This window comes from Silene latifolia, chromosome 8 (assembly GCF_048544455.1).
Source record: "Silene latifolia isolate original U9 population chromosome 8, ASM4854445v1, whole genome shotgun sequence".
Taxonomy (NCBI): Eukaryota; Viridiplantae; Streptophyta; class Magnoliopsida; order Caryophyllales; family Caryophyllaceae; genus Silene; species Silene latifolia.
In genome coordinates this window covers 102,951,008-103,023,096 of record NC_133533.1, presented here as the reverse complement: position 1 = coordinate 103,023,096, position 72,089 = coordinate 102,951,008, and the positions used below count along the sequence as shown (strand labels likewise).

The 72,089-nt window shown below is 36.4% G+C and overlaps 3 protein-coding genes across 3 annotated transcripts in view; 2 read left to right on the top strand and 1 right to left on the bottom strand.

Annotated features, from left to right (window-relative positions):
- LOC141597159 (replication protein A 70 kDa DNA-binding subunit A) overlaps nucleotides 1–9,074 on the bottom strand; it is an 11,954-nt gene extending 2,880 nt beyond the window's left edge. Inside the window, exons 1-2 of the mRNA XM_074417517.1 lie at nucleotides 9,024–9,074; nucleotides 232–674 (exon numbers count right to left, since the gene is read on the bottom strand). Of these exons, the coding sequence (XP_074273618.1) occupies nucleotides 232–491 (260 nt within the window). The 5' untranslated portion in view covers nucleotides 492–674; nucleotides 9,024–9,074. The remainder of the gene's footprint in view (nucleotides 1–231; nucleotides 675–9,023) is intronic.
- An 11,983-nt stretch (nucleotides 9,075–21,057) lies between these two features.
- Nucleotides 21,058–22,683, top strand: LOC141595613 (F-box/FBD/LRR-repeat protein At5g53840-like). Its single transcript, XM_074415576.1, has one exon. The coding sequence runs from the start codon at nucleotides 21,058–21,060 to the stop codon at nucleotides 22,681–22,683; it is 1,626 nt and encodes a 541-aa protein (XP_074271677.1).
- A 46,373-nt stretch (nucleotides 22,684–69,056) lies between these two features.
- Nucleotides 69,057–71,008, top strand: LOC141597158 (transcription factor MYB1-like). The gene is made up of 3 exons (XM_074417516.1): nucleotides 69,057–69,367; nucleotides 69,727–69,856; nucleotides 70,178–71,008. Exons 1-3 carry the CDS (start codon nucleotides 69,235–69,237, stop codon nucleotides 70,812–70,814), a joined length of 900 nt encoding a protein of 299 aa, XP_074273617.1. The 5' UTR covers nucleotides 69,057–69,234; the 3' UTR covers nucleotides 70,815–71,008.
- The last annotated feature ends 1,081 nt before the right edge of the window (nucleotides 71,009–72,089 follow it).

The window sequence follows — 72,089 nt, the reverse complement described above, 5'->3', positions numbered from 1 at the left end:
ATTAGACATTTTCATTGCGGCTCCGACATTATCCCTTCCACAACCTTCACCTCTCTCCGTAACCACAAACAAACATGGATTTCATCCGAAAAACGATTTCATAACAAGCGATTAGCATTTCAACACAGTTCTATCACACATTACAATTAAACAACAATAAATTGCAGTAAAACATCATCTAACAAGTAACAACAATCAATCAACGAAAAACGTAAACAAAAGAAAACATACTTGCGATTTTGGATGGGGCTACAAATATAATCAATTAATTGAATAACGGAACCTTTGCGAACATGACCGGATTTAACGCGATCATTGAGTTGCGTAGCAATCATAGCTTGACCAGTCGCAACGGCGTCCCATAAAAGAAGACGGTAGCGGTCTAAATTGGATCCGACTGGTTTAATATCCAAGACTTGAAGCAAAGGTTTGGAATTGACGTCGCCTTCTAGTATCGCCGCTAACGCGTTCCTAGTCAGATTCACCGCCATTGTTGGATTGAATTCAAGTTTGATTTGAAGAGGAATGAATGTTAGGGTTTTGAAATGGCGGGTTATTTTGGGGGTGATGTGTTTGTGTTGGTTTGTTGGGGGAAAATAGATTAAAATTGTGGGTGTCAAATGGAACCAACCGACTTTGTGGGTTTAGTAGTCACTCACTCACTCGTCAACCATCTCCCCTACTACTAAGAGAATAAAAAATAAAAATTCTCTTAATTTTTCTTCCAAAAGGCATCTACTTAAATAAGGTAACAAGTAAAAAAAATTATCACATTATTATCTTTTCAATTAATATATTCTTATAATTAAACTCTAATTTTTTAATTAAAATTCATATTTATAACTTTTTCATTAAAATTCATAATTTATTATGCAATCATTTTCATTTCCATAGATATTATTCTTCATCAATTTCACTCTAAAATTACGCAAACCTGCTTCTTAAGCAATCTTTAACATAATTATTGACATCGTTTACACCTTAAAATTAGGTAAATTTGTTTCTTATATTGTCCTCATCAGTTACACTCTAAATATGATGTATATTTTAAAGGACGTAACCATTTTTATGTATTTTTTTAATTAAAAATAATAATAAAATATTAGTCTAATTATTCGTAAATCGTGTTTTTAAGTGCGTGCTATACTGTATTTACCTGTTTTTTGTTATAAGGTTTATACGCATTTTAATTACATTTTACATTTTTACATCATTTAATTGTAATTTAACGTCATAAATTAGTTTCATGCAATGATATAGCAATATAGAGTTAATTTTTATAGTAAAGTAAAAATGATTTAAGACAAAAATAACTTAACTTAAAGTGTCTTTTTGTAACACTACGGATTTTTATAAGCTAAGTACTCGACCGAGTAGTGCCTACTCGGCCGAGTAATGTCAAAAGTGTATTCTGCTTGGCTTCTGCCGAGGAATACTCGGCCGAGTATGATGAATACTCGACCGAGTAGAGGATACTCGGCCGAGTATGCTCTATACTCGACCGAGTACCCGGTCCGTCGAGTATTATTTCCGCGGTTTTATTTGGGAATGGTTAGGGCGTTATATATTACGATAAACAGTTTCTAATTACAATTTACAAAACCTAAAACATCCTACGACGCTCTCATCATCTCTGAATCTATCCTTTGGGTGATCATAGCAATTGTATTCTTTCCTTTGATTCATCTTCGGTAAGTCCCCATCCTTATATTCAATGATTGATATTTAGGGTTTGTCTTTGATCATGAATTGGGGGAAATGGGGTTTTGCAGTTAGTGATTGGAATTATGTGATTGTTGTTGTAGGTGACGATGTGGTAATTGTTATGCATTTGTATGATTGATTGCAGCATAGCGGATTGCGAAAAGGTAGGGTTTCTCCTACTCAAGATCGTTAATTGATTGAGATTGCATATGTTTTATAATTGTTGTTATCTCGATCATCGGAGGTTGGGTGTTGTGGTGACGGTATTGGTGTGGTTGTCTTTGTGACGATTGTGGTGTTGTGACAATTGTGATGCTTTGTGTGTGTGATTGTGGTGGAGTCACTTGCGGGAGTGGCTTCACACCCTAGTTCGCCCTCCGTGGAACCCGTCACGGGAGGGGATGTGCACATTAAGGGACAGGGATTGTTAGTCGCTCGTTGATGAGCTAGACTAGGTGGGGATGGGTGCGGTCACCCATCGCGCGAGGATTACCCGTTGCGATGGGTAATCTGGCGGGCTACACACTTCGGTGTGTAGTCGGTTCTCGTGTGAGATCGATGATCACCGGGTTGTATTGTTGTTGTCTTATATTGATGGAGTAGTCTCGACCCCGTGTTGTTGTTTTGTAAAACTGCGGTGATCCATTCGGGGATGGTGAGCGGTGTGACAGTAATGCGGATGTTTAGCTATGAGACAGTCATGGGGAGTCATCACGTCAAGTCTAGCTTCCGTTGTTATGAGTTTAGATGTCTTGGATTTCATCTGTATTGAGACCTTGTACGTTTATTTTGAGTTGGTTTGAGATAATGTAATCTTTAACTTTTATACTTTAATAAATGTGGTTTGGAATTTGTAACTTTGATATACTAACCTCAGGAAACCGAGATGGTAACAACCTTTCATGCTAGGGTAGTCCTTGGTAAGGTACCTTGGTATGAGGGGGTGTTACAAAGTGGTATCGAGAGCGACGATTCCGGACCAAAACAAATGAACCCAATGAACTTAGGGAGTCTAAATAAAATGAACCCGGGAGAGTTGTTTGGAGTCGCCGCAAAGACTGGGAGACGTCCCGAAGTCGCATTAAGGCCCTTACGATCTCAAGCCGGTCACATGGGGGGAAACTGTTGTATGTTTGAGTCATGTGAGTTTGATATTTATAGTTTGAATCTTGTGCATGGTTGGATGAAATGATGCAAGAAGTGGAATGTAATAGTTGTTGAAAGATGCATCGAGGATTGTTGATGTTAAACTTTGCGCATGAATATGTTGGCATGTTAAGTGTTGGAACATGGTAAAATATGAAAAGTGAATTGTGAAATTGTATCTGGTTGATATTGAGCATGAAGAATGTGATCATGTTACCTGTTTAATACAATGTTGAACATGAAGTATGGTAGTGGTACATGTGCTTATGAACATGATGATTTTAATGCTTGATTGTTGGTAGAAGCATGTGATTAAGGTCATGCGTCTATATATGTGAATGTCGTGTTTAATTTTCATGTGAGTATGATAAGAGTTCACTTGTGTACTGGTTTCTTGGAGTTTTGAGTCATTATTGTCTGTTTTATGCATGTTAAAGTTGTTTTGATAAGTAATTTTGATTAGTATACAAACCGATTTTGGAAGGGTGTTCTTAAAACTGTCATAAGTCGAGTTCTAGAAACTATATTGCTGTGATTCCAGGTTGAGGTGATAGCTTGTCCTCTTAAGATTCTAACGATAGGTCACACGCCCAAAATGACCAAGTAACGAGTGAGATATGACTGTTTTACGAAAACTGGACGGTCTTGAGAATCTGCAGCGATACTCGACCGAGTAGTCCCTACTCGGCCGAGTATTTTTTATACTCGACCGAGTATTCCATATTCGGCCGAGTAATCTCTCTGTGATAATACTGTTTAGCGTCTGGAGTCGTGAACTCGGCCGAGTAGTCTCATACTCGACCGAGTAAGGTCTACTCGGCCGAGTATTCCCAATACTCGACCGAGTAATCCTTCTGCGACAATTGAGTTTGCTTCTGGAGTCGAAAACTCGACCGAGTAATATAGTTACTCGACCGAGTACCTTGTACTCGACCTAGTATGTTATGTACTCGACCGAGTACCTCATTGGGCGGCCACTTGAATCGATGGCTATGTTCTTACTTTTGTTTTGAGTCGGTGGCTATGTTCTTACTTTTGTTTTGAGCCGGTGGATATGTTTTTACATTGTTTTGAGTCGTAGGGTATACACACATGTATGTTTTGAGTCTTAACGCATTCTTTTATATGTGAGACGGTCTTGATACGTAAGTTACCGGAAGTTATGACATGGAGAATGATGGCTTATGAGGGACATGTGTTGGGTAAGGAAGACATGTGTTAATGTGGTTGTGAAGGATAGTGGAAAAAGAAAAGGGAAGAATGATGAGCTAATCGAGGTAAAGAGCATGTTTTGTGAGATATGATGAGTGATATAGTTGTGTGATGAGTAATATAAAAGTAAGTGTATATGGGCAAGGGTGATGTAAGTGTAAAGAAGCATGAGAATGAAAGATTGAGATAAGGGATACGAATAGTGGCATATTTGGATGTGTAAGGATTTATTGAGGAAGACAGCTATGATAGAGTTGCTTAAGGATATATGTAATGGAAGGTTGTTGTAAGAAGATAGGAAAGAGAGGTATATAGTGAACTTAAAGGAAGTTATGTCGCGATGTGGATTTGTAGATAGTGGCTAAGTTTGGGGAGTTGGAATATCAAGGGGTGAGCCTAGTGTGTAATTCTTTGGACAAACGGTATGAAGTGAATTTTGGTTTCTAGAGATGCGAAAGAGAGATACGACTAATTGAAGAGTAACTGTTAGTGCGTGGACTTGATGGTGACAAGGGTGAGTGTGAAGCAAGATTAGAGATGATAAATGATAAGAAGAATGATAAGATATTTATATGAATTAATGGAATTAGAGTTGTGGAGCTATGGAGAAATAAACAAATTACTAAAGAGTTAGGTAGAGAGAGGAAGGCGATGAATTATTAATTAGTATTATTGAGTAAAAAGGGGGAAATAAGGATGGAAGTAAGTTGGGAGAATGTTGACCGGAGTTAAGGAGCATGAAGGTAAGAAATTATGGAAATGTACGATATCCCCACTAGAGGGTGTGAGTTAATGGTTATATAGGAGAGCAGGACGACGTGTTAGCCGTGAGTTTCGAGGTATTAAGGGAATAAGGAGCTTGTAGAGTGGTTACACGATCTGAGATTTTGGTGGAGAGTTAGGTAACGATATGATAAAGGATAGAATTGGGAATAGTGTTGAGGTAAATCTTGTTGATGGATTGGATGTTCGTTATTTGGGATGATAACCAAAGAGAGAAAACGGATTGTGATATTAAGAAGTGATAGTAAGAGAGTAGTCACATGAAGGATGTTGGTGCCATAGTATTGTCACTAGTGGTTGAGGATGATGTTACTTTAGGGAAGCTAGTTGATCTAATGAGGTTGATTTTGTAGAGACCAGATAGATATGTATGGTTGTGAGAGAGTATAAGATGTGGTTATATGAGGCGGTTGTTAGTAGTTGAGTATTAATGGTATGGTTACATTTGGCAGGGGGTGATGGTTATGCGGATGGGAGAATATGTTATGAGGGGTGTACGAGTTAAGCTCGGGTGAGAGGTAACTTTTAACAGGTGGTAACTTACGCGATCAGGATTGACTAGTTGGATGTGATTACGGGTCTATGATATGTGTAAATGTTTGTGTGAGGTTCTGACCTCACAAGAAGTGGTATGGTGTGATAATTATAAAGTTATATGAATGTTTTGTAATTTATGTTGGGTACGGTATACTAATGGAATGAGGTCCAAAAGGTAATAATTTGATTGATCTGGCATGGATAGTTAAAATCGTAGGTGTATTGATGATACATGTATATTCCGTGAAAAGGTATGGATGATATGCATGAGATTCTTGTATGTTTATTCCGTATAAAAAGTTGTGTTATGGTCGAGTAAAGTAGTTTTGAGTAAGGTCTCTTGTCCGGAGAGTTATACTGAGTCAGTGTTTGTGGGAATTATATGTGGGCGTGATGTTTATCGATGTGGTTGTTGTGCCTCGGGTGGTGATCCGGGCACGATACTTACTCTTGTGATGCGGGTATTTTCGCACTGCGGTGCGGCTGTTGGTGGCGGTGTTGCGATGCCGTCACCGGTTGTGTGGAGTAGGTGAGATGACTATGATACGAGTTTTTGAAAGTGCATACCAGTTAAACATAGATTGTTATTTTGTTTGTCATTTGTTCCTTGTGAGTTTTGGTTGAACATAAAGACTGTTGTTTTTGTTTGTTGATGTTTATTACCAGTTTCGGTTTGGGAATGAGGGTAGAGGATGATATGAAAGAGAGTTGTATATGTTTTCGTTGTTATCATGGTATAGTGATATTCTGTTGATGAGACACAGTTGTGATAGGTTTTACTGTAATTTTGATCTTGTTCTAGATGAGGCTTTGGTAGACATGGTAATGATCTGATATATGCAAGTGATTCGTAGAACTGTTTAGTAATGATCTGATATATGCAGATGGTTCATAATCCTTTGTTGAGACAGTGAGTGTAGGGTGTTGAGAATTTGTGTCATGTTAAGTTATGTATGAGTTTTGCGGTAATGAAAGAAAAGAACTTGAGATCTAGTGTGAGTGTACGTAACAAGTGTGGAGTGTGAGTTATGCTTTTGGTGATATGAGTTTTATATAGTTTATATAGAGAGGTGTGTCATGTTGCGGTAATGTGGAAGAGTTGATGTTTCGGGTTAAGTTAAGGATTTTGAGGTATAGGTTAGGGGGTGTGACGAGTGAATTGAAGGATAAGAGTTGTTTAAGTAAGAGAGCCTAAGATATATGCATGGCGACAGTTCAGATTATGAGTGGTTATCTTTGACATGCGGTGGTGATGGGGATAATGAGGAAATATAGCTAGGATTTAGTATTAGTGAGTTACGAGAACGTAACACTTATCTTAAGAGGAGTAGGATGCGATAGAAGATATTTTTTTATGGTTGTGCATATGGTAGTATAATTGGAAGTAGAGTGTTGGTGTAGCATAAAGGTCGGATATTTGTTTTGATTAAAGGTCATGACCGTGCTTGTAGTAGTTCGATGTTTAGCAATGAGAGAATATTTCAACAGTGTTGACAGTTGAATGATGATATTTATGAGTTCGAGAGTTTTGGCAGCTGGATGATGATGTTGATGAGTGTGAGTAAACTTCGAGGACGAAGTTCCTTTTAAGAGTGGTAGAATGTAACATTCCGTTTTGATGGTTGATCTTCTTTTGTGGATTGTCTTGGTATTGAGTGCTATTGAGTGTTATGGAAGTGAGACAAGATTGGAAACATTATTTTGTGGTTATTCGATAATGTTATGGAGTCAATATCGAGAGGATATGTTATTTAGTAAGCGTGGTTAGTGGAGCTGGTGCTAGGTGTCCATGTTTTATAGGTTGGGTTGGAACTTCGGGGACGAAGTTCTTTTTAAGGGGGGAAGATTGTAACACTACGGATTTTTATAAGCTAAGTACTCGACCGAGTAGTGCCTACTCGGCCGAGTAATGTCAAAAGTGTATTCTGCTTGGCTTCTGCCGAGGAATACTCGGCCGAGTATGATGAATACTCGACCGAGTAGAGGATACTCGGCCGAGTATGCTCTATACTCGACCGAGTACCCGGTCCGTCGAGTATTATTTCCGCGGTTTTATTTGGGAATGGTTAGGGCGTTATATATTACGATAAACAGTTTCTAATTACAATTTACAAAACCTAAAACATCCTACGACGCTCTCATCATCTCTGAATCTATCCTTTGGGTGATCATAGCAATTGTATTCTTTCCTTTGATTCATCTTCGGTAAGTCCCCATCCTTATATTCAATGATTGATATTTAGGGTTTGTCTTTGATCATGAATTGGGGGAAATGGGGTTTTGCAGTTAGTGATTGGAATTATGTGATTGTTGTTGTAGGTGACGATGTGGTAATTGTTATGCATTTGTATGATTGATTGCGGATAGCGGATTGCGAAAAGGTAGGGTTTCTCCTACTCGATCGTTAATTGATTGAGATTGCATATGTTTTATAATTGTTGTTATCTGCTGATCATCGGAGGTTGGGTGTTGTGGTGACGGTATTGGTGTGGTTGTGCTGTGACGATTGTGGTGTTGTGACAGCTGTGATGCTGTGTGTGTGATTGTGGTGGAGTCACTTGCGGGAGTGGCTTCACACCCTAGTTCGCCCTCCGTGGAACCCGTCACGGGAGGGGATGTGCACATTAAGGGACAGGGATTGTTAGTCGCTCGTTGATGAGCTAGACTAGGTGGGGATGGGCTGCGGTCACCCACTGGCGGCGAGGATTACCTGTTGCGATGGGTAATGGCGGGCTACACACTTCGGTGTGTAGTCGGTTCTTGTGTGAGATCGATGATCAGCTGGTTGTATTGTTGTTGTCTTATATTGATGGAGTAGTACTGACCCCGTGTTGTTGTTTTGTAAAACCTGCGGTGATCCATTCGGGGATGGTGAGCAGATTGTGACAGGTAATGCAGATGTTTAGCTATGAGACAGTCATGGGGAGTCATCACGTCAAGTCTAGCTTCCGTTGTTATGAGTTTAGATGTCTTGGATTTCATCTGTATTGAGACCTTGTACGTTTATTTTGAGTTGGTTTGAGATAATGTAATCTTTAACTTTTATACTTTAATAAATGTGGTTTGGAATTTATAACTTTGATATACTAACCTCGGGAAACCGAGATGGTAACAGCCTTTCATGCTAGGGTAGTCCTTGGTAAGGTACCTTGGTATGAGGGGGTGTTACACTTTTGATGGTAATAAACTTTCCGTTTCTACCTCTTACTAAGATTATATTAGTACATTATAACATTAAGGTCTCGTTTGGTTGCCCACCCAATTCATGGGAATTCTAAAATCCCATGAATTGTCGTTTTGGGAGATTGATTGGTTACCTCATTTTTTATAAAATGGGGGAGTTTCAAACTCCATGGGAGTTTCGAACTCCTACATGATGGAGAATTGAACTACCTACCTCCTCATGGTCATTGCAAACTCCTAGGAAACAAATATGAGCAACCAAACATATTCTTGCAATTCATGTGAATTTCGATGTAGGAGTTTAAATCACGTGCATTGCAGGTTAACACATCAATTCAATTCCTGTATGAACCAAACGAGGCCTAAATGTACAGTTAACTTATGCAACTAATTTAATGGGAATGTCTTTTTGTAAAACAAAACTAAAAAATACCGTGCTGTAGCACGGGGATCTACACTAGTTTCTATTATCTTCACTATTTTCTCCCCATTTTCTATTTAATACACTTACTAGTTTTCAACCCGTGCAAAATTGCACGGGTATGTTTTTATTAAGATCATTGATATAATTATTAACATTTAAAAATGTAAAACAAAATATATGAATATTTTATACTCTATTTGTTTTATAATGATAACAGGTTAAAACACGTGCAAAACATATAAGGATTTAAAACTTAAACATGTTTTAAATCCGTGATATTAATGTACGAATTCGGTGTTATAACATGATATATAATATATTAAAATTATACGTTAAAAGTTTATACATAATAATTATTATGTACAAATTCAATTATTTACTAACACAAAATACCGAAGAAAATATTTAAAATATACTTACCGTCATTAAGTAAGTCAACGGATGAGTTTTCTTGAGTTTGTGAACAGTCTCCACGTGAATAGGATAAGTTTATTACATAACGACCTGGTCTTTCTTCATTTGAAGTTATAGAAGGAAGAATTTCATTTAAAGGTTCAGCATACTCGACACATAGATCTCTTACCAATCGCTCAACAACGTCGGTTAGACTACATATACCTCCTAAATCACGTTATTATAAACAATTATGAATTAAAATGTTAACGCACATGACTAACTATGATATATAACAAATAGAGATAGATATATTCCTGTAGTGGTGGAACTAAGTGGTGTAGTAGGAGGATTCAATTTAGAAAAGACATTACTGACATTATCAGTACGTTTTTTAGTGAAAAACGTTTTACTTCTCTCTCTTGCCGTTTTCGCCTGTAATTGATCAGGCGTTTGAATAAGAGCATCGACATTTAATGCTCTCAATACTCAGATCCGAGTTGTTCTTGTTGATTGGCAATTGTTTATTTTTTTTCACATATGGAATTTTAAATTAATTAATTTAAGTAAATAGGATTTTTTACTTGTAATTTTAATAAATTAATTTATGAAATGTTTTAATTTCGTAAAGTGATTTGTGAAATTAATTAATCTCGGGTCCTACTTGACCCGAAACAATTGAGTCAAGCTGAATCGAGTTGAAACTAATGGCTCTAACCCTAATATATGCTTCTGGCCCGATTTAAACCACATGGGTCTGACCCGAATTGATCCACGTGTGTTTGACCCCATTTGACCCACATGGATCTGACCCGACCCACATAGGTAGGAGCTGACCTGACCAAGTTTGTTTAGTTGACTCAAATTTTATCTTATGTAAAATTTATTTCCATAGTAATAAACTTTCAAATCGTCTTTTAATTACATCAGGTTTTTTCTGGACTTGCACGATTGTTGATTGGTGATTATGAGAAAGTGTAGGCTCATTCGAATCTGTTGAGAATGGATGTTAACCCATTATTCCAATTATTAATTTGTTATTATCGTAAATAATTTATTTGGCGATTCGATTCAAGGCTACGTTCTATTATGATATTATGATGATAATTTGGCCATAAAAACGAACTTGTGGTAACGGAAATTAATTGGTAGCCTTGAAGGAAATGTAGATTCATATACACTTAAAGAGATGAAAAAACTATATCTCACCATGTGATATTCGGATTTATGGGCACAAGTGAGTTCACCTACTCACTTGTTCTTGAGCTTTCCAAATGGATGAACAAGATCTAAGAATAAGATCTCTCCCCAAGCTTTATACCCAAGGCTTAACACTTAATCTAATTAATATTATGAATACTAGTATAATATTAATCTAGTAGAAAAAAGGACCCAAAATTATTATACATACTTAATAATTTCGGCTATATGGGAGAGAAGAAGAAGAGAGAGTTTTTGTCTCTCTAGAAATCTTATATTTTGATGAGTAAAAAGAATGAATAAGCATGCACTCCCTCTTAGTGAATATTAGGCAAAATAAGAAAAACAAACTCAAGTGTTTTTACTTCCCAAAACCGGTGGGAGTGGAGGAAGGAAAGAGCCAATGCATGAAATTGTTGCTCTTAACAATGTTCATAGGCTTGCATGGCTAGATTACTTTATAATCATTATGTTTTCTTATTTAAAATATAAACATAATATTAAGTCCATTCCCCTCTTATTTTCGGCACTTTACATAACATGGTGTCCATATTATTTTTGTCAATTGTCTATATGTTACATGTCACATGTCACATATATTTGTTATGTAATTTTTAACATATTAAAAATCAACGTATTATCAAAAATACGTCACATACAAAAATTGACTTAGTAATTTCACAATTACTCGTACCAAAATATTTTACCACTTTATAAATCACAACAGTTTGTATTTATAACAATTCATTCAATTCAATTGTCACATTAAACAATTATTTCATCCGAGTAATGATACAATTCAATTACTTGGACCGTATCTCATTTAATCACATTTCAATTTGATACGTAAATTTTACTTCCAAAATCGCCCGTCAATTTTCAAGTAATTTAATCAACTCGTAACGTTATACGATTAATTAAGTAATCAATTAAGTGTATTGCCCTTTAGGTATGACCTAGGGGGTCAACTGATCACCACCGTCACACGACAGTAATGTCAAACTCTAGTCAGCCAATCATTACCGATATATGTTGACCAGTTGACAGTAACAATATTACTTCCCAATTGTATTCTTAAAATGAGATTTAGTAATGATATTTAAATCATGTGATCGCACTATTGTTGAGGACACATTTCCCAACAATCTCCCACTTGTCCTCGATAAGTGTGCGTCACCAATTCTCTTGTCCTATTACTATCTCCCACTCAATGCAAGGTGTCTTTCAGGTCGTACTTGCAAGTGATCATATCAAGAGTGGTTTCCTCGATCTGGAGAATAACTGATTGACCGGATTTATCCACTCTGGATACCTTCCGAGCGTGGCCACGCATTTCCAGTTCATTACTCCTCGAGTGGCCCTGAGATATTGTTTTAACCCTGACAAGGGGATGGACAATTCCTATCGCACTCATTCCCTTCGACTAGCCACAGCCATCATAACCCAAAATATGCCCATTTGACCCCATTTACGAAGGTCGTAGTAACACAAATCAAAGTTAATCTGAAACTGAGCCATCTTAGGTGAATAGTCTTTAGTCAAAAGAATCGACTCATTTGAATACTATAGCAGCTCTCGCCACGACCAGGCTATATAAATTTGCCAGAACTCTATAAGCGGTCATTAGGCCCGACAAAAAGTTCCTAACAGTCTGCCTATGTGATCGACTAGTCATCTCACATGACTCTATGGCATTTGAACTTGCCATCAATCGCATCACACTCTAGTCACTTCGAGACGTCACCTCATACAAGTGACTATGGGCGAATACAATGTTAATCCGTGTTCACTTTAACGGGGTTCAATTGTCACTACAACCCGTTTGGATGTAACAAAGTATAAAAGGAGTTTTTAAAGAAAAAACTCGAACGACAAATGCGATTATCACATATGAATAGTCAATGCCTGATTACTATTTCATATTCTATAATCTAATTTGATCTTGTATGTAGTTGTTCATTTCAATTCAATTGAAATGACATGACTCATCATGTTTAGCCTTTGAGAAGGCTTTGGTTAGTAGGTTTTATCAATTTCTTGTACCTTACTCAACCTTACTACATACTTGTTTTCCTTTGTAATGTATACATTTGCATCACAAAACTTTCTGAGTACGTGTCGAGATCCAATCAAGACATAGGCCCTCTTAGCCTAAGAATAGCTCCCACTTTGTTTTCACAAAGATGTGCGGACTCATCCTCTTGCACATCTCATGATTGCAAATGTACTCAATTTCCGTTATAAATATCTCTCATTGTTCTTTATTGCCTAGAACGATTCTAGAAAATCTACTTCTTAATTAACATTGCCACAATGGTATCTTAACCATCCTAGTGTGTTTTGATTATGGTTTTGTCGGAAACCATGCGCAATCTCAATTGTCAATTGTCACTTGTGTAATACCCTTACACAATATTGCATCATAAACACTTTGCATTACTTCCTTAATACTTCTGCAAGCACTTAAGGGTAATCTATACGGCTTACTTGGCAAGGATTACTTAAATTCGATTTTGAAAACAATTCATCATACTCAAAGCATATGAAGTGTTATACATCATTATTCATTTAATTGATTCGCAGCGAAGCAAATGAAATCAATCAAATATATTCAATTTAATTGAACTAGTCATGAATCTTATCAACATAAGACTTCTTAACGACGCTAATATCATGTGGATTTATCTTCATAAATCCGGATATTCAAGATGTATTATAATACTCCAAAAGTCTTAAATCATTCGCAATGATCAATATGTCATCCACATATCGGACTAATTAAAATTTCCGTAACTCCCACTAAACTCCATGTATAAACACAACTTCTCGACTTATCGAGAAATGTTTTATCACATGATCCAAAATGTTGATTCCAACTCATTGATGTCCTACTTAAGACCCTCTCTTAAGTTTCACATTATCTTAGGATTGCAAGAATCTTCAAAACTCAAGATATGTATTGAATACATTCCTTCTAATTGAAGAAGTGAGTTTTAGATTCACTCGCTATGTATTTCATAATAATGAAACACAATCCCTAAGAAGATCCAAATAGGCTTAAGCATTTCAATTGGTGCAAAACCCTTTGCAACCAATCAAACCTTGAAATCTCTCTTTATTAGTGCAAAACCCTTTGCAACTAATCAAGCCCTTTTATTTCGGATTTCCATGGCTCTAAGCCTTATATTGAGTTGTGACTTAAACACTCTTATGTAAGTCATATGTTGATTACTTTCTAGAAGTAATCAACTTGAATCAAACAATTTCTTTTGTAAGTTATAAGCTCCTTACTTTCTTAAAAGTAGCATGAATTCATCATTTTTAACAAGTGACGAATTTAACCTCCTAGGTTTTAAAGAAACAACGTCTTACCCAAAATGTCTCATGTAGCCAAGAAAGACCAGTTTCTTGCGACATAACATTCTCTGTGGAATTCTTAAAACAACGTCTTACCCAAAATGTCTCATGTAGCCAAGAAAGACCAGTTTCTTGCGACATAACATTCTCTGTGGAATTCTTTGTGGCTCTTGAATAATTTCTCCCACTCTGTCTTCTAGAAATAAACCTGTATTTTAGAAAGACAGCTTCATGAGCCGCAAACCCGTCGTGCTCGTTATAATTGCAAGGGAAAAATGAGCATTTGTTTCTTGTGAAAAAACTTACAAACATGGTACCTTTACCATTTCATATCTCATATGATTCGATTTAGTGGAAAAATAATTTAGACAAAAATCCCCAAAATGATCAAGTAACTCAAAGTAACTTGATTGAAATCCAAACCATATCGAATAGCGTTTGATTTCTTAGCTAACCACACATTATTCCATAATGCATGCTAAGAGAGATTAACTTGTGATACTATATCACATTTCCTTTGGCTTATATCAAAGTCTTCACTTTGATAATCCCATCACGACTAAATCGTGATTCCTTGAACTCTTTGAAATTCTTCAAAGATTTCTCTATTTACCTTATTAAGTGAACACATTAGCGTCAACCTAAATCGTTGGTAAAAGAAAATGATCAACCTATTTTGGATCAATGATTTAAAACCTCGATCTCCTTTTCAACCAAAAGGCACGAGACATCTTGCTTTGAATACAAGATACGCATATACCATTAACAATCTAATGGTTTCAAGAGTACTTAATAACTCTTTGCGTTCATCATTCCAAAATTTAAGGTTTAATCTTGGGTTACCAATTTGAGTCTTGCATCATCTTCATGATATATCATTCTAGTTTGGTTTAGAATATAATCACCTTGATAATGGGCTAGCCATATATCAAATCGTGGTGTAAAGGGTCACAAAAGTGAAACCTCTTTTGTATCTTAACAAGTTTATATTCTTATTTAGAGTTTATGCACTTAATAGTCATAATTAAGTACAACTTTAAATCCAAAAACTAGATTGAGTACACAATTACTCTATCTCTCGACTTCATTGTTGCTAGTCGTCATATTCTAATCATCCTATGTATCAAGTACAATGATGAAAACCTCCATTGGTTTCTAATATTAACGAAGTAGTACTAGCAAAATTTATGTTTAATCAAATAAACATTTAAAGAAGAAGGTCCCATTAGATGTCCCACAACTAACTTGTTGATTCTTCAATAATTTGGGGTAGTTTCCTTTCTCGTGTCTAACATTTAAGACAACGGAAACTTTATCGGTCGGGATTGATAGGTTTAGTATCGTTATTCTCAACAACTTTACTTTTAACATTACCTTGTATCAATACCATTATTATCTTTAATTCTTGAACCTCGTTCTCATCTTAACGGTTTAAGAGAATGCTCCCACTTAATTCAATGAGTCTTTGCTTTGAGAAGCAAAATTGAATTCATGAAGATTACTCTTCATTTGTTCGTTTTAGTCTTAAAACTTTCATTGAAGTGGTTGCGTTATTTTGGTCAATTACGAATTCTGACAAAACTAATTACCAAAACAATTTATCGCTTCAAGGTACTTAATTCATTTAAGTACATGAAAAATAATCCATTGTAAGTAGATGTGTTAGTCAAGAATCAAAAACCTGTTTGATAATGAATAACTTTAATCTATACTCTTAACAAGAGATCCTTAGCAATGGTTCGTTTGAGGTTTTAGAAGCAAATTCAAATTTTGTCTTTAGTTACGATGTTTTAATGGAGATTTGAATCAAAATCGAAATGATATCGTATATGAATTGTGGTAAAGAAATAGAACAATATGATAACGAAATAGTGGAAAACAAAAACATTCATCGTTATATTAATACTTGTAAATAACAAGTAAAGCATTTACATAGTGACCTCTACCCAACTATGATAAATGATTCCAAGACCCAAATTCATATCGACTTAGGCACGGGGTAGCCGATGCAACCTTCATCAATATAACTCGGTAGATTAACTTTTTAATCGATTCTACTTTTAGAACTCTTGGTCGATAAAATTACTCTAATGTTTATCTATAGCCCAAAACACATCAACAAGGGCACGGGGTAGCCGATGCAACCCTTATCAATAACTTTTGTTGAGTTCAATCCAAATTTCGAATAAATGTGTCCATTATCCAAACCCACATTAACTTAGGCACGGGGTAGCCGATGAAACCCTCATCAACATGAATTCGGTGGATTAACATTTATCACCCACTTCCCCTACGTAACAAGGTTTGTACCCCGGGGTAGCCGAGTGCACTCCCTCGCGAAATAGGTTTTCATGGTTTCTACTATTTGGTAAGGCTATGTCTCAATTAATTGTTTTAGCGAGAGGTCATGCCAATTTATTATCTATCACGTTTTAAGTGAACTAAAGCGGTGAACTACGATAATTTGAATTGACACGGTCGATAAACTCGATAAAATAAAAAATGCATGTTTTAGTTATGGCGATTTAGCGATGCATGTGACATAAAATAAAATGCAAGCAAAAAGATAAATAAATCCTAGTATGGCCTTTCCTAAAATAGAAAAACTCTTTAACTATTACATATTCGGAAACCAACTCCATTGGTCCCTTGAACTTCGGTTGTGGCACGTATCTCGAGGTAACACCGTCTTTATGTATCGCCATTCTTGAAGAAATCCATCTTTTGGAACTCCGGAATGAATAAAATTACATAATAAATTACATAATTTCCTATTATACATTTGTAACTAAAATAAAATAAATCTATTAAATTACAAAACGGTGATACGAGATCACAATAAAAATTACAACCGAATCGATATTCCCATACATTTCGGGAAATACCAATTAAAATCTAAGGCCATACTAAGTAAAATTACATAATTCAAAATTACATAAATTAAAATTATGACAATCATAAAGAAAAATGCAGCATTATAATATGTATGAACATGCTCAATTTTATGCTAAATCGCCTTTAATTAGCCAATATCGTATATTACTCGGTTTTTACGGATTTGCGTGATTTCAACATTTTATAATCACAAAAATACATAAACTCATATTTATGCATAAGTTAATTACCCTAACCTCTTAGGACTCAAAATATAGTCTTCACTAATAATTTGACCATAATTAACCTTTATTAACAAAATTGTTCATAAATGGACCAAAAATTACAAAAATAAGCTATTAAACTTCAAATAAATCCAAAAATTTCAAATAAATTCAAAATTCAAAATTTAAACTCATGAACATTCTGGAAAAATTCCATGACACTCATAATGTTCAAAAACCTTAGGTTAAAAATTTCGAAATTTCCGGAAAAACAATGTTGCGGTTTATCGATATTTAATAAAATAATCATAAAAACATGGAAAAATTATTTTCATTAACTTTTCAATTTTAGATCTGAAAAATATAATAAAATGCAACATTAGACGTTTTTCCTAAGTCATAGATTATGTTTTATTAATTTTCAACTAATAATGTCACTATTTATGCCATTTTTCTTCAAAAATTCATAAATCATGCTAAAAGACTTCTTTATAGCCAATTATTTTACACACATCTTGTAAAATTGCATGTGACAACATATAAATTTTCTATGACCAGATTCGAAATTTAACTCATATTAACCTATTTTTCTCTTAAATCCGAATTTAATAATGAAAAAATCATTTTTCGAGCATAACAAGTGCAAAAATTATGAAAATTTACAGGTTATCTCAAAATAATATATGTAACAACATATCCAAAAACCAACTTAAAATTCGAAGTATAGCTAATTTTCGACCAAAAATGACATTTTTACTCATAAAATCACATTTAAATGTCATTATTGTAAATTATGAACAATAAAAATCCGAAAAATTAACCAAAATATCCTAAAACACTTTAGGACCAGAAATATTAACATGCATGTAATGATTTCGTGATATATCATAATAACACAAATTTTACAAGTTTTATTTTGTTATTCATATAACTCGGAAAAACTTTTAACCAATTTGCATGCAAACAACCGTGGCTCTTGATACCGATTGAAGGAAATGTAGATTCATATACACTAACAAGCCTATCATTGCCACCTTCCGAAAACGAAATGGCGACCGGTAGATAGTTGCCGGAAATTTTTGCTCCAAATTAATTCTCGGTGATGATTGAATATCTGTCCAGATCTGAGAGGATATTAAAAATTTTAATTATATTTTTACTAATTATATCGTTAACTTTTTTGTTTTTTAAAAATATAATTTTAGTTTTTTAAAATTAAATTTTAATTTCCTTTTTTCTAAAAAAATTATATAATTTTATTAGTCGAGTTTATATTTTCTTAAGATTATTGCAACTATATGAATGATTAAACATAAATCATTATTTAAAATTTATTTTATAAAAAGGATTTTGTTTTTTAGTCTCTTTGTTCATTTACAGGTAATTTATAATTGCATTTTGTAATTAGTATTTAATTTTTTGGTAAATCGACATAAGCGGTGGATCTTTTGTGTGCGTTAGTGTTATTTTAATTTATTACCGTAGTAAAAAGTGTAGTAAAAGTTTGTACGCAAATTCTCATTTGTGACGGGCATATGCGTCGCAACCTTGCGAATGGTCAAATACTACCCAAATGGGGAGATAAGACAAAAGCAAATTGCCTAGAGAGTAGCATTATATTTTGTCTGATCTACCCATATGGGTAGTATTTAACCCGTCGCAAGTTTGTGACGGATATACCCGTCACAAGGAAGACTAATTGAAGTTTGTATTGTATTTGTATCAATTTGTTTTTGTAATTTGTTGTTATTTATTGTAATGTAAATTGCTGTAATTTGTTGTTATTTATTGTAATATAAATTATTCATAAATAGTTAATTCGTTAAATTATTCATAAATATTTACGTATAAATTATAAATGTAATCATTTACGTACAAAACATCAACAATGACAGTTATTTGTTAATTACATCCTTAATTTTTCTGTGGGTCCCGCATTTAATGGTATAAAAGAAAAAAGAAAAAAAAAATGGATTTGGTGATGTGGACGCACAGAATTGCTCTAAATGTTTCTGTATTTATAAAGATAAGATTCTAATATATTTTCTCTCACAATTTATTAAAACATTATTTTTATAAATTAATCATAATCATTAGATTATTTCAAAATTTAATCCGGACCATTCGAATATAATGAAGGTTTATTTTTTTGAAGTAGTGGAGAGGATTTCTACTCACTCATCATTACTCACTACATTAGAGGTGGTTAAATGCGAGTTTAGATCCTCAGTTTATTTTGTAACATCGTATTTTATTTTGACAACTTACGTATTTAAATATGTCAGTATTCATCATCATAAAATATCGGTTAATAAAAATAAAGAAATATTAATATAATTAAATGATTTTTTTGGGTTTTCTCCTTTTAGGTCAGTATTATACTCTAGAACGGTCTTATAGAAAAGTTGTTGTATCATTATATATTACAACTTGAGCCTGGCCCGTGGAGGATAGACGGATTTGTGGGCTGAGGAACTAATGGTCCAATGGATGGGTCGGGCTAGTATGCAATATTGTCTAGGTCTATTCATTATAGCACTCGAAAATTTGGGGTGTGAAATCGATAATGAGTAACGGGATATTTAGTAAAGTTGTTGACATGGAGGAGGTTTGCTCGTGTCCAATCTATTCTTCATTATCTGTCTTTGTATTATTTCAATTTGCTTTGTTGTAATTTTAATTTTAGGGGGTGTTTGGCCAAGCTTTTTAAGTGCTTTTCTAATTGTAAAAGTAGAAGCAGGGCCAAACACTATAATTTAGGGAGATAAAAAACTACTTTTGAAAAGTCAGAAGTTAATAAAAAGCTACTTAGAAAACAAGCACCAAATCGATCTTAACGCTTCTACTTCTCCCAAAAACTCTTAGAATTATGAAAAAAAAATAAAAACTAAAAAGCAGTAGTAGGCCAAACACATCAATTTGTTAAGAAACTACTTTTATAAAAGTTAAGCCAAACAACCACAACTTTTTCAAAAAGTAGTTTATGAAAAAACTAATTCTACAAAGTAAAAACTATTTCACATAAACTAGGCCTTAATAAATATTTATCTAATTTTTAAGTTTGACTTCGTTACACTAGTTTGTTAGTTGAGTTTCTAGTGCAACTTAGTCGACTAGTTTCTTACTGCCAAAATAAAAAATAGTTCGATTGGTCACTAAATTCACCACTTATTGAAGTTTTTTTTTTTTTTTTTTTTTTTTTTTTTTTCTTTTTTTTTTTGTAGAAGAACCACAAAATAAATTAAAATATATATAAAATTATAGACGGTGAGAAGTTATCTATTTCCGTTTTAGGGTATATTAGTAAATAGTTATCTATTTTCATTTTTTTTACTTTATATTTTGTGGGCTTCTTTGTCCGAGATTAGAGCTGACAAAAGCTGACCCGACCTGAGGAAGCCCACCCGATCCTATATAACCCGAAAATTGAGTGAACCGAAAACGACTTGATATTTTCTCAACGTTATAGAGGACCCGATAATGAACTAGCTTAACAATGATTTAAATAACACCAAATTGACATTCATTTTTTTTTTTCACTTAAAACTGCAATTAATACACAATCTATTGTTTAAATATAAAACGATCTTCTAAAACTAAATATATAAGATAAAATATATGTTGATAACTTGACTCGACACTAACCCGCTATTGATCCGACACGACTTGTCACCCGTCGATGACCCGACATGAACACAACCGCCCCGAACCTGATATGACCCGACCCGCTTTAACCCCACACGTAACCAACCCGAGTGACCCGATTGCTCCGATGGTGATTTGCGTAGTTCGAAATCAATATTGTTTTGGCTATTCAATATTGTTTTGGCTAGATAACTATTGGGCCGGAGGGAGGAAATATGAATTTAAGATGGAAGGCGCCAAATAGGGAGTCGTGTATTTGGAAAGTGGGGTTTCCTATTTGGAGTAGAAATAGAAGAGTGAATATGTAAGGAGTGTGTATATATATGTGTATGTATAAGACCAGAAACACACACACACTCCTCCTAAGTCCTTACAATGAATTGTCTATTGAAATCTGGTTTGTGGAGGAATATGAAGAATGAGGAAATGAGCAGTGATCGATTAAGCGGGCTACCGGAGCACCTGCTACTGGAAATCCTGTCACGGATGCCCCTTAAATCTGCTGTGGGCACCTCTATTTTATCCCGGCGTTGGCGCTTTCTGTGGACTGACCTCCCAGACATCCACCTGTGTATGGATGATGATTTTGGTGCCCGCAAAGGTACAGCTGAGTTTTTTAATCTTATTCGGAATAATCTCCTTCCCAAATTAAACTGCCCTTCCATCCGTAAATTCACCCTCGACCTTGGTCTCTTCAATGACCACATTGATAAAGTCAGATACCAACCTGGTGTGATCAATTTCAACCACCTTGGTGAGATCAATTTCAACCACCTTGGTAAGATCAATTTCAACTATCATGGCATTGATAATGATAGGGAACGTGTCTCTTCCCATGTCCTTGAATGCTTTAATAGGGCGGCCTCTAATAATATCACCACCAACACCAACACCCAGTTGCAGGAATTTAGTTTTAATATCGACGGAGAAGCTCATTACTACTGTGATATCTTTCCTGATCTCCCTTTGTCCCTTTTCCAAATCCAATCCCTTGTCGTCCTCAGACTTAATCCTTGGTTATCAGTCCACCAGGATGATCACCATATTACTAATGCCGTCTTTAATCTCCCTAATTTGAAAATCCTTGACGTCTTTTTCTTTAGTTTTCATACCACCCTTTTGGAAAAGCTTGTTTCTTCTTCCCCTTCCCTTTCCCATTTGTCCTTTACGCTTCGTGTTCCAGGAGTAGATACTCCAATTCTTTCTCCTTTTACTCTTAACTTATCACATCCCACTTTAACTCGCTTGGACATTCGCCTCTCTGATGCCGCCCATGTTACAATAGATGCACCTAACCTGCAACAGCTCCAAGTTTGGGTCTTTGGGTTTAATAGAGAGTTTCTTAACCGGGTCTCCTTTCTGAATTCCCCTACTCGCTTGCTTGCTTGTACAATTTCTGTGCCCTACAAGCCTATCGACCAACTCTTATTGCCTTCCAACCTTTTCAGTATTATTTCTACTGTTAAATCCCTCACTCTCGTTGAGAAGAAGCCATGTCGTCTTATAGCACCAATTACCTTCAGCCGCCTCACTCATTTGGGACTCTTGCTGCATCGTAAACTTGCCGGCCTTCCTTTACTGCAAAAGTGCCCTGTGCTCGAGGTCCTTACCTTCGACATGACCCACAGTATATCTGATATGCTAAGCAATCGCCTTTGGCCGTTGCCTGATTCCCCTCCTCAATGCCTAGTTTACTCTGTCAAGAGGATCGAGATATTTGTACCTGCGTTTGTTGATGGCGTTGAGATTCCGTTGCTGGATCTACTCAAGTGCTTGTTAGCCACTGCCAAAGCTTTGGAGCTACTCAAGGTCACTGTTACCGGACCAGACTTGTCTAAATTTCAGGACGCGAGTTTCTCAGAATCTGATTTCATCAAGGAAGTGTTGGACATGCCTAGGAGTTCTGCAAACTGCAGGTTTAAATTTCACGGTCTTCAGCCCACAGTATTGGGCGATGCTATCAACTCAGATTCTTCCATGACATCCCACTTGCATCATTAGTTAAAGTTATTCGACGGGGATCCCCTTTAGATTCTTCTAAGGGATCCCTAAAGTCTTGTGTATTACCTTGAACAATTATTTATGTCTCCACACTTAATTTTCTACACCAAGTGCTTGTTCAGCTTCTGTATGTTGTTTGTTACATACGGAGTATGACTTATTAGAGAGGTTTTATTTTTATCCTTAAATTCTTTGTGTATTCTGAAACAGTGAATTTCCTGAACATCTTCATAAATTCCTATTTAGTAGCTTGTATTCAGTAACCTTAATGCTGAGCACTATCATCTAATAACCATGCTCCTTTGTTCTTAATTGTTATTCAACATCATTTTACGCCGCCGCACTTGAATTTTGCTTTGGCGTGCTGGTGCTGTGTTCATAGTGGAAATACCATGAGTAACAATTGTCATGACAACGCTCTTTTCGCTTGGTATATGAAGGCACCAACTTCTGAGTTTTGAGATTCGTTTGGAGTATTTGCTTACGAAGTTTGAATATGTAGTTTGTGTTTCGCATTGAACAATGCCGCCTTCTCTTGTTTGAATGGTTGTATTTCAGTCTAATAAATTTCCATTCGCGAAGAAGACTTAGGACTGCCAATATTCTTCAGTTTATCATGTGTCCGTGTTGTAGGTAGTTTCTCGTGTCACGAAACATTTGCCAATAGACAGAACAGATAGCGTGAGAGTATATGAAGAAGGCGTTGTTGGCTCCAGGCGCCTTCTTTCTCTTTGGTACTCAACTGCAAGTGATGAGCACGCCCATCAAGCTTTCAGGTTTTCGCTCTAAAATGAAGTATCGTGTTTACACTCGACTACGTACTGAGTAGGTCTCCTGAAAGACTTCTCTCAATAAGTTCATTGAGAGAGAATTTTACAATTTTAAGAAAAAATGGTACTAAGGGTAAAAAAATAGGTACATGATTAAAGATAAAATGGATACATTTATTATCTAAATAGGTACAAAATTAGATCAACAATGAAAGGGTCACGAAATAAAAATAAAAGATCACAGAAGACTGATCTCTCAATAACTTATTGAAAGACCGTATCTCCCAAGTTCTAGTGCTACTGGAGCCAGATAACGGAATTAGTTATGCATTCGTTTCAGTGGCCATTAGGCCTTTAAGGTTGGAATATGCACTCAATGATTGTCAGACAGACCGGTAAGTCTCACTTTTTTTTGTTGGATGTCTATATAGCAAATAATTGGTCGAATTATTAATAAAATTGTTGATATGTGCGAATTAAGAGGCGTGTATTAATAAAACTAGATTTTGTGCCCGTGCGTTGCACGGGTTTTAAATTTGTCATTTCTCTAATTGTTTAGATCTTTTAATATCATTTTGAATTATACGTAAAAGTTGTATTTCAATTACTCAAATAAGGTACTCCGTATAAATCTTCCTATTCTATTAATTTGAACACCTTTCAATAAAGTTTCTTTCTTATCTTATTAATTTTATACTCCCTCCTATTCTCTAACATCTTCCAGATTTCCTAAAACGGCAAATTCACAATGATCTTCCATTTTCCTTATTTGTCTATCTTTTGTGGTTATAATAACTTATGACCCCACATTCTCTCTCTTACTTTCATTTACATCCACATATCATCATCCCACTAAATTCTACTCAAAAACAAATGTGGAAGAACATAGAGAATCGGAGGGAGTATAAGATTAAGAAGTACGTTTATGTAAGGATTCTAGGAATAGGAATTACAATTTGTTAGAATAAGAGGATAATTACAAATTATTTTAAAGTTTTATCCTTTAAGTTTTTACTTATCAAATTTATAGATAAATTTTTTAATGGAATATAATTTAGTAATTTGTAAATTAAGTTAGTTATCCGTACGTAAAACACCACATAGTTATAGTAAATGAAACTTTCATTGAATACTTTGCTAAATAATGTCATTCCACACAACTTTAGCGTAAAGATTCAAAAATTTAAAAAACAAAATTGTTATTTGGTTACCTAAAAAATTAAAGATACAGAAATGTTAGATTGTTTTGTTGACACAATTCATACTCAAGTTTTTTAGTAAGAAATTTAATGATATCATTTTTAAAAAACTCTGAATAATTATATTTTTGTAAATATTAAAGTCAAAAGGCATTTCTCAAAAAAAACAAAACGTCATCGTGTTGTCTTTTAAGTTTCTTCCTTTTCTTTTTTAATTCTTTTCAATTTCTTTTGAACTTTTCACTATCTTTCTCATTTTTCAGTTTTATATGATTTGATGCAAATGAACTATGTATCATTATGAAAGTAGAAGATGTCGAAGAGGTTGGCTAAGGTTAAAATGGAGGTATTGTGATAATAAGTGCCGGATTTGAATTTTTCATCTCCCTTATATTGTACAATAAGTCTTCCTTGTGACGGGTATATCCGTCACAAGCTTGAAACGGGTCAAATACTACCCATATAAGTAAATAAGACAAAACAAAATGCTACTTCCTAGGCAATTTGCTTTTGTCTTATCTCCTCATTTGAGTAATATTTGACCCGTCACAAGCTTGCGACGGATATACCCGTCACAAATGAGGATTTATGTATATTGTGAGGGCCTCCCGCTCCAATTTAATTTAATGCTTATCCCCCAATTTTTATTTATATTTTGTACAGAAATTCTAGAGAATTTCGATTAATGTGGTAGACTTCCACCTCTTAAAACTCTCCTCTTCCTGTCAATAGATATTTCTTGTTAAATGGAAAATTTAGACACACTTTATTTATTTTTAAATTTAGACATACTTGCTCCAACCTGATTATTTGTTTTTAAATTTTATATTTGGATGTCTCATTCATAAATCATTTACTTCTATCTCTTTATTTTTGTGTCAAAATTAAAGTTAAACAAATAATAGGGACGAAGATGGAGGTAAACAAATGAACTGGACAGAAGGGGTGTAAACTTAATATTATACCAATTGATTATTGATTTTTATCCTGTTGCCCGTAATTAAGTTAGACAAAACTGACTTTACATATTAAAGAGAACAATTAGTCTCACTATAAACGGATATATCCGTCTATAATGAGAATTTGTGTAAAGAGAATTACATAACATAAAATTTAGAGGCACAAAATCCCTACTTTCTCCTTTCTATTAGTGAAAAAATCAAGTATTGTTAATTTGTTATCAAATGGTATACGACACCTAAAGAATATCGAATTTTAGGTTATACATAAATCGAATAACATCAACTCTTTGAAGAAGTCTAAGTGTTATCAACATACCTGCTACAAAAATAACCAAAAAACACAATGTTACAAAAATACGTTCTAAGTCGTACCAACATTCTTAATTGAATATAGATTGATATCTTATATGGAGTATCTCGCTAACAAAGTAACAATAATCAATATAATTTTGTGAACACATATTGCTATACATGTTAAAAATAAAAGATGAGCACAATGGCCAATTAATTTAGAGAAATTAAATTATTCTAATATTTGGCTAAGTTTTAGGAATTGTCTACCTTCAATTATTTGTATCCTTTTATTTGGCTTGATCCTCTCCTTAATTTTGATATATTTGTTCCCTTGATTTATGCCCATCCTTAATTCATGCTAATCATAACTGAATGCATCATACTGGGTAGATTTACGAACTCTGGTTGATCGACGCGGACTCGGTATGCTTGCGGGTGTAACATCCACATATATCCCTATAATTTGCCCATACTTACGTCAAAAGAACAATGTCGAAATCGTCAGAGAACTTTATGTCTTCGTTTGCTCCGTCAGTGTGTCCCCCTCCATGGCTCCGTTTGCCTCCTGCTATTGTACTAATTCCTGGGTTTCAACAAATTACTGCTTCATTAACGTAAAATTTAGCAGTAGTAATTCCTGGATTTCAACAAATTTTACTTGCAGCAGCATTTAAAAACTGTTCTTATCAATTATGTGCCTTTAGAGCTAAACTTTTCGAAAGTGCAGAAAATTACCAGAATCAGTAACTTTTGGGATGGCCATGTTCAAGGTGTCAGCAACGTAAATGTTTCCGTTGTCAAATTGCAAATATGAATTCCATCTTTTGATGGTATATATAGCCATATAAGTTTATGATTTTCCAGTGGTACATAACTTATAAAACTCTATTAGATAGAATTTGCACAAATATTAAATAGAATTTGCACAAATATTGGGATAACTAACTATACATAAAATTATTTTAAATAAAAATTAATAAAATCGTATGTAGATAGAATTTGCATAAATATTGGGATAATTATACATAATATTATTTTAAATAAAAATTAATTAGGTAAAATTAATTAGGTAATTTTAAAAAGTTGGAGTCTCTAGAATTGTCTGAAAAAAGCTTCTTTTATATATATACTAGATTATTCATTCAATCGATTAAAAGACGGGTATTAATAAAATTATTGATAAAACTGCGAAATTACATATGATATGTGCGAATTACGATCCATAATTGATCGAATTAACAATGATTTGGTTAGGTTTGAGAGGGAGAGAAGGGACAGATGAGGGAGATTTTTTTTAATTTGTTTTTTAACAAAGGGTAGGATTGAAATAATAGAGTCAAAGAGAGCGGGATTAAGCAAAATTATGGGCGGAATTTAGCAAATACGTACTATAAATTTAAGATGCAAGGAGGGAGGCGTGTTTAGGAAACCAGAGTTTCCTATTTGGAGCAGAAATAGAATATGGCATGTTGTGAATTGGAAGGGACTCCGGAGCAATATGTAAGACCAGAAACCAGTAAGAGAAGATCATAAAAAAAAACACACCTCCTTACAATGAATGGTCTTTTGAAATCTGTTTTGTGGAGGAAGGTGATGAAGAGGTGTATTATTAGAAAAGAGGAAAAGGGTGGGAGAAAGAGGATGAAGAAGCGTGAGGTTGTTGCTGTTGATCGACTGAGCGGGCTACCGGAGCACCTGCTACTGGATATCCTGTCACTGATGCCCCTTAAATCTGCTGTGGCCACCTCTATTTTATCCCAGCGTTGGCGCTTTCTATGGACCGACCTCCCAAACATCCACCTGTGTATGGATGATGATTTTGCTGCCGGCAAAGGTGGAAGTCAGTTTCTTAATCTTATACGGAATAATCTCCTCCCCAAATTCAACTGCCCTTTGATCCGTAAATTCAGCCTCGACCTTGGTGTCTTCAATCACCGCTATCATGGCATTGCTAATGATAGGGACCGTATCACCTCCCATGTCCTTGAATGCTTTAATAGGGCCTTCTCCGCCGGTGAGTGTTTTCGGGCATTCGCTGCCGGTCCCAAGCCCGGATAAAGGAGGAGGGTTGCGGTAGGTCTGTGGCAGCCAGCATAAAAACTTAGTCACATTTTATGGACATGAATCGGAATTTGAACATCGTTGGGCGTCTCCTCGGAAGCGGCGCGCTGCACTTCTTAGATCCGGGTGTAGTGAAAAGTATGTGAGGGTTGCTAGGTCGTCGCCCGGAAGCGACGCGCCATCTTTACATCTGGGGGTGGTGTCAAATAGACAAGGGTGCGCTACATCTTCTAGACCCGGGTGTAGTGAAAAATATGCAAGGGTTGTTAGGTCGTCGCCCAAAAGCGGCGCGCCACCTCGAAGTATGGGTGTGGTGTCAAATAGGTTTGGATCTAGGAAGCATGGTCAAGAGCGGGTAAAGAAATCAGGACATGACTTTAGGAAGGGTAGTAGGTTACGGTTTGGTACTTGGAATGTTGGCTCTTTGACGGGGAGATTAGGCCGAGGTAGGGGAGGTTATGAAAAGGAGGAGAGTGCATATAATGTGTCTACAAGAGACAAAGTGGGTCGGAGATAAAGCAAGGGTGATAGCGCCTTGGGGTTATAAGCTTTGGTACACGGGTAAAGACAAAAGTCGTAATGGAGTGGGTATTGTCATTGATAAAGATTACATTGATGATGTGGTAGAAGTATCGAGAAAGAGTGATAGGATTATGAGTATTAAGCTTGTAGTCGGGGATGAGGTGGTGACGGTTATAAGTGCTTACGCACCTCAAGTAGGTTTGGATGCTTCTTTTCGACGAGCCTTCTGGGAAGATTTGGAAGAGGTTGTAGAACGAGTCCCTATTGGAGAGAAATTGATCATTGGTGGTGACCTCAATGGGCATGTGGGTACTAGTAGAGTTGGCTTTGAGAACATTCATGGGGGTTTTGGGTTCGGGGAGAGAAATGAAGCAGGAAGTGACATATTGGATTTTGCTTTGGCATATGACTTGGGTATAATGAACACTTGGTTCGAGAAAAGACATTCTCATTTGGTGACTTATAGAAGTGGAGGTAATGCTAGTCAAATTGACTTCCTTTTGGTAAGGAATGTGTGGAGGAAAGAGTACACCGATTGCAAGGTCATACCCGGGGAAAGTGCCGCAACACAACATAGACTAGTGGTTCTTGATTTTTGGGGTAAGAGAGACTTGAGGAAGAGAAAGATAATCGGTGAGGCACGGATCAAGTGGTGGAAGCTACAAGGGGGAAACCAACAAGCGTTTTTGGATAAGGTTGGAAGTAGCGATATTTGGTCGGATTGCGAAGAGAAAGATATTGATGCAACGTGGGATAAATTGGAGCATGTTGTAAAGGATTTGGCGAGGGAGGTGTTAGGGGAATCTAAAGGGAATAGACCATCAAGTAAGGACACATCTTGGTGGAACGATGTGGTGAGACAAGCGATAAAGACTAAACGTGAATGCTATAAGGTTAAGGGAAATGCATGAGTGATGAGAACTTTGAAAAGTACAAGGAGGCTAGACGAGCCGCTAAAAAAGTCGTACGGGATGCGAGGGCAAAAGTTAACCAAGAAGTGTATGCGAGGTTGGACACGAGAGAAGGAGAGAAGGATATCTATAAACTGGCTCGCATAAGAGACCGAAAGACGAGAGATATTGGGAGAGTTAGGTGTGTGAAAGATATGGACGACAAGGTTAAGTTCGGGATAACGAGATAAAGGCTAGATGGAGTTCTTACTTTGATAATTTATTCAATGGACATCAGGAACAAGGTTTTGGGGATGTAGAGGTAACACCAAGCATGGTTAATCGGGAATTTGTGCGTAGAATACAAAAGAGTGAAGTTAGAAAGGCGTTAAGGAAGATGGGGTCAAAGAAAGCAGAGGGACCGGATGGTATACCCATAGAAGTCTGGAGGTGCTTCGGGGAGAAAGGGATTGAATGGGTAACCATGCTCTTCAACAAGATTTGGAGGAGCAACAAGATGCCATCGGCTTGGAGGAAAAGCACTCTTGTCCCTTTGTACAAGAACAAAGGTGATGTCCAAGAGTGTTCCAATTATCGGGGAATTAAACTTATGAGTCATACAATGAAGTTGTGGGAGCGGGTAATCGAGCAAAGGCTTAGGAGATATGTAGACATCTCGGAAAACCAATTTGGATTTATGCCCGGGAGATCGACTATGGATGCGATTTTTATCATGAGACAGTTGATGGAATACCATCGGGACAAGAAGAAGGATTTGCATATGGTTTTTATTGACTTGGAAAAGGCATATGATAGGGTACCAAGAGAAGTACTTTGGTGGGATTTGGCGAGAAAGGGTGTGTCGCGAAAATATATTGACCTCATAAAGGACATGTATGAGGGGGCTAGTGCAAGTGTTCACACTAATGTTGGGAGAACGGAAGAATTTCCTATTACCATTGGGGTGCATCAAGGTTCCGCACTTAGTCCTTTTCTCTTTGCTATAGTTATGGATGAGTTGACAAGGGATATTCGGGGCATCCCTTGGTGTATGATGTTTGTTGATGATATTGTGTTGATTGATGAGACAAAAGAGGGGTGGAGAGAAAGTTGGAATTGTGGAGGCGGACTTTAGAGACTCGTGGGTTCGGCCGAGCGGGAGTAAGACCGAGTATTTGAGGTGTCAATTCACTAAGGTGGCGGGGTTGAGATCGACAGAGGCGGGGAGTATTATTTTCGATGGGAATGTTGTTGAGGGTTCGGATTTCTTCAGATATCTAGGATCTATTATTCAAAAAGATGGGGAGTTAGACGGAGATGTGGCTCACAGAATTAAAGCGGGATGGTTGAAATGGAAGAGTGCTTCAGGGTTTCTATGCGATAAAGATATGCCCCAAAGATTAAAGGGAAAATTTTATCGCACGGCAATTAGGCCTGCCCTACTTTACGGCTCCGAGTGTTGGGCCGTGAAACATTGTCACATTCAAAAGATGAGTGTGGCGGAGATGCGCATGTTGAGGTGGATGTGCGGACATACAAGGAAAGATCGGTTAAGGAATGAGGTGATTAGGGAAAAGGTAAAAGTGGCGCCAATAGAGGACAAGATGATGGAAAACCGACTAAGATGGTTTGGCCATGTGAGAAGGAGACCTATGGGCCCAGATTAGGAGGCTGGAGACTTGGAGAAACAGAAAAGGTCCCTGGAGGCGGGAAGACCGAGACAGACATGGTTGAGAGTGATAGAGCACGATATGAGAGTTAAGGGCTTGAGGAGAGTATGGTGACAGAGAGGGCACAATGGAGGGAAATGATACATGTGGATTTTTAGTATTTGATATTTTTTTGACAGACTTAGTGTTTTTTTATTTATTTGATTTAAAGAAATTAATTTATTTATTTTTCTCTCGTTTATTACACACTTTTTCAACAACCACTTTCTTATAGATTTTACCTGGTTCATTCCGGATCCTTAACTCTATTTCGGTTTTTAAAAATCGTTTTAATCTTTTCTCTCGATTTAAATTTTAAGTTTTTATAAAAGAAAGACGGAATTCGATTTTAAAACCCCTTAGTTCACCTTGTCTTTACATTACATTTTCGTTCTCCCTTTTTGTTTTTCATCTTCTCTTTTTTATTCGCATTTTGAGGCGTGCGTTCACCCATGGACGGTTCGAAAGGATGATTCATGTCAGCCGACCCCAAATCATTTTGGGATTAAGGCTCTGATGTTGTTGTTGTATCGACGGTGAAGTTCATTACTACTATGATATCTTTCCTGATCTCCCTTTGTCCCTTTTCCAAATCCAATCCCTTGTCGTCCTCAGACTTAATCCTTGGTTATCAGTCCACCAGGATGATCACCACCCTTTTGGAAAAGCTTGTTTCTTCTTCCCCTTCCCTTTCCCATTTGTCCTTTACGCTTCGTGTTCCAGGAGAGGACACTCCAATTCTTTCTCCTTTTACTCTTAACTTATCGCATCCCACTTTAACTCGCTTGGACATTCGCCTCTCTGATGCCGTCCATGTTACAATAGATGCACCTAACTTGCACCAGCTTGGAGTTTTCGTCTCCGGGTTTAATAGAGACTTTCCTAACCAGGTCTCCTTTCTCAATTCCCCTACTCGATTGCTTGCTTGTTCAATTTCTGTGCGCTACAGGACTATCGACCAACTCTTCTTGCCTTCCAACCTTTTCACTATTATTTCTAGTGTTAAATCCCTCACTCTCTTTGAGAAGAAGCCATGTTCTTTTATAGAACCAATTACCTTCAGCCGCCTCACTCATTTGGGACTCTTGCTGGATTGTAAACTCACCGGCCTTCCTTTACTGCAACAGTGCCCTGTGCTCGAGGTCCTTACCTTTGACTTGACCCACATTGTAACTGGTATGGTAAGCAACCGTCCTTGGCCGTTGCCTAATTCCCCTCCTCGATGCCTAGCTTATTCTGTCAAGAGGATCGAGATTCTTGTACGTGCTGTTGTTGGTGGCGTTGAGATTTCGTTGCTGCATCTACTCAAGTACTTGTTAGCCACTGCCAAAGCTTTGGAGCTACTCAAGGTCACTGTTACCCGACCAGACTTGTCTCAATTTAAGAACGCGAGTTTCCCAGAATCGTACTTCATCAAGGAACTGTTGGACACGCCTAGGAGTTCTGCCCACTGCTGTTTTAAATTTCACGGTCTTCAGCCCACAGTATTGGGCGAAGCTATCAACTCAGGTCCGATCCCCTCTAGATTATTCTAAGGGTATCCCCTGCAGTCCTGTGTATTACCTTGAACAATTGTTACAGCAACATGCAAAACCAACTTGTGAGTTTTGAGATACATTAATTTCTGCGTGGTATTATATGTGTCTCTTGAATAAACGATTTATGTTTTCTCAGTTACAACTTCCATGAAAATATGTTTCTTTCCAAATGTTATTAGTTCGGGTTACACTGGTGAATTAGGGTCCTCCATGGTTAGTTATGCTTTTTTAAAAGCATTACTTGCTTTGTTCGTTAGGAGTATTTGCTTACGAAGTTTGAACATGTAGTTTGTTTTCCGCATAGAACAGTGCCTGCTTCTTCTCTTGTTAGAATGGTTGTATTGTATTTCAGTCTAATAAATTTCCATTCGCGAAGAAGACTTAGGACTGCCAGTATTCTTCAGCTTGGCATGTGTCCATGTTTTAGGTAGGTTCTCGTCTCATGAAACATTTGCCATAGACACAACAGTTAGCGTGAAAGTATATGAAGAAGGCGTCGTTGGCTCCAGGCGCCCTCTTTCCCTTTGGTACTCAACTGCAAGTGATGAGCACACCCATCAAGCTTTTATGTTCTCGGTCTAAAATGAAGTATCGTGTTTACACTCGACTAACTCGAAACTGCAAATGCAAGAGGCTCATCTTCTTTTATAGGTGATCCTATTGGCGAGAATTTAATTCTTGAAGGGAGGAGGTATTTCATTCCAACACTACCTGGGATAACTAAAGGAGTTTTTTTTTTTTTTTTTTTTTTTTTTATTAGCATTAGAATTAGGAGATAGTTAATTATTTACAATTTTTCTATTATACTTAGGAATATAATTTTTCTATTAGAAATGAGAATTAATTAATTATTTTAGAATTTTCCTATTAGAAATAGGAAATAAATTAACAATTTATAAAGGCTTATTTTTCCTAATTATACTATTAGAATTAGGAGATAATAATTATTTAAAATTTTTCTATTATAATTAGGAATATGATTTTCCTATTAGAAATGAGAATTAATTAATTTTACAATTTTATTATTAGAAACAGGAAATAAATTAATTATCTACAATTTATTAATATTAAAAAATTATTCATTAATATTTGTTCACTTTTTATTAAATTAGAAGGTCAAAAAAACACTGATATATTTATAATATCCAATTTTATAACAACTTTCGATAAAAAAAAAGAGGTATTATGAGGCTAAAAGGCCCTAGACCGAACTGGGTTGTGACAAATATGCATGCATAATACGTACTACATGGAATTTACTCATGTAAAGAGTAAAATGAACGCTGAAATATGCCCCTACGTCTTTTGTTATTGCTAATGTCATATTTAATTATACATAATACGAAGTTTATTTTTCAAATGTCATATGTATTTCTCCTACTAATTTTAAAGTTATTTCCCTCACGATACACTTCAACTTCTATTGATAATTTTTTATTATATTATTTACATTCATTTATCATTATATAAAACTATATTAATCAAAATTTAAATAAGATATTCACAAATTATTGATAAGTAAAAAGTTTGATATCTATTTTTCAAGGAGTATTAAAAGATAAAGAAAGTTGTTGCTAATTTGCGAATCGAAATATCATATTATGACAAATGAGTAAATGTTTTGAAAATTTTTATTGTGCGATTGTTTTACAATTTAAAGTAAAAATGGTACCACGAGTAATAAAATAGATTTGAATGAGGATTGAGGTAAATTAGATACACTTATTATAGAAATATGTATAAGGTTAAGATTCAAATTATTAGATACATTAAAAAAAAGTCATGAAAAACACATAAAAGGGTAAGAGTAGTCTTTCCCTAATATAGTGAAGACCGTTTCTCTCAAACTTTTCATCTGACAAATTTACATGCATAAAAAACGGTACTATTCAATTATATGGAGCAAACTAATTATTGTTGACGCTATATATATTTTTTTTGTGTGTAAATTGAGCACATCATCAGTAAAATTTAGGGAGAGATACAAATTGAGGAAGGGTGAGACATATTCGTCATGCATTGTACAATGCTTTATTTAACCACCTTTAGTCAAAAATATAAAAATAAATGAAAAATTTAAACCTAAAAGGCGGTCACGTACTTGCCAACTCTTCTATACTTCCCTACCGTATTAATATTCTCATGAAGTTTATGACATTTATTTCATATTAATAAAAAAAATGATTATACAGCTTCGTACAATGTGTGATTTATAACTTTTAGCTAACTTATTTGAACTTGCTTAAATTTATATATTTTAAGTGAAGAATATTTGTAGATACCCGTATCCGTCGATATTGGAATTTATAGAGAACCCGACAAACACCCGATGATGATAGGACACATGTATTCTTTAGTTGTCATTGTCATTATTTGGAGCTCGTTTTACGAGGTAGAATGGGCGTCGTTGATGAAGTATTTTGTTAATTTAAATGATATTTAAATTAACGTTTTTAGTGAATTCATTCTGTCATTTTAAATGATATTTGAATTAATGTTTTAGTGGGTTCATTTTGTTATTTTAAATGATATTTAAAATTAATGTGTTTTTTTGAGTGAATTCATTCTGTCAATTTAAATGATATTTAAATTAAGGCTTTATTTTGAATTTATTTTCTTAAGTTATTTTATTGAAAATAAAATAAATATTTGATTTGAAAAATCATTTTATAAGTATATTTGATTTGAAAAGTCATTTATTTCAATTTGTTAATTGGTTTGAAAAATCAATTTTAAAAGCGAAAAACTCGTTTTGCATCGTGTGTTTTGAGCTCGATTTTAGCTCGTTTTTTTAAGCCCGTTTCCTTTGCGAATTGGCACGAATCTCGAGTACACTAACCCACCTATACCAATACCCATCAACCCATGTTCGAACCCCCTCACAAGCAGCCCAAATTCTCGTTCAAAACCAACCCCAAGCAGCCCGCATAAAACCGCAAACAGTCCCCTGTTTTGCGAGCCAATTCCCGAGCCCAAACCCGCTTCAAACACTACCAAGACCCGTACCCATTAACCCTAACCCATACCCTGGTATCCTACCCATATTATCCTAGCTTGATCACCAAGAAATCCCCCAAAACGAACCCTAGAAACCCCTCCCAAAACCGATGGACAGCAGCTATGTTCATTGAGCCCGATTTGCCTCTCCTCCCTTTTAACCTATTTTAAACCCTTATAAATACCACCCCTTCACCATACAATCATTCCTATAAGTTCTCCATACATCCAAGCATCACATACAAGCTTTAAACCTCAGAAACAAACCCTAAACATCCTTCAAAAACCCTAAACAAAACTGACACACAAACTGAAACTGTTTGTGTGTCTCCTTCGAAAACCCTTTCGTTCCTCCATCAAATCACCATAAAAATTCGAGTTTCTTGTTCCTAATTAACCACATAACATCCATCTACACATTAGACAAAGATTTACGAGCCGAATTGACCTTGAGAGCACACGAGATCCCTCGAAAAACAGAGTGAAATAACACTCTGTTTTCGCGGTTTACTCTTGTCTGTCCAGTTCTGTTTGTGCTCGTTTTTCGTGCCCAATAACCCAAATCGAGCAGGGGTTGCTTTAAGATCCTTGTTCTCCTCTCTTTCTAGTTTCCAAAACATCTTTCGGATCGAATTTTAAAGCGTGAAACGAGGAGATATCACTGTTTTAAAACTGCTGTCCAGAAACTTTCCAAAACGCGTGTTGCTTTGTTACTTCGTCGACGACGGCCTCTCGAGATAAAATCTACCATCGATTACGACCCAAGACGGTGTCAACGATACATGTAGGTTGAGGGTGCATCAAATCCCCTTCTCTTCTCTCTTTTTATTTCGTTTTTTATGCCCTTTTTTTATTGTCTTTTTTGTTTGTTTTTCGTTTTAATTATCGTTTGTTTTAAATTAACTACGAAACTAGTTAGTCCGAGTATGAGTTAAAGTACCACCATGAACACCCGCGTTGACTTGAGATGGGAAAAGAAACCGCTCCTTCTGTCGGTCGTACACCCCCGTCTCATTTACATATCCTCGTGTTCAAGGTAGGGCATAAATAAAACAAGTTATCTAACTTCGATCTTCGCTTTCGACCCTCTTACTGTTTCGGCCAAATCGAAGGACCTTAGGACCCGTTGCATGTTAGTTTAACTTCTGATTGTTAACCTATGACGTAATTAGATGACTTTAATTTAATTTAATAACCTAATTAGACACGATAGGTGGCTTCGACGTAAGTTGTAAAATCAATCGACGATTTCTGTAAATAATTGAATGCATCTATCTCTTTCACCTAATTTCTCGCTAGTATAAGAGTGCGTGATTAGCACCTTCTTATTGACACTCGATGAGTTAAATTAATTAGCGAATTTAACCTAATTGGACCCTTTAGGCCGTGTAGAATGCACCCTCGCGCGACAATCAATCAACATCGTTTTTAACTCGTTTTCTAACTTGTTTTCGATTCCTTTTCGCAATCATTCGATCTAATCAATAAATCTAACTTAGGAACTAGGTTAGCTTTGGTTGGGCCGTGGTTGGCCGTGTGTTTGGCCTTTCCTATTTCGTTTGTTTTTGCATCGTTCGTTCTTTATTTGTTTTATCACTTGTAATTAATTTATGTTTCTTTGAGTCACGTTTTGTAATCTATTTGTAATTAGTTCTCCTTTTTGAGTCAAAACCTTTTCTAAAAACCTTAGTTTTATTTGGTTAGACGGTTGTTCCCAATGCTTGTAGGAGCGTAGTAAACCGCATGTTGTTTAAAGCAACATGGCCCGGTTTATGCTAATGCATGCTTTGGTGCGTAGCCCAATGTCTAATTCGATGGGATTAAGTGAGAGCACGCAATACGAAGAGGGACCCACGGCCGTGTGTCATGTAGGCCGTGAGTCACTTCCCCATGTGCACGGTTTTCAAGGCCCAATGGCCGTGTGTTTTGTGTCGTGTTTTGAGTTGTATGTAGCAATTGTATTTAGATCGAGTTGTATCTTTAATTTGTTGTTGTGTCGGCATGAAATGCCTGGGTTGTAATAGGTAGATCCCAACGGCTCCCCCATTCCCCCTTAAGCCTTGTTTGCTTTATTTGTATGTTGTTAGATCAATCAACCCACATGCTAAATTACAACTTTGACAAAGTTAGTATAGTTGCATCTAAATCAACATAGAAACTTCACATGTTAGGGTTTAAAACAACGTTCGCATTTCATACATCGTAGTAGCTATGACCTTGTTTGAAATCCGACACTTGACTTAGTAGAGGCCGTTATTGACGGGCGGGGTTGGGTGTCCTTATGGGCTTCCCAACACGTACCCTCACCCCTTACTCAAGATCTATGGTTTGTGGATCCGTCTAAATACCATTGGATTACGAGAGTCATTCAAATCGAGTGATATAGGGTACAAGTCTTTATCTTTAATCACTCGTAGTCGATTGGCTTTATGCTTTTCGATGAAAGGTGTAAAGTTGACTTGAACGGTTCCAAGTTCCCAAAAAACTTGGTGGCGACTCTAATATGTCTTAATTCGATTCGAAAGAACCTCGAGTCGATTATGTCAGGTGTGGATCCCTCGGACGCAGTTCCCGAGGGCCTTGTCCACAATATTAATTATAAATATGATATAGATAAAGTTTGATCTTTAATTTCCTTAGAGATAAAAAAAAAATCAATTTTTATTTTCTTATAATATACTCCGTACTAATTAAAGATCATAATGTAAAACAGTAAATTACACCACAATCTACTATTTCAATATGTCGATGATCAACACTCAAAACAACACATTTGTTATTTAAATAGTGCAAAAACTCTCAAAATGCTAAAAAAAATGTTCAATCTGTCGTTATCAAACAAAACCTAAGTTTTTGCATTTTTTTTGTCATGTTCAACTTAATCTTTACAGGATGTAAAAATGATGAAGTTCAGAAAGTAGCGGTTAGGTTTCTGTTAGTTAGATGGACTTTTCAAGAGAGAGATGAAAGCTTTGCATGTGAGACCGTTTTATGTGTGAACCGAAGGGATTAAGTAGTGGGCTAAAGGTTGTTTCGAGTGGGAATGAGGTTCATTGCTACGAGTGGGTTGACTAAAGTTTTTCCTTACTAGATCTAGAAAAGAGATAATAATTATGAGATTATAAAATTTGAAGAAAAAAAGGACAATAAAAATGAGATGGAGATAGTAAGATTTAATTATGCAATATGAAATAAATAACAAAGTTCGTGTATATATATAATATTCAAACTTATTCAGTTTACAAACATAGTACCTAAACACTTTGTTTGAGTATCTGGAATGGAGGTAGGGGAGAGGACGAGAAAACGACTAGGAGGGGAAAAGGAGAGAGATAAGAGGGAAGATTGCTTCTTAAACTTTTCTTTGTTGAAGGAGAAATAAATTGTCTTCGATAAGGGAGACGATGATTCATATTTTCATGGAGGTGAATATGATTTATGTCTTCTTAGATGTAAAACGTGGCAGAAAGTTAGTGATAGTGGTAGTGGATTAAAGGTTGTTTCAAGTAGTAAGAACTAATCACAGTGACTGATGTTTTATTTTGCGCGTAAATTAGTGGGGTGGAGGGAGGATGCATTTGTGGAGGGTGGTGAGTTCAACGAGGATAGTGATAATAAATAAGGTTATTTATCAGCAAAATATCGCTTGCATTAAAACATATAGGTAACATGAATAATAACAAGAAACCTCAAAACATCATACTGATAAACTTAATCTTGACCCCATCAATCCAAATTAAATTAAAATCTTAATTCTAAGCACATTGTCTAGAGCAAGGGTTAGTTTCCATTGGATTGTGGATTTTTCTAGAAGTAGGGGTTTAGTTTTTCATTTGGTTGGATAAATTTGAGAGAAGTTTCGAAGACAAGGATCGATCTTTCAAGGGATGAGATCAGATTGTTTTAGATCATGTGTGTGAATAGGGAAAAAAAAAGGGGCCTGCGTGAAGGGTTTTATTTCAAATGAGAAGATGGGGGAAAAACTATTGTTATAGGGGGTGTCATAAGCAGCCTCAACCATGTAGTATTGCGTTGGAATTTGGTTCACATTCAAAGGTACGTCTATAGTTTGACCGGAAGATATAACATTTAACTACCTGTAAATGTTTTTACATAAATACCATTTGACCCAACAATGATTAAATTATGGTTGTTATTCTAATGAAGGAGATTTGTTGCATCATTGAGTTGATTATGCAAAGTAGATATTATTGTTTTCCTTGACCAATTGAAAAACAAACAAGTATTAATGAACAAAATCTAAAAACTCTCAGTCCCAAGTATCATATATATAAACTTCATATTGGTTTTATTTTCCTAAAAAAAACAACATTGTCGAGAGCAAGAGTTAGTTTCTATTGGATGGTGGATTTTTCTAAAAGTAGGGGTTTAGTTTTTCACTTGATTGGATAAATAAGAGATAAGTTTCGGAGACAATGATCGATCTTTCAAGGGATGAGATTGTTTTAGATCATGTGTGTGAATAGGGAATAAAAATCGGAGTCTGTGTGATATATTTTGTTTCAAATGAGAAGATGGGGGCCAAGACTATTGCAATAGAGAGAAAGAGGGGGGGGGGGGGGAGGGGGGGTGGGGGCGGTCATAAGCAGTCCTAAGCATGTAGTATTGCGTCGGAATTTGGTTCACATTCAAACGTACTTCTATAGTTTGACCGGGAGATATAACATTCTAACTACCTCTAAATGTTTTTACACAATTACAATTTGATCCAACAATGATTAAATTATGGTTGTTATTCGAAAGAAGGAGATTTGTTGCATCATTAAGTTGATTATGCAGAGTAGATATTATTGTTTTTCTTGACCAATTGAAAAATAAACAGGTATTAATGAACAAATTTTAAAAACTATCAGTCCAAGTATCATATATATAAACTTCATATTGGTTTTATTTTCCTAAAAAAAAAGTATTTTATTAATCAAACACTCTTTTATTCTTATGTCAATATTATGTTAACGAGAATTATTTGTTGGTCATGCGGCATACATAAAATCTTAGACATGAACAATGTACTATATGTCTATATTCCATTTTATTGTGAAATTTATCACATATTATTTTAATATCCGTACAACGCACGGTCAAGAAAACTAGTCACACTAATTCGAAGCACAGTTTTTATGGTAAGCATCTCAAAAAAAAAAATGGAGTAATTAGTGTGATTGTATAGAGTAACTAGTTGACTATATAGAGTTTTAGAGTAATTAGTGTGAGTGTGTACTGTGTAGTGTGACAAATACAACTCTTGTGTGATTGTATAAAGCAATTAGTGTAATTGTATAACATTTAGGTCGTAGACTGATAGTAATTGTATAACCCTCGTGTCTTTTAATATGGGTCGTTAAGTATGCTTCCCCTAGTAGTTGACATTCGGTTTTGATGCGGTAACTTGCGCGTTCTACCTCAGTTTTACAATTTATGTTGGGGCACGGAACCCGAGAGTCAAAGAGGACCTCTCAACGGTCAAGAACAAGGCACAAGCAGCACATGTGACCTAAGTTTCAGCTGGGAAAAGTTAGGAGTGAAGATTAGAAGAAATGAGAACAAGTAAAGAGGTCAAAGCTTTTGGAATTTGAAGGCCAAAACTACGAGCCTATGCGCAGGCTGCACAAACAGGCGGCACAGCTGCGCACGATTGCGCAGGCAAGGATGTTTTTGGCGCAGGCTGCGCAACTCTGTTTTACGGGGCCTTCTAATATTCTTTTGGGCTTCTTAAGTGGAAATCTTTTTAGGTTTTCGTGAAGCCCTATATATACCCAAGAGGTTGAAGACCTGAGAACATCATATAATATCATATCATCTTATCTAATCTCATCATTTAGGGTTTTAAGCTTGTAATGATTTAGAGGATTTTCTCATTCAAGTTGTAATCTTTCTTTGTATTTTGGGTTTATGAAGACTATGGAAGGCTAAATCCTTCCTTGCTTGGTGTAATTCATCCAAAGTCTCCAACTTTGGTATTGTAAGACTCTTTTAATCTCTTCTTATTTATCTATTGATCTTTCCTTATGCTTAATTCTTATGTTGAGTAGATGAATGTTAGAATTGATCACTCTTGCATCTTGTTTACCCAACTATTGCAAATTCTAGAGAAATGGTTTAATCTATCTAGCATTATTTGGAGCAAGCTTGTTGTATGTTGATTTGGTTTAAAGGATTCATGCACTAAGTAGGAAATTTCATGTCTTTTCGCTCATTTGTATGGTTTAATCTTGTGAGAATTGATCCTAGTTTCTTATCTTGGCACACCTCTTAATGCTCATGTTTGATTTGCACTCATGGTTTAATGAATTGTTGATTAAACTTGAAGGACATACATGGATGGTTTAATTTGTGTATGTTAACATCTTGATTTGAAAGTATTGGGTGGATAATAAGAGGAGAGTTATAAAAGAGTCAAACTTTACTATTGTTGGTTACTAAGGAAGGATTACATCAAGTCCTCTTTAATATTGAATTCTCTTACTCACCTAGTGTTTGTTATATTGCTTGTTAGACAAAGATTCCAATTTTACTTTGTTTCATGTTACCAATCAACTCAACCCCCCCTCCCCCCCAATCTATGTTTATCGATTGTTTGTCATTGTTGATAACCATTGTTTGTTTATAAACTTGTCATTAGTATTCAATAGTTTACAATTCAAGTATTTAGTTTAAAAGCCCTTCTCTTGGGATCGACCCTTACTTGTACTATATTGCTTTATCCATTAGAGTAATCTAGAGTATAGTTTGGCTTATAAATTGTTAACTAGTTTTGTGGCCCGTGAAATTCATGGGATGTTTTGTTTTGAGTTTGATGTTTCTAGTGTTTTTAGTAATTGAAATTTTATAAAATATCAAAACATATAGTAAGCTCACCTTATGAATAAGTCATCGTTGATTGCGTACTAAGATTACGAGCATTTACATGTTAACATAAAGATCAAAGTCGATAAATTAAATAAGCCAAAGTAGGTGAGTATTGCTATTTTTTCGAAGGTAAAAATGATGAAAAAAAAAACAAACAAATACCAAAATAAAATATACATTTGAAAAAAAAAGAAAAAAAAACTATTAGTCATTCACGTTGATGTCGTCAATCTTGTAGTTAGTCTCCAGTATATAGTTATTTAAGCTATCCTAGCTAGTATTTTACTTCTCCATATAGTCTTCTTTAATTTTCCAACGAATCGACCCTATTATAAAAAAAAGTAACTCAGTAATTAGTCTGAATTAACCAACAAAATAGTGAAATTTGTTTTATGCAATATTATCGTTGTTAACTTAAGTTTAAAGGGAATGAGAATGAAGTCTTAGAGATGTAAGTACATTACCTTTGAATAGCTCAACACCACAAATCTTGATAGCCCTAAATGAGAACAAAACAAACACAAACGATGAAATTGAAAATGTGATGAACATTTCATAACCCAATGGAACTTACATAAAAAGTACATAAATTAGTTAATAAATTTAAAATCTTAATACACTTGGCTTGATGTTAATAGAATGATAGGAAAGTTTAGTGATACATATAGTTCTACTGACGATAGAGATAAGAAAAATTTTGGCTTATAAATTTTGTCTTCTATAAAAAATATATAAAGAATTGAGGATGCGTTTTATGACTTTTTTACAAGATCCACTTTATAGGAGATTGATTTAATATGTTGTTTTATTATGTAATTAAAATATGACATGTAAATGATCATAGTTAGTTTTGCTTGCCTTTTAATTAGATTTATATATTTTATATTTAGATTATCGAGTTATAGATTTTTCTCATTATTATGAAATTTAATATAGACATAAATATGGAGCAAAGGAGAAATGGAATGTAAAAGATTTGCTTTATTATTATTATTATTATTATTATTATTATTATTATTATTATTATTATTATTATTATTATTATTATTATTATTATTATTATTATTATTATTATTATTATTATTATTATTATTATTATTATTATTATTATTATTATTATTATTATTATTATTATTATTATTATTATTATTATTATTATTATTATTATTATTATTATTATTATTATTCTATTTTGTTTTACAAAATCCACTTTGCATAAGAGTGGTTTTGAAATTATCTTATGAAATTTAAAATATTACATTCAGATAATGGTAGATAGTTTGGCTTACTTTTAATTATAGATTATAGTTTTATAAATTCAATTATTATTCCATGCATGTCATATTGTCAATATAATTAAATACAACAACAACAACAGAGCCTTAATCCCAAAATGATTTGGGGTCGGCTGACATGAATCATCCTTTCGAACCGTCCATGGGTGAACGCACGCCTCAAAATGCGGATAAAAAAAAGGGAAGATGAAAAACAAAAGGGAAGAACGAAAATGTAATTGAAAGTCAAGGTAAACTTAGGGGTTTTAAAATCGAATTCCATCTTTCTTTTATAAAAACTTAAAATTTAAATCGAGAGAAAAGATTAAAACGATTTTTAAAAACCGAAATAGAGTTAAGAATCCGGAATGAACCAGGTAAAATCTATAAGAAAGTGGTTGGTAAAAAAATGTAATAAAGGAGAGAAGAATAAATAATTTAATTTCTTTAAATTAAATAAATAAAAAAAAAACACTAAATCTGTCAACAAAACATCAAATACTAAAAATCCACATGTATCCTTTCCTTCCATTGTGCCCTCTCCGCCACCATACTCTCCTCAAGTCCCAGAACTCTCATATCGTGCTCTATCACTCTCAACCATGTCTGTCTCGGTCTTCCTCTGCCTCTAGGGACCTTTTCTGTTCTCCAAGTCTCCAGCTTCCTAATGGTGCGTCCATAGGTCTCCTCCTCACATGGCCAAACCATCTTAGTCGGTTTTCCATCATCATCTTGTCCTCTATTGGCGCCACTTTTACCTTTTCCCTAATCACCTCATTCCTTAACCGATCTTTCCTTGTATGTCCGCACATCCACCTCAACATGCGCATCTCCGCCACACTCATCTTTTGAATGTGACAATGCTTCATGGCCCAACACTCGGAGCCGTAAAGTAGGGCAGGCCTAATTGCCGTGCGATAAAATTTTCCCTTTAATCTTTAGGGCATATCTTTATCACATAGAAACCCTGAAGCACTCTTCCATTTCAACCATCCCGCTTTAATTCTGTGAGCCACATCTCCGTCTAACTCCCCATCTTTTTGAATAATAGATCCTAGATATCTGAAGAAATCCGAACCCTCAACAACATTCCCATCGAAAATAATACTCCCCGCCTCTGTCGATCTCAACCCCGCCACCTTAATGAACTGACACCTCAAATACTCAGTCTTACTCCTGCTCAGCCTGAACCCACGAGTCTCTAAAGTCTGCCTCCACAATTCCAACTTTCTCTCCACCCCCTCTGTTGTCTCATCAATCAACACAATATCATCAGCAAACATCATACACCAAGGGATGTCGTCCTGAATATCCCTTGTCAATATAATTATATAATCAATAAAAATGAATAGGATTAATGGGGTGTGAAAATGTCATGTGAAATGGAATTGAATGTTCTAAGCTACCCTTTTAAGTAGATAGTATAGATTTCATACAATGTTATTGATAATTGAGTATGTCATCTTCCTGCAATTTCAATACAAACACAAAAACAATAACTAAATAATATTCTTACAATGTTATTGATAATTGAGTATGTGATCTTCCTGCAATTTTAATACAAACACAAAAACAATAACTAAATAATTGTTTTGTGTAGTGTCAAGGTTTATGTTTAATTCCCCACAAGGTGGTGAATTTACTCCCATTGAAGAGGATTCATTCGGAGCATACTCTTGGTTATTTATGAACCCGTGGTATCAAAGACCACCTAGGGAAGCCGAAGTTGAAGAAGAACCACTTTCGGTAGACCCTATTGAAGTAGAATATCCTAGAATGGCGAACGATAATAGAACCATTCGGGAGATAAGGGCAAGAAACTATGATGAACAACCATTATGCATCACATACCCTCCTTTGGGAGCAAATGCCAACTTTGAACTCAAGGGTTTCTTCATTCACAACTTACCCAAGTTTCATGGGCAAGCGGGAAATGATCCAAACCGGCACTTATCGGAGTTTCATATGATGTGTGAAGGAGCCATTCCAAATGGGGTGACGGAGGACCAATTCAAGCTTCGTGCCTTTCCGTTTTCCTTGTTGGATGAGGCTAAGGATTGGCTTTTCTATCTTACTCCGGGGTCCATAAGTACTTGGAAGGAAATGAAGGCGGCCTTCCTTGAGAAATTCTATCCCGACTCTGCGACTCACGCCACAACCATGCAAAAAAGGCAATTACCACAATAGAGCAAGACCATAGGGAAACCATGTATGAATATTGGGAAAGATTTAAGAAGTTGGTGGCTCAATGCCCATACCATGGGTTGAGTGAGGATGACCTTCTTGTTAACTTTTATGAAGGTTTAGACCAAGAAGAACAAAGGATGGTCAATTCCGCTACCGGGGGAGGTTTGGAGAATTATTCCATAGCGAATGCTAAGGAAATCATTGAGAGACTTGCCTCAACCACAAGAAATTATGGTAGAAGTCAAAGGGGATCAAGAAATGCATCTTCAATGGGAACCTCCTCCTCATCTACTCTAAATCTTGAGCAAAGTGTGAATGACCTAACTCACCTAGTGAAGAACATGATAGTGAACAATCCAAACAAGGACGGAGGTCAAAGGAATCAAGTGGAATGCAACTATTGCCAAGGTCCTCATTTGGAGGAAGCTTGCCCCATTATGATTGAAGAAGGAATTGGGGTGGAAAATGTAAGTGTAATGGGTTATGGAAATTACAATGCTAGGAATCCTTCCGGGGGAGGATATTACAATTATGACCCTAGTGGTAACACTTACAATGTTGGGAGTAGAGACAATCCTCGACTTTGTTGGGGTGGTCACACCTCAAAGAGCTTTGTGAATGGCCAATTCAACCACTTGAGAGACCAAAATGCCCGACAAGGTCAAGGTTCAAATTCTCAAGGAAATAGGAATGGCAATTTCAACAACCAAGGTCGAAACCAAAACCAAGGTCAATCATCCCAATTTGGCAACCAAGGTAACAACACCAATTCTCAAAAGGAACTAAGTGTTCAAGACTTGCTTAAGAACATTTTGCAAGAGCAAGTTAAAACGAATAAGAGGTTTGACAAGATTGAAGCCGACAAGGGTGTTAGTGATGCCAAGGTTGCCAACCTTGAGGTCCAACTTGGACAAATTGCCCAAGAACTTGCCAAACAAAACCAAAGGAATTCCACTTCTATTCCCTCCACCACATTCCCTCCTAGGGAAAATGCTAGTGCTATGAAATTAAGGAAGGGGAGAACTTTAGAATCCCCTCCAAATAAGAAGAGAAGGGGCAAGTCACAAGAAAGGATCATTGAAATTGAAGAGCAAATTGAAGAAGAGCTTGTGATTGAACAAGAGAAAGGGACATCTTCAAAAGCTAATGAGGAAGAAGAAAAGAATCCTTTGAGCATTGACAAAGGAAAGAAAGGAAGCACCAACACAAAGGATCAACTTGAAGGGATTGAAAGAGAATATGAACCAGAGGTACCATTTCCTAGTGCCCTTACAAGTCCCAAGAAGTTCGATAATGACTCCGATCTTTATGAGACTTTTAGGAAATGTGAGGTCAACATCGCTCTTTTTACTATCATTAACTCCGTCCCTAGGTATGCAAAGTTTCTCAAAGAACTTTGCACCCCTAAACGGAAGCCAAGGAAAGGATTTGAAGAGTCACGGTTAGTAGGCATGTCTCGACAATTTTCAAACGAAATCTTCCCAAAAAGTGTGATGATTCGGGCATGCTAACTATACCGTGCTCAATTGGAGGCAAAGCTTTTGCTAGAGCTATGCTAGACTCGGGGTCCTCTATTAATGTTATGCCTTATTCCATTTATGAGACCTTAGAATTGCCTCCCTTGTCTAAGACCAATGTTGTGATCCAATTGGCGGACCGCTCTACAATTCACCCCAAAGGTCTTGTAGAAGATGTGTTGGTAGAGGTTGATAAATTCATGTTTTCGGCCGACTTTTATGTTTTGGACATGGAACCGGACTCCAAGGCTACACCTCTTTTGCTAGGGAGGCCTTTCATGAGAACCTCGAAAACAAAACTTGACATGTATGAAGGAAATTTGACCATGGAATTTGAAGGGAAAATTTTGAAGTATAATGTGTATGGGACAATGAAAAAGACCGATGATTTGAGCTTTTGCTACTTTCTTGATAAAATTGAACCTTTGGCAAATCGAGTTTACCAATTGAGTCATAGGGACCCACTTGAAGTGGCCCTTACTAACAACTAGGTAGTATCCCGCGCTTCGCGCGACCTGTTTTAATATTTTATGATTATAATTGAAGAAAAATTATATAATTTATATATGACTTTCAATATTTTCTCTTACAAATAATTTTTCCTCAAATTTAATAGTTTTAGATTTAACTTCAATGTTTTAAAATAAAATATATAAGAGTTTTAATTAAAACTAATAAGTGATAATTAATTATGCATGATCAACGTTTTATAAATAAATTTGTGACTGGTAAAATATCATATTAATCAAAATAAAATTTATTCGAATAATACAACAATCAACAATAAGTTCTCAAATTATATCATTTCACGATACTTTATGTCTCAAAGCAATTAATATTTATTCAAAATGATGTGAACATAATTTTATGTAATTTTTAATTTTTTATGTATAACAGGTGGCATTTATCTATCAAACATATAGAGTTCAAACTCAATTTATTCAAATGTTTTGATTGTGTCTTGCATGTGATATGTGTCAAACATATCTACGAGAAATTCGCACCTTTTGTTTTTTTTAAACAATTATATATAACGATGTTTAAGAGTTTATTACCTGTAAATATAATAGGTTGAACTTTCTCAAATATTATTTTTTGATGTTTAACTTCAATTAAATATGTATAAGTCAAATATAAAGTATTTAAAAGATAACATATAAAATATTTAACTAAAAGTAATACGGAATATTTGGTTAGTCATAATCAATATTTTATATTTGACTTATACATATTTAATTAAAGATATTAAAAAAAATAAAACATGTTTTCTACCTTTTCATGTCATTTATAATACTATATTACTTAATAATCATTACTTTTGTTTTGATTATTCAAATGCACTCGCGATCACTATGTACATACACACTCGTTATCACACTATTGAAACCTATCAAAATCTCATATATATTCAATTTGTCCAATATAAATTTTTTCATCTCAGACTATAAAAACTTATCTCTTAGTAGTTTTTTTAAAGTTGTATTTTTAATATATACAATGACTCTTCCAAATATATTTTTCTTAATGGATTTAATAGTCTAAGTTTTATAACTTTCTCAAAATGTGTTTTTACGTAAATGTAAAACATTGTGAGACACTCACTTTAATCATCTCTACATATCAAAATAAATATAATGAAAATTATACTCAATTGAAAGCATTTTTCACAATGAACGTAATTATTTACATTTTAGAATTTTTATCAAAATAACTTTTTAGTAAATTTAGAATCAAATCACAGTAATTATTTAATATAATTTTATAATAAAATTTATTAAACTATAATTAATACTTTGCTGAGATTTATACAACATTTATTATGTTTGTATTTAATTGCAGCTGTAATTAATACGTGTATTTAAGGCTGGGTTGATACGTGGCGCATCCACAGCGTTTTAACCCAGTTATAGATGTCGAGAAGGAAGGGTTGCGGTTTTTGTTGTCTCATGATGTGCAGGAAAATATAGAGGCATTGAAGAAGGAAGAACCATTAGAAGAATCTAAGGAAGAAAAAGAAATGAAAGAAATTGAGGAGGAAATGTCGAGCCAAGGCGCAGCCTGCGCAAGCCAGCGTAGCCTGCGCAGCTCACCAGCGCAACCTGCGCAGTTCCCAGCTCTACAAAGTCTTGTTTTTCTTCCTCTTCTTATGACTACCAATCCAAATTCCTTACCCTAAAGGCCTCCCTTGAAAGACCACTCCCATCCATTATAAAGCCACCCACGCCCAATCTAAAACCACTCCCCGACCACTTGAAGTACATTTTTCTTGGGGAAAACAACACTCTACCCCTCATAATCTCAAACCAACTTGAGGGTGATCAAGAAAAGAGATTGGTGGATGTATGGCATAAGTACAAGGAAGCTTTTGGATGGAGCATTGCGGATCTTAAGGGGATAAGCCCAAGCGTATGCATGCACAAGATCCGGTTGGAGGGGGAAGGAAAGCCAGTTCGGCAACCACAAAGAAGATTGAACCCACCAATGATGGAAGTGGTGAAAGAAGAGATCATCAAATTACTCCAAATGGGAATCATTTACCCCATTAGTGATTCTCAATGGGTAAGTCCCACTCAATGTGTACCAAAAAAGGGTGGTGTGACGGTCATCGAGGGCAAAGAAGGAGCTTTAATTCCGACCCAGATTCAAACCGGGTGGAGAGTTTGCATCGATTATCGCCGCCTAAATGCCGTGACATTCAAAGACCATTTCCCTTTACCCTTTCTAGACCAAATGCTAGAGAGGCTAGGGGGGAAGGAATTCTATTGTTTCTTGGACGGATACTCCGGATACTTTCAAATTCCCATACGTCCGGAGGATCAATCCAAGACAACATTCACATGCCCTTTCGGAACATATGCATACCGAAGGATGCCATTCGGTTTGTGTAATGCTCCGGGTACATTTCAACGTTGTATGGTGAGTCTTTTCTCGGATCTTGTAGAAAGAGTCTTAGAGGTCTTCATGGACGACTTCACCGTCCATGGAGACAATTTTGAAGCTTGCTTGGACCACCTAACTATGGTCCTATCACGATGCACGGAGTCACACTTTGTGTTGAATTCCGAGAAATGTCACTTTATGGTTAAAAGCGGCATCGTGTTAGGTCACATAGTCTCAAAGAGAGGGATTGAGGTGGATGTGGCTAAGGTTGAAGTAATAAAAACCTTGCCATATCTCACTAATACTCGGGAGATAAGGTCGTTCCTAGGACACGCGGGCTTCTACCGTCGATTTATTAAGGACTTTTCCAAGATTGCTTACCCCTTGTGCAAGCTTTTGCATAAGGATGTGGAGTTTGTTTTTGATGATGCTTGTAGGTTGGCATTCGATTCTTTGAAGGAAAATCTTGTGATGGCCCCGATAATTCAAGCTCCAAGATGGGACCTCCCTTTTGAAATCATGACTGATGCTAGAGATTATGCCCTTGGCGCGGTTTTAGGCCAAAGGGAAGGGAAAGTTGCTCATGTGATACAATATGCTTCTTCACTTTTGAATGATGCTCAACGGAACTACACCACCACGGAAAAGGAATTCTTGGCGGTGGTGTATGCCATTGAAAAGTTCCGGGCTTATCTCTTGGGTGCCAAGGTCATCATTTATACCGATCACAAATCTATAAGACAACTTGTAGACAAGAAGGACACCAAAGCAAGGCTAATGAGATGGGTTCTTTTGTTGAGTGAGTTTGACATCGAGATCAAGGATAAGCAAGGGAGTGTTAATGTGGTAGCCGACCATTTGAGTAGGCTTCACATCAATGAGGATCTAGTGAAGACCATGGGAGTAGTGGACGGTAGCTTACCACTTGAATCTCTATATTCTATGAAGGCCGTTGAGCCTTGGTACGCTAACCTTGTCAACTACATGGTAACAAAGAAGATTCCAACCTCATTCTCATCAAGTCAAAGAAATAGGATAAAGGCCGATTCTAGATTCTACATATGGGATGACCCATACCTATGGAAGATGTGCCAAGATCAAGTCATTCGGCATTGTGTACCGGATGTAGAAATTCCATCCATCCTCAAACATTGCCACGAGTACGCTTGTGGGGGTCACTTTGGGCCTCATAGAACGACACGGAAGATCCTAGAGTGCGGGTTCTATTGGCCCAAGTTGTTCAAGGATGCTCACATTTTCGTCAATACTTGCGATAGATGCCAACGTTTTGGCAACATCTCACATAGAAACGAAATGCCCCAACAACTGATGCTTTATTTGGAAGTTTTCGATGTGTGGGGAATAGACTTCATGGGACCATTCCCTATTTTTTATGGATACCTCTACATCCTCTTGGCGTTTGATTACGTGTCTAAGTGGGTGGAAGCCATTCCCACGAAATGTGATGATGCAAATACGGTGAAAGCATTTGTCAAGAGCAACATATTTTCAAGGTTCGGATTCCCAAAGGCCATTGTTAGTGATAGGGGAACTCCTTTTTGCAACAAGGTGATCTCAACCTTGCTTCAAAAATATGGTGTGCTCCACAAGGTTTCTATGGCCTATCACCCCCAAACAAACGGCCAAGCGGAAGTCTCTAACCGGGAGATTAAGCATATCTTGGAAAGAACGGTCAATCCCGACCGAAAAGATTGGAGCAAGAGGCTTGAAGATGCTCTATGGGCTTATAGAACGGCTTATAAGACCCCAATCAACATGTCTCCATATAGGCTAATTTATGGGAAGGGATGCCACCTTCCTGTAGAAGTTGAACACAAAGCCTATTTGGCAATCAAAGCTTTCAATCAAAATATCGATGATGCGGGATTGCACCGAAAGCTTCAAATTCAAGAATTGGAAGAGCTTAGGCAAAATGCCTATGACAATGCTAGCATTTACAAGGAAAAGGCTCGGTCTTGGCGTGACAAAATGATGACAAGAAAGGTTTTTGAAGAGGGACAAGATGTATTGGTTTTTCAAAGTCGTCTCAAGAACTTTCCCGGCAAGCTAAGGTCGAAGTGGTATGGGCCTTACAAAGTCAAGAAAGTCTTTCCACATGGAGCGGTGGAGGTAGAAGACCCGACCTCGGGGAAAGTGATAAAGGTCAATGGGCAAAGGTTGAAACATTACTTCAAGGGAATCAAGTTACAAGGTGAAGAGGATCTTCTTTTAGAAGATCCAATTTACAAAGATGAATTCTCCAACAATGACTACGTCGAGCCATTGACATTAAATAACGGCAAATTTGTAAATATTCTATCTCAATTTAATTGCTTTTCTAGCGTAATTCATTACCGTAATTTATTTCCTTGCATGTTAATTTCGTTTAATTAATTTAATTTGCATTTACATGTAAAAAGCACTTGAGGTTTGTTAAAAGATGTAGTGATTTGCAAAAACCCTCTTGGAAGGCGTGCCCAAGAGGAGATGAGAGCCGGGTTTGATGTCCAAAGTCATTGGAAGAGACCAAGAAAGGGGAACAAGAAGAAAGGGGGCCAAAATTGGCTAAGTGAAGAATTGGGAATAAAAAGGAATTAGGAGCAAAAATGCGAGCCTATGCGCAAAGGGTCTGCGCAGCTGCGCACGATTGCGCAGGCAAGAACAAATTTTGCGCAGCTTGCGCAGGTCTGTTTTTCCGTTTCTTTACCTTTCCCTAACCCGTCATCCCCCTCATTCCACAACACTCCTTCATCGACAAAAACCCCCAAAACTCTATCTCATTCATTCCAAAACCTATCAAATCATCTTATTTCATCAACAAACCTCAAATCTCTTCACCAAATTCTTCACAAAGTTCGTTTTTGCTATCAAAAAGACATTCAAACCTCCAAATTTCTGACAAAATTCCCCAATTTCCCAAGAACCCTAAAATTTTCCGGGTTAAATTGAAGCTTTCTCAAGTGGATTTCTGGGTCACAAGGAGGTTTTTATGCAACATCCTGGGTCACAAGGAGGTTTTTATGCAACATCCTTCTTCATTCAAGCAAGTTTGAGAATTTCCGGGGAGGTATAACAACTTTCCTCCAATCTCTTTGTTTTCAATTTGTTTAATTCAATTTACATTAGTTAGTTGAGTTGAATCCTTGCTTTTGATTGATTATTGGAGATTGTTGGCAATTATTTTCTGTTAGGGAAGGAACAATTCAACAAAACTACCTTAAACAATCAAGTTTTTGCTAGTGCACATAAGGTGTTTGTTGAATTGCCCCATAGAAAATTTTTCAGATTTTGGTTGTTTTAAGTGTCTTTTGAAACTTTTGTAAGAAAGAAAAAGGGGTTTTGGACTTGGAAAAGGGAAATCAAAGAAGAGAGGTGAGTCCTCAAACCAAGCACAATCCGATGCACCACCACCACCACCTAAGCCTTTTCGGGGGGATGAAGGGTTGCCCACACAAGCCAAAAATTTCTTCAAGTTCCTTGAGAGCAAACCCTTGCCTATATCCAAATTTCTTCACCCGGGGACCTTGAGAGATATGGGTATCTATGACCAAACCCTTGCCTTCCTAACCAAGGTAGGGCTTGAGAGGTACATGAACCTTCAACCACATACTTACCCCGCCTATACTTTAGAATTCCTATCTACCGTACATATCACGGGGGAAAAGGAGAGTGCTAGGGTGAATTTCCGGTTGAATAAAGTGTGGCACACTCTAACTTGCGAGAGGGTGAGGGAGATCTTAAGAGTTACTAGACCACCCTCCTCCGTTAACTCACCGGGAACGGCATTGAATGATACTTGGGTTGGCCTCACGGGGAAAACTCATATGACTAATAATGACAAAACCTCCGCCATCACAAACCCCCCCATCCGAATTCTTACCCGGATGATATCTTGTTTCTTCTTTTCGATGGGGGAGCCAACAAAGCTAAATGATGGTGTCCGTGAGTGCATATGGGCGATGTTGCCCGAGGAGGAGGGGGTTCCGGATTGGGCTAAGCTCTTTGTGGTGAGTGCGTCGAAGCATAGAGAAAAGAAGGGGAGTATAAATTGTGGGGGTTTGGTCACTCGCTTTGTGGCTAGCTTGGTTGGTGCTATTCCCGATGAATAACCTAGGGTGTGGGGGAACAATCTTTACAATGAAGCGGGGTTGGTGGAGACCCATATGATCCACACCGTGGACACGGTCCCATGAAGTTTCTATTGGTTGGGGGAGGGGGGTGTACAACACATGAGGCTACCATTGAATGGCCCCCTTCCAAGCGGGTTAAGAGCCCGAGACTTCTATTGTCCCGCCGAGGCAAACCTCCCCAACCCACCCCCACAAAGAATGCGCAAAAGAAGAGCAATTGAACCATCCTATGGCCCCCAACAAATGGAAGAAAGAAAGGTTGAGATTATAAAGGGGGGATTTCATGCTACCCCACATATTCCTTCGTCCTACCAACCGCCTCAAGACACCCCTATGTATGAGGCCGGGGGTTCCTCCACTCCGACTTTGGAACCATGTCAACATCAAATGTTCCAATACTTTGAGGATACCCGGGGGACTTTGAAGGACATTAGTGGGAGGGTTGAGAGCTCCCATTCTTGGCAACAACAACAAGGACCAAGATTGGAGAGTTTGGAACAATTTCGAAATGCTTTTGAAGAGCACAAACGGTTGGGAGATGAGGCCGAATTGGCCCAAATGAAGATGCTTGAAGGAATAGCAAGGAGGCAAGAAGAGTCTTCTGCTTGGCAACAACAATAAGTCAAGCATTGGGAAGACAATCAAGCCATGTGGAGAGCTCAAAACGAGTGGCGAGAGCAAGTGAGCCACCAATTTGGGGTGCAAAACGAAAGGCACCACCAATATCTTGAGGATTCATATCACGATGCTCAAGCCCAAGAAGATTCCTTCGGCCTCATTCAAGGCCTATTTGGCATGATCCTCCACCAACATGAACCCAATTACCAACTCACCATTAGTGAAACCCAAGTTGATGAGGCCTACGTGAGGGCTAAGAAAGAAAGAGAAAGAAGAGAAAGAAGAAGAGGCAACCGGGAGGCATATGAGCAAGGTGAAGGCTCGGGCCCCTCCCGCTACAATCCTTGAAGAATTTGGCGCTCCTCCACATTGAGGACAATGTGAGATTTAAGTGTGGGGGAGTGAGTAAGTGTAATTTATGTAAATTGCTTCCTTTTGTCAATGCAAGTTCAAGCTTAAAAAAAAAAAAACAAAGCTTTTACCTTACGATTGACTTAGCTATATTCTTATAATTGCTTTGTACATTGGTATTACGAAAAGATGTTTTAAGTAATTGTTTTGTACACTGCGCCAACCAACCGTACTTGCTTAATACAAATTTGTGTCGGTCTAAGAGGGTGATTTTATCACCCTCGTGTCTTTTAATATGGGTCGTTAAGTATGCTTCCCCTAGTAGTTGACATTCGGTTTTGATGTGGTAACTTGCGCGTTCTACCTCGGTTTTACAATTTATGTTGGGGCACGGAACCCGAGAGTCAAAGAGGACCTCTCAACGGTCAAGAACAAGGCACAAGCGGCAGATGTGACCTAAGTTTCAGCTGGGAGAAGTTAGGAGTGAATATTAGAAGAAATGAGAACAAGTGAAGAGGTCAAAGCTTTTGGAATTAGAAGGCCAAAAATGCGAGCCTATGCGCAGGCTGCACAAACAGGTGGCAGAGCTGCGCACGATTGCGCAGGCAAGGATGTTTTTGGCGCAGGCTGCGCAGCCTGCGCAACTCTGTTTTACGGGGCCTTCTAATCTTCTTTTGGGCTTCTTAAGTGGAAATCTTTTTAGGTTTTCGTGAAGCCCTATATATACCCAAGAGTTTGAAGACCTGAGAACATCATACAACATCATATCATCTTATCTAATCTCATCATTTAGGGTTTTAAGCTTGTAATAATTTAGAGGATTTTCTCATTCAAGTTGTAATCTTTCTTTGTATTTTGGGTTTATGAAGACTATGGAAGGCTAAATCCTTCTTTGCTTGGTGTAATTCATCCAAAGTCTCCAACTTTGGTATTGTAAAACTCTTTTAATCTCTTCTTATTTATCTATTGATCTTTCCTTATGCTTAATTCTTATGTTGAGTAGATGAATGTTAGAATTGATCACTCTTGCATCTTGTTTACCCAACTATTGCAAATTCTAGAGAAATGATTTAATCTATCTAAGATTATTTGGAGCAAGCTTGTTGTATGTTGATTTGGTTTAAAGGATTCATGCAATAAGTAGGAAATTTCATATCTTTTCTCATTTGTATGGTTTAATCGTGTGATAATTGTTCCTAGCTTCTTATCTTGGCACACCTCTTAATGCTCATGTTTGATTTGCACTCATGGTTTAATGAATTGTTGATTAAACTTGAAGGACATACATGGATGGTTTAATTTGTGTATGTTAACATCTTGATTTGAAAGTATTGGGTGGATAATAAGAGGAGAGTTATAAAAGAGTCAAACTTTACTATTGTTGGTTACTAAGGAAGGATTACATCAAGTCCTCTTTAATATTGAATTCTCTTACTCACCAAGTGTTTGTTATATTGTTTGTTAGACAAAGATTGCAATTTTACTTTGTTTCATGTTACCAATCAACTCACCCCCCCTTTTATCTATGTTTATCGATTGTTTGTCATTGTTGATAACCACTGTTTGTTTATAAACTTGTCATTAGTATTCAATAGTTTACAATTCAAGTATTTAGCTTAAAAGCCCTTCTCTTGGGATCGACCCTTACTTGCACTATATTGCTTTATCCATTAGAGTAATCTAGAGTATAGTTTGGCTTATAAATTGTTAATTTGGTAGCTTAATTCTAGAAATTAATGACCTAGTACTTACGCTATCATAGACCTTGTTCATTCACGTCGAGTTCGAGTGGGGTAACTTCGAATCGGGTCAATGTCGGGTCAATAATTTATCAGGTCATTTTTGGGTCGGGTCACTTTGGATTGGGTCTTGGGACGGGTTGATTTGGGTTGTTGTTTCATTTCGGGTTATGATTTTGCCTTAATTAAGTCATTTTGGGTCAATTAGGTCATTTCGAGTCACTCAAATTTGGTCACTTTCAAGTTGGGTTTATCGGGTTTGTCAGGTCACTTTCGAGTCATTTTAGTTAGGCTTAATGTAAAAACATGACCAAATCAATAAAGGAACTCAGAAAATTAGGGCTTTATAAGGAATAAATAAATTATTAAATAAAATAAAGGTAAATTGATAACTTATACCTACTATAACACGTGTTTTTAAAACTTATACCTTGGATAATTCTTTTTTAAAACTTATAGCTAAAGTCCTATTTTCTTCCAAACATAACACCATATCTCGAAAAATGACATAAATAGACCGTTTTGCCCTTACTAATTAACTCATCCATCTTTCTTCAACCAAAATACCCATTAAACCCCACCTCCACCACACATATCCCACCACCATCACCACATACCATCTCCTCTCCCATTACCATCATCACCAGTGCCGCCGCCAACGTTGCCGTCCCACAGAACATCATATCCGCAACTCCTCCTTGCATAATTACTTCCACTACTTTTGAGTCCGAACAGTAGCAACACCTAAATCTAATTGGTCTTTCAACTTAAGAAAGGCTGAGTAAAATTATGGGAATCTGACACGCCTAAAACGTCGCTATTTAAGATGGCCAAATTAACAATTTATATACCACAATACGTACTAATTAATACTAATTCTAACCTAGTAAAGTAGTAAGCAAAGGGATCGAACCCAAGAGAAGGGGGGTTTTGCAATAGTGAATTTAAAAGAGCAACTAGAACAATTGTGACAAATTAACAAGTATGTAAAAAGAAGAGGGGGGGTTGGTTTGGTTTCAAAGACAACAAAATGAAATTCAAATAAGAGTGTGTAGCAAGTAATCAAACAAACAAGTTCTAAGATGGAAATTTGTCAAGTTTAAGGAAAACTTAATCCGACTCAATAAAGTGAGACACTTTAGTTAGTAAAACCTCAAAATCAATCCTTAAATCATATATTATCACCTTATTGTGGAGATGACTCTCCTAAATCTCCTTAATAGTGGTCAAATGACAAGGAAATCACACTTAATCAATTAACCCAACTTATCAATCCTACCAAGTAGAAATCACATACATTGGTTAAATTAATAAGAAGATAAAAGCATGAGAGATTCAATAAGGGTAATTAGACACAATGAAAACACGATTAATGCCTAATTACAAGTTAACCCTTTACTTGATGATTAAGCCAAGAAGAAATCACATTCATTAGCATAATAACAAGGTGTTGCAAAGATGAGATTACAAGGAAATCACACTTAATAATCCTAACAACAATAAATTAAGAAACTTGATTAATTAAGCAATAAAGAAATCACACTTAATTACTCAATTTAAACAAGGTTTCCAAAATTCAATCAATAAACACAAAGGATTAACAATGATAATGAAAATTAAGGAAAGATTAAGGAGTCTTACAACCAAATATTACACCTTTCAGTCAGATTAAGAAGAGGAGATTAGTTCTCCATAGTATATCTAAACTCAATCAAAAGATGAATAATTCCCAAAATTACAACTTTGATTAATCAAAATAAGCAGAAAGATGTGTTAACCTAGAGGAAAACACACTATAAATAGTCTAACATAACCTAATATCCGTAGGCTTAACATGGGAGAAGCCCGTAATACAAAACGACATAAACCCAGAAAACTCGCCCGGTGCGAGAAATGGGAGCAGGAAACTCGCACCGTGCAAGAAAGCTGCTGGAATACATTTTCAAATCGTTGCTTGCTTGATCCTTGGGAGGCTTCTTCATGATGTTTCTTCAATGCTTGTTCTTCATCCTTCCTTTCATGCTTCTCTTGGTCACTTGGCAATTCATTCTTTACTAGAAAACCTTGCTAAATGATAAAGCACTCGGAATTGGTCAAATGACGCTAGATTTGCCTAAAACCGTTACCAAATGCTACCAAATGAGCTCGAAATGATGCCAAATGTATGTAGAAATAGGAGCTCATCAGAATCTTTAATTTATAGATCATTCAATCTTCATATCCTACTGGAAATAACCGTTCTAGAGGCTTTATGTCATTCAAAAATTGCTCAATAGTCCTGAAATGAAATTAGTTGGGCTTGATTGCATTAAATCTGAATTAACATAAGCAAAACACTGATGATGTCGTGAATGAAGGTGTGTGAAGAGTGTAGAACGCATGATAGTTTTCGTCATGAAGTGGTGGTGGTAGTAGCCGAGGTGGATTGGTTACCGATTCCTCCAGCAGTGCCAATCCCAATCCGTTTGAGAGGATAATGAAATGAACACGGGTTGGGTCGAATAGGGCTATGGGCGTTCGATGGGTTAGTCGACGGGTGTCAATAGGAGGGGTCGTCGGCGGAAGGACAGTTGTGAGGCGGCGGTGGCGGCTCAGTGGTGATGCCTGTGGGAGAGTAGGTGATTCGTAGTGATGGTTATGTGGATGTGTAAGTTAATGTAGTGGGAGAGGGGTAATGTTCAATTAGTAAGGGCAAAACAATCAATATATGTGAACTTTCGAGATATGGTATTATGTTTGGAAGAAAATAGGACATTAGGTATAAGTTTTAAAAAAGAATTATCCTAGGTATAAGTTTTGAAAACTCGTGTATAATATGTATAAGTTATCAATTTACCCTATAAGAAATTAAAGAGAGAAGAAACTTACTTAACAATGGACACAAACTTGATCCTTTATTGTTAAAGACTTGTAGATGATCACTTCAATTAATTACCTGGGTTTTGATTTGTAAATTGTTGAAGGTAAGGGTGTAAAATGGCCCGGCCCAGCCCGCATTCGTGGGCCGTAATTTTCTAGCTCAGCCCGCCTCTCTACCCAGGCCGGGCCAGTGCCAGATCAGAGAGTATATATGGAGCTTATCCCGACCCGGCCGGGCCTAGCCCAACCCCTATTTAGAGTTGGGCCTGGGCCACAAACTATCAGCTCAGCCCACACGGCCAAGTCCACCGCACACGAGTTAATTGGATCAGGAATGAGTGTTACATGAGTGGCAAACGAGTTAATTGGATCAGTTTTGGTTCAGATTCTTTCGCATCAGGTTATTTCGATGGACCATTATTTTCGATTTCAGTTTGGGTCAAATCATGTTGGAATTAGTTTTCACTTTTAATTGGTTCTACATATTTTTGATCGGTGCAGTTGCGAGTCAAGTGTCGAAGTGTCATAATATCCTTAACCGAGCGTCGAGGGTCGGACATGGGTACGTGGAGGAATCAATGGAGTCGGAGTAAAATAGATTCTGAGATGCCAAAGGGTGACACTCATGTACAAAAAGACACCTTAGATATGACACTCATGTACATTCGGGTCATTTCGGATTTCAATGTTGGGTTTCAGTCATTAATATATGAGTTGAAATCGGTGTAAGTATACTTCGGTTCGAATTAAAACAATTCATGTTGAAACAGTCCAGGTTCATTCGATTTTGGGTCTATTTCGGATTTTACAAATTTGGCCGAGTTTCGAATCAATTCAGGCTGATTCAGGTTACGGATGAAGGTTAAGTTATAGCTTTCGGATGTACGGTCAGGTGTCGATTTAGTTAGTTTTTTTTTTTGAAGGAAAAGATCAATCCATTAATAAATCGCCAAACGGCACTTACAAGAGATATGTATAATCGTAAACAACAAATCTAATAGAAGGCAAAGGACAAATTCCTGTCGTAAAACCAGGGATCTCAAAACATGATAAGACAATTCGGCTCGTCGTTGTATCGCTCTCTTCATGTAGATTTTAAGAGGATCCTTCGTTTGATTCATTGATGGAGAAAATTTATGTTTTATCGGCACCATAAATCGTCGGCGAATAACGCGTATAAATTGTAGAGTCGTATGACAAAGCATCAACAAACCACTCTTATCTATATTTCCAATAAAACAAAATCCTAGAATGATATAAAGGACAAAAAATACTCCGAAATTGGAGATATACAAACGGATCTCATCAAAAGGATCTATATTTCCAATAAAACAAACCCTAGAATGATATAAAGGACAGAAAAAACTTCGAAATTGGAGACATACAAACGGATCTCACCAAAAGGGAGACTTTTATTAATGGATTCATAATTTTTCATACTAATAATTGATAAATAAAACTTTTATGGGGCTTACCATCGATTAATTGTCTATGAAAGCCCCGGATTTTATTGTTAGAGGCTAGGGTTTTTAGAGAGAAAAAAGGGATGAGAGAAAGTAGAGAGAGAAGTTGTTGTTTTCGATTTAGTTAGTTTTGATCAATTATTCAATTTCAGCTTACTTTTGCCAGGTCTATGTATGAGTTGTGTGTTGAGGAAGAGTTATAAGCCAGTAAAATGGGTATTTCACCTTTTTTTGCCTGAATTTACTTAATGTACCAAAATGTTGACGGAGTACCAGTTTAAGGTATTAACTTACTTTTTTTTTTCCAAAGTGGCTTGAGTGTAGTAGAGCGCGGGAGTCCCTCAAAATGTTGCAAAATGGCAACGAATTGGGAAGTCTCGGGTCGACGACTTCCTATACGAGAGTGCTGCGTATCTGCCATCAAGGGCAACCTTGATGACTTAATAGGTTCCCGGGTTTGCAAGGTGTTCCCTTGGTTAACCAAAACAAAAGGTTTTAAGTTTTGAAACTTTTTGACAAGGTATTAATTTTTAAAAACTTGAATATTAAAGAATGTTTTCATCATTTGATCCTAAATTTATTTATATTTATTTATAATGAAAAGAAAATAATTTGCCCCTTTTTCATGTGCCATTCAAATATAAATTCATATAATTCAATGATCCAATTGGGCCCAATTTCTCTCCATTTCCTAAAAAGAAATGGAGAGGCAAGTTTCTATTAACGGTCCGGATCACATCTTGGCAACATCTAACGATTCTCAATTTATGCATAAAAGTAAAGGAAAAATGGGAGTGGAAGGGTAGTTTTTTTTTTTTTTTTTTTGGGAAAGGTAAGTATATATATTTCATCATCAAAAAAGGTGTTACAACTCTCCATAAAGAATGTACAAGAAAATCAGGGGACAAAAACTAAGCTACCAAAAAAAATTATACATTCTGTAACCATGCATAATCTCTAGGAACAAAAGGAACAGTATTAAGTGTTAAGACTCTAGCTTTAAGATCATGAATTACTTGCAGAACGAGCACCTCAGGTCTCCTAACCACACCATTCATCTTTGCTTCATTTCTAACTCTCCAAATCCAGTAAATAAGGGCCACATGACACGCACCAATAAAACGCTTCTGAAACTTAGAAATCCTTCGTACAGTAGAGAACCAGGGTATTAGCTCCTGCACACGAAAATTAACATGTAGTCTGCAATGAAGGAGCCTGAAACACTCTATTGCATAGGGACAGTCACAGACAAGATGTGAGTGAGTCTCATCAGCTTGACAGCAAGTTGAACATATAGGATCAATGGGGCATCCCATTCTGAGCAGTCTATCTCTGGTAGGCAAGAGTTTATGCATATACTCCCAGCAGATAAAAGAGGACTTAGGCAAATTCAATCGATTCCAACAGACATGATACCAAGTAACCTTAGGATGAGATCCTCTAAGCCAGTCATACCCAGCTTTAACAGTATACTCATGAGAAGAATTTAACCAATGGTGATTAACATAGGCTTGCTTGAAAAGGGACATGATAAAAACAATCTTCTTCCAAGACCAACTACAATCAGAGGGAGCTTTGTTTTCAGTCCAAGGAGTGTTTTTCATATAAACATGATTCACCCAACGAACCCAAAGATGATCTTTTTTATTAGCAAGCCACCAAACATATTTTCCCAACAAAGCTTTGTTCCAAGCTTTAGCTTCTTTAATACCAAGACCCCCTTCATCCTTGGGCATACAACAAATGCCCCAGCTAATATTAGGAGGATTCTTGTAATCAGAGGAAGCTCTCCACAAAAAATTTCTGCAGATAGCTGTAATTCTATTCATAATGCTACTAGGGATCAAAAAGATAGTGGCCCAATAGGAATGAAGTGAGGTCAAAACAGATTGCACCAAAGTCAATCTGCCAGCATAAGATAGATGCTTAGCACCCCACCCCCTAATCCTAGCAACAATCCTTTCAGTAATCTTCATCCCCTCATTCTTAGTCAATTTTTTGGAAGAAATGGGAACACCCAAGTACCTAAAAGGTAGAGAGCCCCTATGAAAACCAGAGACTTGTAAAATAGCATCCACAGTATCAGACTTGACCCCATTGAAATAAATCTCTGATTTAGTCTTGTTCAAACATAAACCAGAAGCAGCAGAGAAGGTAGCAAAGGCTCTCAGCATCCACATTATAGAAGTATCAGTCCCTTTACAGAATAATAACAAGTCATCTGCAAAGAGTAGGTGATTCAAACGAGTAGAGCCACACAAAGGATGAAATCTGAAGTCCTCTTGGAGGGCAACAATGGCAAGGATCCTGGACAAATATTCCATGCATAGGGTAAAGAGAAGGGGGGAGAGAGGATCCCCTTGTCTTAAACCTCTCTTTCCTTTAAAAAAACCAAAGTTATTGCCATTGACAGATAGAGAATAAGTAGGACTGGTCACACAAGCCATTATCAGATCAATGAAATGCTTAGGAAAGTTGAGAGCAACCAACATCTGATATAAGAAGCCCCATTCCACTGAGTCATAAGCTTTTTTGAGATCAATTTTAATCAAACACCTAGGTGAAGCAGCCTTCCTATTGTAAAGCCTAACCAAGTCTTGACAAATAAGAACATTTTCAACAATATTCCTACCCTTTACAAACCCTCCTTGATTCTCACTAACAATATCAGGAAGCACTTTGCCAAGTCTATTACATAAGACCTTAGCCAAAATCTTGTAAATAGTGTTGCAACATGCAATAGGTTGAAATTCCAACACACTAGTAGGGTTATCATTTTTAGGAATAAGAGTAAGGGTGGTAGAATTCACCTGCTTTAAGAGCTGACCAGTCTGAAAAAAATCCTTTATGGCAGCAAAAATATCACCTCCAACAGTCTCCCAGGAGTCCTTGAAAAACTGGCTGGAGAAACCATCTGGCCCTGGAGATTTGGAGGACCCAATATCAAACAAACAGGACTTAATTTCAGTGTCAGTCACAGGAGCAAGAAGCAGGAAGTGATGGTCTTCAGTCACAAGCTTTCCTTTTCTAACAGTAGGCTTATGGACAGGAATAGTAGGCATGGAAGAGCCAAGGAGACTTTTGTAATAAACCAAGAAGGCCTCCTCAATGTTAGGACAAGTGGAGTACATCCTGCCATCAATGCCCTGAATACTCATAATTCTATTATGCACCTGCCTAGCCCTGATTTGAGAATGAAAAAATTTTGAATTATCATCACCATAAGACAGCCAATCAGCTTTAGCTTTTTGTGATAAGAAACTGTGGTGCATTTTACATAAATGTCTATAAGACTCAGCAGCAGCATTCTCAGCAGCTAGAGTCTCCAGATCAGTAGGATTAAGCTGCATTGCCAGCTGAAGCTCCTCCAAGAGAGCCTTAGCAACAGCAACAGACTTCCCAATATCAGAATATCCATTTCTGTTAAGCAATCTCAGAGGCTTCTTTAGGTACTTCAGCTTAGTCACCAATTTGAACATAGCAGTCCCATTAACCTGAGAATTCCAAGTCTGATGCACAATGTTCTTGAACTCAGGATCTAAACTCCACATATTATAATACTTAAAGTGCCCCTTCTTTTGTCCCCCACTTATACTCCTATAGCAAACAATAGGGGTGTGATCAAATAACCCTTCAGGAAGAAAATGAGCATAGGAATTAGGATATAAATCCATCCAATCAATATTCACAAGAAATCTGTCAATTCTAGAAAACCCCCTAGTAGCAGGAGCTTGCTTGTTGTTCCAAGTATAGAAAGCCCCTTGCCCCTTAATATCAGTGAACCCACAATATTGCACACATCTCTAAAGTCAGAGATATCAGCCCATAACACTTCACTACCAATCCTTTGATTAAAGTTTAGAACATTGTTGAAGTCCCCACAAACCCCCCAAGGACCATGATATTGATTTTTCATAGTCTTTATGTGAGTCCAGAGATCTTGTCTCTCCACATCATCATTAGAGCCATAAACAATAGACAGCAAAAAACTATCACCAGTAGCTAGTTCAGTCACTTGATTAGTAATGACCTGAGCATTCATATGGAGTGGGATAACAGCAAACATTTGAGGATCCCAAATAGTCCAAATTCTACCTCTTTGATGATGAGCATAATTATTTATTCCATTCCAATGAGTCCCTAAAACTTGTAAAACTGAATTAAAATCGTGCTCTTTTATTTTTGTTTCCACCAAACCACAAAGACCTATATTATTCTGATGAAGAAACTGCTTAACATCTAATTGGTTGTTAAGTCCATTTATTCCCCTCACATTCCAGCATCCAATTCTATCCATTAACTACTACTCCAGGTGGTTCCTCCGATCTCCCATTCAAATTAGGCCTAGAAGTAGGACTGGTTGTGAGAACTTCCACATAAGATTTAGCAGGGGAAACATTCATAGGAGTGCCATACTCTTGCCTAGAAACTTGTTGTATGACAGATACAGGAATAAGAACAGAAGAGTTATGAAAGGTAGGGCCACCAAAAGGCACCTCAGGCACCTTTGGTGGAATATGGGCCTTGTCTCTCTGAACAGGTCTCCAAACCTGTTTAGGTTGTTTGGGAATAGGGTTACTCAGGGGTACATCAGATTTCTTCTTTTTGCACATCTCTGACGTGTGGCCTATTCCTTTACATGAGCTGCAGACTGAAGGCTTCCATTCATACTCCACCAAAATAGAAATCTCTTTGCCCAGTTCATCTAAGAAATGAAGTTTATTAGGGAATACTTGACCAACTTCAACCTCAACCAGCAGACGAGCATAACCCAATCTAGTCCTATCCTCAGTAGCCCCATCTCTTTGAAGAAATTTACCCAGAAGACCTGCCAATTTCTCCAGACAGGTTTTACTCCAAAACTTAAGAGGTAAGCCACAGAGACGAAGCCAAATAGGAACAAATTGAACACGCTCCTTAATCATCTTACAATCCTGAGTCCAAGGTTTGACAACTAACGGTTTGTTGTCAAACATGGGGAAACCTTGCTGTAACACGAGGGATTGGCATTCCTTAGTTGGGAAATGCACCAAAAACACACCATTAGGAAAAAATGAGATTTTGTCTATCTTATAAGCCGCCCAGATCTTCCTAACAAAACCCTCTAAAAGTTCCCAAGGAGGATTACTCCCTAACACATAACAAACAACAGCAGTATCCCAATAATTCAATTCAGACTCTACATCAGCTTTAGTAAACTGCAGCATCTTAGAAATAACAGGGGTTTGATTTTTCTTAGGAGAAGGAGATTTCCTACCTGTGACTTCAGTCCACTCTGACGCGTCTTCAACACCATCAGGAACCTCTTCCTCTTCCTCTTCCACGAGGGTAGAAAGATCCAGTTCAGGGATGCCAACAATTTCACTCACTTCTCTGGTTTTATGAGCATCTGCAGATTGAGGAACAACAGGAGATTGAGAGGACGTCGGAATAATCAAGTCCACGTTTTCATTCACTTCACTGTCCTTTTGGACATCCGCAGATTGAGAAACAACAGGAGATTGAGATGATGACGGGGTATCCATATCTAAGTGCAGATCAGAACAATCAGAAAAGGAAAGACGAATTTTTGCGCGAGTTTTAATTTTATTTTTTAGTTGGGATTGTTTTTTGGTGATTTTCCTTGCCATTGTGCAAGTTAGAACCCTAATAAAACTAGAGAGAAGTCAGAGCTTCCTTTCTCTAATCCCATTGTTGGAAGGAAGGGTAATTATTATTAAAATAGATTGTGAGAGGAAATGGAGAGAAAGGAAATGGAGAGGATCCAAATCCGATCCAATTAGAGTAGACTTTGCCAACGTTTTCTTTGTCTTTAACTTGGTTTAGTAAAGGAAAAATGAGTATTTGTATAAGATTTTGCGCCATAATTTTGCCTTAAGTAGTTGGGTGCAAATGGATGCAAGCTGTTAAGTTGTTTTTTACACCTTCAATCCAAATTAATTGTGTCAATTAATACACACACATGTAAAACAAGTCCATTAGGGCGATTTATTCTTGAATTGTCATTCATGTAATATCACCTTTCACCTTCAAAAAAAAAAAAAAAATATCACCTTTCACTCGTTAAGATTTTAATCGATGAAAATTTTTCTATTTAATTTTCTTCGTCTCTATTTTACGAAACTACCCATTTCTTGGATCTAGACTCTGTAATTTTGGACTTAAATTCAGCTCATTTTATTTCAATTTAGTTTTATTTAGTTCAACTCCACTAAATTAATTCAATTCAGTTGAGCTTTTTTCAGCAAAAAAGAATAGAACTGTCCTACCATAAAATACTAAAGTACTCTATAACAAATAACTCGTGACGTGTCAATAAAATTTATCGTTGTAAAGCTGGCTCGTAAATTTGATACTAGTAAATTTGCATTATTGAATCTTGTAGTAATGGGTACCCTACTAATTAATATTAATTATCATGTAAATTCACAACTTATAAACCATTTTTTCTGTTGCCCAAATTTATCAAAGTTACGTAAATAAGTGTGCGTAGATTCAACTAATAAGGTGACTACGACAAACTCAAAATTAATTAGGTAACTAAATTTGCCTCATGCACATGCAAAAGAAATGCATGAACCCCACAAATTCTTTGCCTTATTATGTCGTTTTCTTTTCTTAACTAGAAAAAGAACTTGCCATATAATTACGAATTAATGCTATAATACATTTAAAGTAACAGTAAATCACAGATTAAAGTCAATTTTATTTCTTTGAAATGGTTTGGGTGTGTTTAATGGGTAGTTAGGAAAATCGTACGTAACTTTTATGAACCGTAGGTTATAATGAACATAAATTTTTGTTTAAGATGGACATTATCCTTCTGAAACTTAAAACAGGTTGTGAATGAATAGAATAAAAACAGAATGTGTTGGAAAAGTTAAAAGATTTGTCCTATGTACCCATATGGGCAGATATTTGATCCGTCCTAAGCCAAACTAGCTGCATAATGAAAGATAAAACATAACCCCTGTACAACAATGCTCTAAACAATGACCTTTTGAAATTTGAACTTTAGACTTTTGGTTTAATCGGAAAGTCATCAAGCAATTGCATGAGCTTGTTGGATACCAGCCTGGCTCGGCCAGACTGGTGTCCCTGTTGTCAGCCAGGCTGGTATCCAACAGAGCTAACCCTTAACCCAACATTTTACTCATACCATCAATGAAGAATTTCGACTCAACAATAAGGTGTACAAGTTTAATTTAATGATGAATTACTTCGTATTTATTAAGATTAAAAGCGGTTAGACTCATAACCAGCTCTAGTAACGTCCTTCACTGCGTTTAATGACCGGACCTAGCTGTGGTCGGCCTCTTAAGGTCCGGTACTAAGTGGCAATAAACTAATACGGAGTAATATTTTGACAATTTGTGATAATATTCATGAACAAATTTTAAATTTCTAACAAGTGTGGACGTGTGGTCCTAGCACACTTCCCTTATAGGGTATGAATCAACCTTAGAGCATTAAAATTTTGCTCAAAAAAGTGACAAACGTAAACAAGACAACTATATATAAGCATAACATTTCCAAACCAAAAGGAAACAAAAAGATCATATTATGTATTATTTCATATATTCTAATTAGTTGTTGGCTTCCCTCTCCTTGCTCAATTTTTATTACTTATTAGAAATACCATTTTCCACTTCCCTCTCCTTTTCTCTCTCGTTCATCCTTGACACAAAAACAATTAACACGAAGATCGAGGGTGATTCGAGATGGGAAGGAGTCCTTGTTGTGTCAAAGAAGGGTTGAACAAGGGAGCTTGGACCGAAATGGAGGATAACATTTTGATCGAGTATATCAAGGTTCATGGCGAAGGAAGATGGAGAAATCTCCCTAAGAGGGCAGGTATGTTATAATTAAGAAGCTATAGAAAGATCGTGGTATTAAACATCGGCTGCAGTCTTGATCCCAGATCATAATTCATTTATCTAAAGCCAATTTGTTCTATATGGTCGCGATAACTTTCAAATTTATACTCCGTACTTGTTATTTTAATTAGAGGATTATATAATCTAATCTATGTTGTTGTATCATGAATATGCATGACCGATACTATCTTAAAATATGGTCTTAGGGTATCGACCATTACTTTTTTGTGTTACGTTTTTTTACTGGTGACGAAATGATGGTCGATACCCTATATTATATATCCGGAGTAGGATGTTCTTACAAAATCTAAAATTGGCTTGCTTATAATTTAATAGGATTGAAAAGGTGTGGGAAGAGTTGTAGATTGCGTTGGTTGAATTATCTTAGGCCAGATATCAAGAGAGGCAATATAACACCCGATGAGGAAGAACTCATTGTTAGGCTCCATAAGCTTCTAGGAAACAGGTTTGTAATAATGTCACCCCATCTAATATGTTACTCCCTCCGTCCCCTAATCATTTGTTTACTACCTTTTATTGAAATACCTCTCACATAAAAAAAAAAAGATAAAACAAATGAATGGGACGAAGGCAGTACAATTTCAGTGATTATTCTTATGTAGCTTTAATTTACATATCATCCAATTCAAAGTCGATTACAAAAAAAAAAAAAAAGTACATATACAAGAATTTTCGGTCTCTTGTGGGTCCTAATTCATAAGAAAATTTCATGTAAGTTTGATTTGGTATCAATTTTTTGTGAAATTGTGTATTGTGTGTACGCTAGGTGGTCGTTGATAGCGGGAAGGCTGCCGGGACGAACTGACAACGAGATTAAGAATTACTGGAATACTAATTTGAGCAAACGATTGAACCAACAACAACATTATAATCAAGCACCAAGTAACCTTGTCAAGTCACCCCAAATCAAAAAACCGCGAAGTTGTCCTAAGAAGAAGAGTTCACAAGCCACATCCGAACCCAAATCAACCACACCACAAACCGAATCCAATGTGGTTAGAACCAAGGCGGTCCGGTGCACCAAAGTTTTCATTAACCCACAACCCCTACCAAGAAATGATAATGCTAACAATAATGTCATTAATTATAATATGGTTACACCACCAAGCTCAAGGGATTCAAGTGGTGATTCTTCAACTAGGTTTGATGATCAAGAACATGACATGCCATCCGATCTACTACTCGACACTTTTACAAACATGGGTGAATTCCATCTAGTATCCGACCTTCTAAATTCGGATTTTTCGGATGGTTTTTACCTTAGTAATGACTCTAATACTACAAATGTCCATGATCTATCACCTACTTCTCCTGATCATGACTTTGTTTTCACTCAAGAGTTGCTAGAGGATTGGCTTGGAGATGAACAAGCTATTGACTTTGGGTATAGACAAATTCCTTAGTTGTTTTTTCTTATTTTTGCTTTATTTTGTTTGACTGATCAAGTAGGTTTTCCTCTTTTGTTTGATTAATAATGTTGCTTGAGCATTTAGTCTTAGTTTAGTGAAGAACAATTTGTTTTCTTGGATTATTGCATTAGGCCATTACGTATGTACAAGTATAATGGTAAATAGATAGGTTCTTGCTTTTCTTAAAAGTCTTTCCTTGCAAATTTGGTGCAATGTTTTGGTATAATGTCTTTACTCACATAGAAAACTACATCGGATATATAATAGTTAGAGTCTAAATTCGATGATCTTGGCACTCCAATCACAAGCTTAAATTTTTGGTTGTGATGGTTTCTTCACATGGTATTAAAGCTAATATGACTATAAGGTCACAGGTTCAAATCTCACGCACCCTTACTTCTAAAGTGGAATATTAGCAACAGACATGAAAAGGTCTGCCATTGCATCCACATTACCGATCATGGGATTCCAACTATAAGTTTGATTCTTAACACTAATTAAGTTGTTTGTCTCATTTCATCAAAAGCATTACTTGAAAGGCTTAGAATATAAACTAAAGAAAATGAGGTAGCGCAGTGGTATCAAATTCAGTACTATCATATTCATATTGGTTATTATTTCATAAATATACGATTATCTTCTTATAATATTTCATGTGAATATAGTGAACATAAATTTAAAAATATACTCTGTATCATATATTTATGAAATAATAATCATAATAAGGACAATTAAGGTAGCCAAATTTACAACAACTAACATAAATGTAAAGCATCTCCAATAGTTTGGCTTACGAACTTGCTTGTAATTTCATAAAATTGCAAGCTAGTAGCTCAACCATTGGTGTAAGACTACGGTTTTCTATGCTTTTGACTACTCTATCGAGTGGGGCTTACTCTGTCGAGTAAGTATGTTTGGTTTACGAAAAAGTGTAGTAAGTGTGGCACTCGATCGAGTAAGGGTCACTCGATCGAGTAAGTCGGTTATGCGGGGTTTTTTAGCCGAGTTTTGTTAGTAACGCGTGATTGATATTTAAAGCCTTCCGTCAGTTTCTTTTATCACTTTAATCTTTTCTAAAACCTCTCAAAAGAAAAAGCAAGTTACGTTACTTTCATCTTCGCGTTTCTATCAAATCCCAAAGGCTAGGGTCGTCGGATCGTCGTGTTCTTTACACCGTTGAATTTATCGTGTCGTGGGTAAGATCCTTGTATAGTTTTTATACATTTTCGTTGATTTTGTTTAAAACCCTAATTGGGTAATTTGGGGGTT

Coding starts and splice junctions, on each gene's coding strand:
- LOC141595613 (XM_074415576.1), top strand. CDS start 21,058: ATGAATTGTCTATTGAAATCTGGTTTGTGGAGGAATATGAAGAATGAG.
- LOC141597158 (XM_074417516.1), top strand. CDS start 69,235: ATGGGAAGGAGTCCTTGTTGTGTCAAAGAAGGGTTGAACAAGGGAGCT. Junction 69,368..69,726: donor AAATCTCCCTAAGAGGGCAG/GTATGTTATAAT, acceptor ATAATTTAATAG/GATTGAAAAGGTGTGGGAAG. Junction 69,857..70,177: donor CATAAGCTTCTAGGAAACAG/GTTTGTAATAAT, acceptor TGTGTACGCTAG/GTGGTCGTTGATAGCGGGAA.